The 60,948-nt window shown below is 39.6% G+C and overlaps 2 pseudogenes; one reads left to right on the top strand and one right to left on the bottom strand.

Moving 5' to 3' along the window:
* The first annotated feature begins 1,799 nt into the window (after nucleotides 1-1,799).
* LOC109047584 lies at nucleotides 1,800-6,155 on the top strand (annotated as a pseudogene).
* Nucleotides 6,156-40,721: 34,566 nt separating this feature from the next.
* On the bottom strand, nucleotides 40,722-42,298 carry LOC109099424 (annotated as a pseudogene).
* Between the last annotated feature and the right edge of the window lie 18,650 nt (nucleotides 42,299-60,948).

Genomic DNA, 60,948 nt, shown 5'->3' on the forward strand with positions numbered 1-60,948 from the left:
TACTGCAATTTCAGTTGCTTTTCAGTTTTTGTTATCATAGAAGTAAAGGTCATTTATTTATTTTTGTTCTGCTTTACTATCATAATTAGGGGCCCAGAACCAGTTCAGAAGCCTGCATCTCTGATGGTATGGGTTTGCATGAGTGCGCATGGACAGCTTACACATCTGGAAAGGCACCATCAATGCTGAAAGGTATATCCAAGTTCTAGAACAACATATGCTCCCATCCAGACGTTGTCTCTTTCAGGGAAGACCTTGCATTTTCCAACATGACAATGCCAGACCACATACTGCATCAATTACAAAATCATGTCTGCGCAGAAGAAGGATCCAGGTACTGAAATGGCCAGCCTGCAGTCCAGATCTTTTACCCACAGAAAACATTTGGCGCATCATCAAGAGGAAGATGCGACAAAGAAGACCTAAGACAGTTGAGCAACTAGAAGCCTGTATTAGACAAGAATGGGACAACATTCCTATTCCTAAACTTGAGCAACTTGTCTCCCCAGTCCCCAGACGTTTGCAGACTGTTATAAAAAGAAGAAGGGATGCCACACAGTGGTAAACATGGCCTTGTTCCAACTTTTTTGAGATGTGTTGATGCCATGAAATCTAAAATCAACTTATTTTTCCCTTAAAATGATACATTTTCTCAGTTTAAACATTTGATATGTTATCTATGTTGTATTCTGAATAAAATATTGAAATTTGAAACTTCCAGATCATTGCATTCTGTTTTTATTCACAATTTGTACAGTGTCCCAACTTTTTTGGAATCGGGTTTGTACATCCGTGAACTCGCTGACGTCAGATGAACTTGCCCGAACATGTCCCAGTCTACATCATCAAGAGGCACCTGTAATATGGCTTCAGAGTGGGTGGACCATCGGATCACTAGTCTCTGCACCTGGGTTCTTGAATGAGCCTTTGTTTATATTCCGGTGTGAGGAAATAGGCATGGTCTGATTTGCCAAACGCTGGTAGTGAGTGGGCTTTTTAGGCATTCTTAAACTGAGAGTCACAATGATCCAGTGTATTCTGTCCTCTGGTTGGACAGGATACATGTTGATAGAAGTTTGGCATGACCTGCCTAAGGTTGGCTTTGTTAAAGTCCCCAGCGATGTTAATAGCAGCGTCAGGATGTTTATTTGATGTAGCCGCTGAGTACATCGTGAAGCTTAGACAAAGCCAAGCCAGTGTCCCTCAGCTTTTCTGTCCATCCGTTAAACAGAGAAGTTATCAGACGGTGTTACAGCACAGTCCGGGACTGAGGTTGTGAGCCATGTTTCAGACAAACAAAGGATGTTACAGTCCCTTATGTCCCGTTGGAAACTTATCCTGGCTCTAAGATCGCCCATCTTATTCTCCAGAGACTGGACATTGGCGAGCAGAATGCTCAGTAGAGGAGGACTGTGAGCTCATTTCCTCAGTCTGTTGCGAATCCCAGCGTGTTTTCCACGGTGTTTCCTGATCCGTCGCCTCGAGTGGTTATTCAAGTGGCCATTGTTCATCTCTGCGTTCTGGAGAATCTCAGATGGCCATGATGGGTTGGAGAATAAAGTGTTCTGAAACAGGTGAGTGAAGCGTTGTCCAATGTTCAAAAGTGTTCCTTTGTCATAAATGATCATTGCAGACGTTATGTGTGTTAAAAGAAAAAGCAAATGTAAGTAAAAAATAAATAAAAGCACAATCAAAGCGCAGCAACCTGGATGGCGTCCGAGCTCAGACGGCGCCATCTTGTTTGCATGAGGTACATTTGTATGTCTTTAATCTGTCGTGATATTTCTAAAGATCTGACCGCAGGTTTCAGGAAGTCTTGAGTCTTTAACACAGTCTGTGTCTTTAACTGTCTGTCATCATTCAGTCAGTATGGAGCTCAGTCAACTTCCTCTTGTGCTCTGTGAGTGTTATTTTCTCTAAATATATTTCAGTGAAATAGCTATTATATTATGTAAATGATCAAGTGTTTTAGTGTTCTAGATTTATGTTTTTTCTTGCTGCTCTCAGAGTTTCAGATCCAGCTCTAGTCCGTGATATATGAGTGAAGGATGAGTTTGAGAGAGGAAGTGTGCAGTTAGTGCTGTTTGTGAAAGAGAAATGCACTCTCTTGTGTTGTAGATCAGTGTTTGTTCACTCATTCAGTTTTGTGATGTGTAATGCTGTTGAATCAGTTCTGTTGGTTTGTTTTGCAGTTACTGTCACTGTTGTTGTAATATTCACTAGTACACAGTTAGTAAGAGTTTGTCTTTATTCTTCTGCTCGTGATCAGACTGTTGTCTTGAAGTTCATGAAACAGTTCTCTGCTGTGACCAAATCTATAAAATACCAGTCAGATGTTTTCATGTTTATCTAGACACATATACAGTCCCCACACAATAACTTAATATTTCATCTTTATAATTATCAGCTCATTGTTCAGATTGTAATGAGTTTTTCTCGTTGTGTTTAAGTGCTGATTTCAAACATCTACTCTGGACAAACTGAAGGTGAGTCAATTTGATTAATATATTTTCATCACATACTGTATTTTCATAGGAGTGATTCTACATTAACTGTTATAAACCAACTGAGAGTTGAGAAATTACTTTTTTCAACCTTTTAATAAGTTGAATTGTTCATGTGACAATTCTGAGGTGTGACAAGAAACATCCGTTTATAAAAAAACAGCAGATATATTTCTTACAATATTTGTGAAATCAAAATCAAAACAGTGAGAGACAAGATCTTCTGTTGGAAAATTTTCACATCTCATGTTTCCAAATTCTCAATGATTGTATATAAACAGATCTTTTATAAATGACTTTAACAGCTATAGAGAGCAACACTTCAGTCTCATCTGATTCAGCATGTGTGTTTTACAGTCAAGTAACTGCGTTCATACAGTAAAAACAGAGCATTATTTTTATTGTGAATTGTTATCATTGTACAGAAACACCAAAAGCCACAGTGACCATCAAACCTGCTCAACATGTGTTCAGAGGAGACACAGTCACTCTCAGATGTGACATAAATGCTGAAGGAGTCACTAGCTGGCAGTACGGCTGGTATAAAGACGGTTCAGATGATGCTTTCAGTGATAAACAGGAACACACATTCAGTTCTGTTACTGAGTCTGACGCAGGTAAATACTCACACAAACAAGCATAGAAAGTAAAAACACAAGCACACAAGAACAGTGATGAAGTTACACTGACAGTATCAGGTGAATTTGATCATCTCTTTATACACACACACAAGTTTAACATGTTATTAATGTTGCCGTCTGGTTGACGCTACAGAGATGGGAGCACCAGAATGGCAAGACACAGGAACAGTTTCTTCCCTCAGGCAATCCATCTCATGAACACTTGACAATAACTGTGGAAAACACAACACTATTTATACACTCATACACTTATTTATCTAACACACACATACTTAGTCTACACTTCAATTTGCACATACCTGTAATATACCTGTACATACAACTGTCAATTTATATATTGTTATTCCTTATTTACTTTTTATTTTTTTATTTTTTATTATTATATGTGTTTTTGCACTGCGGAAGCTTCTGTCATGAAAACAAATTCCTCGTATGTGTAAACATACCTGGCAATAAAGCTCATTCTGATTCTGATTCTGATTTCTCAGCTTCAGATCCCAGAGGAGTTTTAAGTGTTTCTCCACAGACGTGGTTGACTGAAGGAGATCCAGTGAAACTGATCTGTGAGGTTAAAGGCTCCTCTACAGGCTGGACATTCAGATGGTTCACTGAAACTGTCTCATCCGGTAAGATATAATGTGCTTCATGTAGTAACATCTGAATAAACTGTTTTATATAAAAAAAACTGGTCTATATATATATATATATATATATATATATATATATATATATATATATATATATATATATATATATATAGTATAGAGATTAAAGATATTTAATCAATGTGAATACTCTGATTATACCAACAAAGGTAATTTATAAGGTTCATGTAAAAATGTCTGCTCATTTCTTGAGGTAACTGCACTTTTTCACTTTATACAGACTATGATCTGCTCTCAGACAGCAGCAGAGGAGCTGGAGGAAACTACACTGTCACTTCTGCTGCTCTAAAACACACAGGAGTTTATGTGTGCACAGCAGAGAGAGGAGAACCAGTCGATTACACAAAGTACAGCAACACACAGTTAATATGTGTCACTGGTGAGTTCAAACTGAACCACAGAATGACTGAGACACTCTGGATATTTTCCTTGATGTTTTTAGAGCTTGATGTGTCTTGAAATATTGTCCTGTCGTAATATATACGGCTACTTTTGAATGGTGTGAATGGAGAAAGATGCTTCTGCTGTCAGGTGTAGTTACTGCATCTACTAGCAGGGTCTAAATAAACCAAACTAACCAGAAAAACCTTGATTCCTGGTTAACAGCAAACATGTAAAACGTTTAATTCTAATGGTGGAAAATTGTCACTGAAAAACTAAAATATAACTACTGTGGCACAAAAGTGTTGCTTACATAAGTGGACTTGAGGGGAAATAATCAAATAGGTGTAATAAAAAATATAATCTGACCTATTTATTAAATAGTGTTTTATGAAATAATTTTCATGAAATGTATTTTAAATATTTGTCACTGACCAGACATTGATTCGAGGAGACACTTTTCCAACAACACAGGACTCTTAATATGCACATCAACACATTTTATAGAATGAACCATATAAACACTTTTGCAATCATTTTACAGTTTGATTAATATCCGTCTACTAATAATATCTTAGTAAATTAATATACAGCAAACTCAGTTAACTATGAACACTACTAGGTTCACACTGTACAGACAAAGAAGAACTGATCCTCGAGTTGAGTCTGGTTTCTCTCAGGGTTTTTTTCTCCAATAGTAACAGCTTATGGAGGTTTTTGTTGGTTGTCACAGTTGTCTTTGGTTTGGTGCTGATGGCATAATGACAAATATATTATATATTTTTATGAAGTTTCAAATAGAAATACTCTGTGATGACATGTATTTTCAGATATTAGAACTTGAATATTTTTTTTTTTTTTTTTCTGAATGGCTACTTTAAAACAATTTAAGTTGTGTAAAGTGTTATATCAATAAAACTGTCTTGACTTGATTTGTGAATTGTAGCTGTGATTGTCTTCTCAGGTGTTTCTCCTCCAGTCTCTCTCTGATCGTCAGTCCCAGCAGAACTCAACACTTCACATCTGTCTCTCTCTCTCTGAGCTGTGAGGACCAGAGTAACTCTACTGGATGGACAGTGAGAAGATACACAGGCAACTATGGGCTAGAAAATTGTTCATCATCAGTGTCGGGATCACAAACAGGATCTTCATGTACAATCAGACACACCAGCACAGAGGACACTGGAGTGTACTGGTGTCAGTCTGAATCTGGAGAGAAACATCATCCTGTAAATATCACTGTACGCTGTGAGTCTGTGTTTATTTATTCATTTCACAAAGCCCTAATTTCTTGTTTCATATTTGAATAGTCAGATTGTGATCTCATTTCAATCTTATTCCTAAATGACAAAAAAATCCACTAATAAACCTTTGACTATTAAACCATTGCTCAACTTTTGACTTGTCAACAAAAGAAAAAATCCAGATTCGTGCAGTCATGTACCTCATGTCATGTTGATTTGTTTATATTTTTCATAACCCCCATGAGAAAAATGTATTATTATCATTATTATTATTGTATTGATTAACTCTGTCCTATTTGGGTTATGTCTCACATTTTATTGTTGTTGTTGTTGTTGTTGTCTCCACATTGTTGTTACATTCTTACTATAATTTGACTATTTGTCAGTTGATGTTTGCTGTGTTTCTGTAGCTGGTGTGATTCTGGAGAGTCCTGTTCATCCTGTGACTGAAGGAGAACCTCTGACTCTACGCTGTTTATATAAAAATACAACCTCACCAAAACTCAGAGCTGATTTCTATAAAGATGGGTCACTCATCCAGAGTCAAACTACAGAGATGATCATCTCTACTGTCTCAAAGTCACACGAGGGTTTCTACTCCTGCAAACACCCAGAGAGAGAAGAGTCACCCAAGAGCTGGATCTCAGTCACAGGCGAGAGTCAATCAAACTGTGAGCTGGTTTATTTCTTCTTATGTTCTCGTTCAGATATGGTGCTTGATAAAGTGCTTGTGTCTCTTCTTCAGTGTCTCATTCAGGATCTCAGATCTCTGTTCTCCACACACTCAGTTCTGTACTGGCAGTGTGTCCATATCTGCTTGTGACAGTCGTGCTGATTTTCAAATGCTGCAGGATGAGAGGTAAATATCTGTCTGATTTATTACCTTATATTCATTATATTCAGTTAAACACCAAATTGGTCATCATTAGAAAGCCTACTGATATGCTATTTAAGCTTCTATCTATCTATCTATCTATCTATCTATCTATCTATGGTAGCAACATGCTAATCATATTTTCAAAATTCAAGCTTTTACAGCTGCTTTAAACTTTCAAGCTAGGCTTCCTCAAGCCTAAAGTTTGTCTTGATGAACATTTTTTTATAAAACGGATTGTTCCGGTCCTTGATTCTGATTGGTTGAGCTGCGTTCGAAGCTGTTGTAAATTACTCAACAAACATACACCTTTGTTTACTTTTGTGTGTTGCTCGGCAACCACTTTGTTGGAACCACTGATCTATTATATAGAACTGGATTGCTTGGTGTGCGTAAACGTTCTATTGAATTAATAGGAAATTGTATGATTTTAATGAGAAAACATCACCTAACATGGCATGTAAACGGTTATTTTTTTAAATGTCGGGAATTTCCCCTTCTTATTAAAAAGCTGTTCATTACAGTAGTGAACATCATGAACATGATAAACATCGGACACGACCTTAACATATAAAACAAACGACAAAGTGCTCATTCTGAAATCTGAATTTATTACGAGAAATAACTGACTATATACAGTACGGATTTAAAGACATAAAGCTTTATTTCCAAGATAGTAAGTTAAACTTTTCATTTCATTATAGAGCAACATTAACAACATAATTGTATTATTCATTGTAATATATTCAAATCCATTTCTGAAACTAATACGTTCATGTTTAATAATTTCTGAATAATTATGTTCATAAAGAAATAGGCTATATTATGTGTTGGATCGTTACCTGTGTCATCAGTGCACAGCAGACACACCCACCTAAATGGTTTAAATATATCGCTTATACAGCCCCAAAAGACCGTAAACACTGCAGATAACATCTGAAGTAAACATTAATTTACATACACATAACATAAAAACTAGTCCCGTTTGACTGATTTGCTTCAAATCGGGGTGATTTTAGGACAGCGGTTTGAATGTGACTCAATGGTGCTCTCTGCTGATAGGGATTAGTAAGATGGCGGATCGAACACTTCCAGTGGCTTCACTGCCTGCTGGCAGTTTAGAACACGATGAACGATCCAGTCATATATAGATCAGTGGTTGGAACCACAACTGTTTCTGAGGAGCTACATTTTTTGGTGGAAGAATACTATTTTTATTTATGCCATGGTCTGTCTGAATACTCAATTCTGATTGCTCTGACTTTAGCATCACCACCACCACGCTTCCCACAACTTTTTCAAACTTATTTTTAACGTGTTCTGTGAAAAGGATTTACTCTGTAAATGAATTTTAATCCATGCTACATGAACCGGTTCATATAAACTGGAATAAAGAGAAAACTAGAGCCAAACTAAAACTGAAATGAGACATTAATAATAAATAGTATAGTGAATAAATCAAATAATCATAATTAAAGGACATATGAAAGCACACATTTCTGTACATTTCAAAATAAGGTGCAGTAAAAGTCAATAAATCCTTGATTAATATGGAATATTTTAATTAAAAACGTGTCTCCATGTACTATTCATTACAATTATAGTGCATTCAATCTATTAAATAACAGCAGAGTGTGCAAGTTTTTGGATATAAGTAAGAATAAACTTATTTTAGTGAATAAAGTACTACATTTCAGCTTTGAAGTGAAAGTGAAAGTGGTGACATTTGCCAAGTATGGTGCTCTGCATTTAACCCATCCAAGTGCACACACACAGCATTGAAAAGTGAACAAACCATGAACACACACCCGGAGCAGTGGGCAGCTATATCCAGCGCCCGGGGAGCAACTGGGGGTTCAGTGCCTTGCTCAAGGGCACTTCAGCCATGGGTATTGAGGGTGGAAGAAAGCGCTGTTCATTCACTCCCCACCCACCTACAACTTCTGCCAGCACTGACCATTCTCTAACCATTTTGCCACAGCTGCCCCAGGTGGGTACACAAAATGTTATTTTATCCTTGCTTCTAGGAAATCCTTATATGCTTTCTAACAGCTTCATGTGGCCGTAAACATTTAAATTTAATGTGGCATTAATCACTATGCATCGTTAAAGTTTCACTTTCACCGTGACTAAGCCGGTAAATGTGGAGTTTACATGGAATAATCGTAATAGTTTACCTTACGACCCCAGAGTCTCCGCATCATTAGGAAAGCGATAAAACAAGCATCTTCCATCTGAAGACTTGTGTTGCATTTCAGGGCAAAACAAAAAAAACATTGTCGACCAACAATATAAAATGCAGGAAACTATTAATTGGTTCTACAATTAATGGTATTACAAATTATACTACGACTGGAAAATACTGTAAATTTATAAACTGTTCGGCGTAATGACATTTAATATCTCCGAAGACGCCATGTAGTACCATTTAGGAACTTGTTAGCAGCCGTATTTTTTAAGAAGCGTATCAGTTTAAAAAAATCACGAGTGGGGTGTAACTGGTGTGTTTTATGTTGTAGAATAAAACGTGAAAGTATATTGAGCCTGTGTGAACCAGTTCAGTGCGCTCTCTGAAGCTTCGTGTGTTGGCAAGATGGCGCTTCAGCGGTGATCGTTCCTGAGTCGAGTGGGTTGCACACTTCAGGCTGCACTACCCCCTGTTGTGTTGCAAGCGGCCAATTCCCCTGTGCGCCTCAGCACTTAAAGAGCATTTCCAAAAGAGCAAATTTCTCTAAAAAAGCTTCACGTGTGCATCTTTATAAAGACGACGGATCGTCCTTATAAGAATGCCATTTACCTGGCAACGGGCGATGGTCATGATCACTGCCTCATGTGCATGCCATGTACAATGGGCATGCAGTCTCAAGGGTTTGCCTTGAACCATCTCGAATGTCGCTTACGAGACAAGCACATGCTGGTCTCAACAGAAAACAAGGTGGTCTGTGCTCCTGTCGCATGTCGCAACTCACCCGCCACCTCCTCCTTTGGAGTCGGAAGGTTCTGAGGTCATTTTATGCTTTTCACATTCTGGGCCTGTTCAACCGTACAGCCAACGAGCTGTCTTGAGCAATGCTCCCGGGAGAATGGCCACTCCACTCCCGTATGGTCCAGCTCATTTAGAGTCATTTCGGAGACGCTCAGGTAGACCTGTTTGCTTCTCCAGAGACCTCTCACTGCCAGTTGTTCTAACTTTCGGGCACGGATGCACTGGCAAACAGCTGGCCACGGGGCCTATGCAAATATGCATTTCCCCCAGTGAGCCTTCTCGCATAGACACTGTGCAAAGTCCGGGAGGACTAGGAGCAAGTCTTGCTAGAGGTGCTATATTGGCCCACTCGGATCTGGTTCCCCGAACTAGTGCTCCTCGCGACAGCCCCTCCTTGGCCGATTCTTCTCTAGATCTACTGACTCAGAGACGGGGCACCATTTGGCACCCACGTCCAGACCTTTGGAAACTCCATATCTGGTCCCTGGACAGGATGCGGAGTTTCTAGGTGACCTACCCCAGGAGGTAGTGAACACCATCACTTCGGCAAGAGCACCGTCTATGAGACACGCTTACGCGCTGAAGTGGAACCTGTTCGTCGAGTAGTGTTTTTCTCGCTAAGAAGACCCCCAAAGATGCCCGATTGCCGTCGTGCTTTCCTTTCTGCAGCAAGGGCTGGAGGGAAGGCTGTCTCCCTCCACTCTCAAAGTCCAGGTTGCTGTTATTGCTGCACACCATGACCCCGGGAATGGGAAGTCTCTAGGTACTTCGTCATCAGGTTCCTTAGAGGGGCCAGGAGGTTAAATCCTTCCCGGCCCCCCTCGATACCCTCTTGGGACCTGAATCTGGTGCTAAAGTCACTACAGCAGGGCCCATTTGAGCCTTTGCAATCAGGTGAGCTAAGGTTTCTTTCATTGAAAACTCCTGCTTGCACTGGCCTCCATCAAGAGGGTAGGGGACCTGCACACATTTTCGGTCGACGATTCGTGCCTAGAGTTTTGGCCGGTTGACTCCCAGGTACTCCTCAGGCCCCGGCCCGGCTAAGTGCCCAAGGTTCTCACTACACCTTTCAAAGGCCAAGTGGTGAACCTACAAGCGCTGCCCCTGGAGGAGGCAGACCCAGCCCTGGCTTTGCTCTGTCCTGTCCGAGCATTAAGAGGCTACGTAGACCGGACACAAAGCTTCAGGACCTCAGACTAGAGCTTAGATTCTCTGCCTGAGCCAGGTCGGGCCGATATTTCCCGCCACCGTCCTCGGGCCGGGTCGGGTCGGGCCCTTGATAAAGCACGTCACGTGTCATGCGCAGCGTCTCATCCACTCGCACTCTCGCACGCGTGACGCATCACACCTGCTGTGCGTGCTGTACTATTCAGTAGCTTAAGTGCAAAACGGAGCTTGAAGAAGCAAAGAAAAAAATTAAAACAGAAGAATTAACTTTGAGCAAGTTTGGAGGAAAATCGGAGGTATGGAAACATTTTAAACTAGTTGTGGGGAGTGACAACATATGTGTTGGCTTTGTCTCGTGCATTAAATGCGGCACGCTGCTTGCCTATGACAAAAAAAAAAAAAAAAAAAAAACGGTCTTAGGCCATCATTTTCTGTGTTCATCAGTGTTCACGGTTTATTTATTTATTTATTTTTATTTTACGTTTCTTCATTCGGAATTTCAGATCCATTTACGATCCATTCAATTATTTCTGAATAAACAAACAACGCAGTTTACATGCTTCTTCCTTGTCGTATTATTCATTAGGATAATAATTAATAAATGCACGCACAATTATGAACTTGATAAATGTTACAGATATGTTTTACTATGCACAAACAAATGCCTTTCAACTTACATGTGCAAAATTCAGAATTAAATGAATGTGCTGCAATTTGTACAAAAAGAGAGTCTGTAGTAGCCTATGTGTTTTAGCCATTAAATAAGCACATTTAGTTTTAAGTTTGTTAAGTTTTGTTTTGAAGAAAGATTTTCTTTAAAGTGAATTTCGTTTAGTATAAATTGTATCTTAATTTTAATACATTTTTCATCAACCAATCGCCTGGATTTAATACATAAAAAGCAATATAGAAGACAATGTAATAATGACATGGAGGCGCCGGTGTGCCGCGGTCACACTTACACCATTTGAAACTCACAGAATTTACAAATGCACATCTTGCTTGTTGCTCACACACATATTATGTTGAAATAACAATATGCTGAAGTAACATTATTAATAATAATTCATCTTTAAGAATATTTGATTGAATGCTGAATGTTATGCTTGTTCAATTTAATAAAATTAAAACTTTAATTATGATAATTAAAATAATTGAATATTTAATACTGAGTGGCCAATTTTTGCTCATTTATTAATAGTATTTATATAATATATATATAACTGCGCAGCTCCCCCCTGTAGCCTAAATGATCTAGCACAGCAGCGTTAAAAAACATCTGGTGCCACCCCTGGTTATAACGGCCCACATATTAAAAATGGTCGGGTTTATATCGGGCTCGGGCTCATAATTACAGTGAACGTGTCGGGCCGGGCCGGGCTTGGACACAACGTGCTCGGGTAGGGTCGGGCTTGATTTGTTGGGCCGACTCTAAGCTCTACCTCAGACCAGCTCTTTGTTTTTTACGGAGGCTGGCAGAAGGGGGATCCTGTCTCTAAGCAGAGGATCGCCCACTGGATTGTGGATGCCATAACCCTGGCTTATCAGGCACAGGGTGTGCCCTGCCCATTCAGGTTGTGAGCTCACTCAACTAGAAGTCTTGCATCATCCTGGGCGCTGGCATGTGGTGCCTTGCTGACAGATATTTGTAGAGCTGTGGGCTGGGCGACCCCTAACACATTCACTAGATTCTATAGCCTTAGTGTAGAGCTGGTTTCCTCCTGTGTTCTCAACTCAAACGGGTAGTGGCACCGAGAGGCCCCAGTTAGTGTCGGCTTGCTAAAACTGCTCCAGAGTGTCCGTACTGTAGACCCTGCTGAGTTCCTCCATCACCTTAGGAAGCTGGACGCAGCGGAACGTCCGGCGCCAGGCCTTCATGATGAATGCGTGAGAACCATGGGAGGCTGGGTTCCATATTGAGACCTAAGCGGTACTCGTATGTGTATAGTCCACAGTATAGCCTTAGAGCCCGTGTTTCCCCGGCAGACTTCTGCCTTCCCAAGAAGGTTTTAATCACCTCAAATTTCTCCATATACACCTAAACGGATGCTATATGTTTATTTGCTTCCGAAAACTCCTTCGAGAAGGATGGGGCTTCTGTTCTAGTATTTAATGATTATGAACATAAAAGGATTACAAAACAAATTAATAATATAGCATCGATGAAACCACAAAGCTGACGCGGAGGTATGTATAATAATATAAAGTCATTTTAAGTTTTATTTCTATTAATACTATTTTCTAAAATAAGGTACATAATATAAAAGTTCATATGTGACGATGTTTTTGCAATAGCTCCAAGTCTCATGTGCAGTGTATACGTCACTGTCCGAATCCGCTCACTTATTTAACTCCTTTCTGATATAGTCCACTCAACTGCCATACACAGGGATGCATTAAGATCTCACTGGGCCCTGGGGCTATGACTTACTGCAGGGCCCCCCATAATTCTTGTTACCAATTCCAATATCTAAAAAATAAATAAATAAATACATACTAGCCCAAGTAAAACCAAGCTTACTGAACACAAGTAAACAATTACAAATTATAATAGCACAAAGATACATATGAAATCAACCTACTTGAAAAACTAAAAAAAAAAATGTATAAGAAATATTATATTGTATAAAGTAAATGTACAAATAGACGGAATAGATTGAACCCCTCGTTGCTCAGTCCCTGGGGCTTCAGCCCCACCTAGCCCTATTGTTATTCCGGCCCTGGCCAAACGCTATATAGGGTTTAGTGAATGAGTGAATGAGTGAGCGACTTCGGATAGAGCTTCTAACGGCTAATATTGCCCACAACACATTGCGTGGTGGACAAGGTTTTTGATTAGAACTACAAACACGCATAGAAAGTGTTAAAAAACTACAAACATGGCAGATATACACGACCAACTGACTCGCCGCTCCCCAGTTGAGAGTACAAAACCCGGGATCCTGCCCATTCTGGTTGCGAGCTCACTCAACTAGAAGTGTTGCATCATCCTGGGCGCTGGCATGTGGTGCCTTGCTGACAGATATTTGTAGAGCTGTGGGCTGGGCGACCCCTAACATATTCACTAGATTCTATAGCCTTCGTGTAGAGCTGGTATCCTCCTGTGTTCTCACCTCAAATGGGTAGTGGCACCGAGAGGCCCCAATTAGTGTCGGCTTGCTGTATATATATATATATATATATATATATATATATATATATATATATATATATATATATATATATATATATATATATGATAAATTGGATTTTTATGCTATCAAATTTCATAATTCTTGTTACCAATTTCAATATCACAAAAATAAATAAATAAATAAATAAATAAATAAATAAATACTAGCCTCCATTATAGTGATGTCAAGCTCCTTAGTGTCCTGTCCAAGGCAGTTGATGAGCTCGGATTGAAGTGGGTGCCTCCTGCCGAGCCAACCAGAAGCCATCTGGACAAGTGGTAACTCCAGCTGGATCGCGGCCGAAAGGACACGCCGCTCACCAGTCGAATGTACAAAACCCGGGATTTGTTCGGTGCGAGCATAAGCCGGCAGTGAGACCAAGACAGCCTTGGCCGAAGCGCGGTCAGGAACAGAGAACCCACCCTGACAGAGACAGCAGGCCAACGGCACAAGAATCAAAGCTGCGTTCCTGATGCTGTCTCTCGGAGGAGGAAATCTGCACCCAGCCCCAAAGACGAGTCACTGATAAAGTCTGCTCACTCCACTGTGTGTGTTCACCACGCCCCCCTGCCTGTTGCAGGTGGTGAGAGCAATTGTTATGTCTGTGTTTGACTGTTCCACTATGCAGTGCAATAAAGTCGAAAAACATACAAAACTCACCTCAATGTCAGAGCAATTCTCCTCCTCTCACTCCCCTCTCCCCCATCACTCACTCTCTCACCCCAACGGCGAGTTATCCCTCACGGTGAGCAGCCCGCTTCGCCCACTGTCACAGTTCACAGAAGTATGGCAGGCACTGCCAGGAGAAAGGAGAAAGACCGTTACAACAGATGCATGGAGCACGGGCTGGGAAGCCGTATGTAATGGCAGACCAGCCTTCGGGATGTGTTCAGAAACAGAGAAATTGTGGCACATAAACTGTCTGGAGCTCCATGCTGTACACCTAGCGCTCGAGTGCTTTCTCCCGAAAATTCTCCACCATCACGTTCTTATCAGGACGGACAGCATGACAGTGGTAGCGTCTATAAATCACCAAGGGGGCGTGAGCTCGTGGCCGCTGCTGCGGCTGGCGAGAGACCTTCTTCTGTGGGCATATCGACACCTCTCCATGCGGGCAGTACATGTCCCCAGATGCCTGAATCACGGCGTGGATTTACTGTCGAGGGGCGGGGTAATCCACGGAGAGTGGAGATTACACCCTTTTGAAGTCAATATGATTTGGAGTGTATTCGGCAGGGCAGAGGTGGATCTCTTGGCATCAGCGGAAAACACTCTCCGCCCACTGTTTTATTTGCTGACACACTGTCCACTGGGAGTGGATGCACTAGCTCACAGCTGGCCGAAAGTAAGCAAGTATGCTTTTCCTCCAGGGAAACTTCTGCCTCTCATGCTTTGAAAAATCATAGAGGAAAGTAAATCTTTTCTGTTAGTGGCACCGAAATGGCCCAATCAGCCGTGGTACCCAGAACTGGTGGAGATGCCGGTAGCCCCCTGTTGTCTATCCCACTGAAGAGAGATCTCCTCTCTCAAGCACAGTTAACGATATTGCATCCAAATCCGGAGTCAATGAGCCTTCTTCATGTCTGGCCGCTCGACGGAGCTTGCTTGTAACGGATGCACTTCCTCAGCGTGTGTTGAACACTATGTCTGAGGCTAGGTCTCCTTCCACTAGACGTGTTTATGCACATTAATGGAGAGTTTTCACAAATTGGTGCAGGTTGCGGGGCAAAGGCCCATTCAACAATCCAATACCAATAATTCTTGCCTTCCTTCAAAAAAAAGGGGGCCCATTCGAGCCCATACTATCAGCAAGCTTGCATGCGCTCTCTTTCAAGACAGCACTCCTGCTCGTGCTGTCCTCTGTTAAGTGAGCTGGGGACCTGCAAGCACTGTCAATTGACAACTAGTGTATTGAGTTCAGGACAGGTGATTGCAGACCCAACTTAAAGCCTAGGAAAGGTTATGTGCCTAAAGTGCTTTCTTCTCCATTTAAAGCGCAGGTCATAACACTATTTGCTTTTTGCCCAGAAACACTGGGCGGGCCGGAGCCGGTCAATACACTCTTGCTGTGCTCTGTAAGTGCAGTGCACATTTATACCAAGCGCTCTATACAGTTCAGGCTCTTGGAGCAGCCAGTTGTATGTATGCCTTGGAGGGCGAACAAAAGGACTGCCTCTGTCCAAGCAAAGGCTGTCACATTGGATCGTCGACGTAATTGCTTTGGCTTTTGGCTCTAAGGGCGTGAAATGTCCTAAAGGGGTTCGGGCCCACTTAACCCGCGGACTCATGTCCTCGTGGACCTGGGCAAATGGCATATCTATTCAGTACATTTGCATGGCGGCAGGCTGGTCATCACCCAGCACTTTCGCGAGGTTTTATAACCTAGAGATCCCCCATTTACTATACACCGTTAACTCCACCCCTGGTGTGACGCGGCATCGTCTAGTTGCGAGCCCCCCTTGACTTTACATGGTTTTGACTAGACCCAGTATACATTAGCAACCTATAACGTTAACTCCATTATCCTTGCCGCTCTCATTACAGTTCCCTATGTGAAACTAGACATACTTAGTCGAGCCAGGCTCCATCGCTGTGACACGGCGGGATTTTCTACGTTCCCATAGCAATGTAGAGTGACCGAATCGAAAGGGAATGCTCTCGGTTACTAACGTAACCTCGGTTTCCTGAGATGAGGGAACGAGACTTTGCTCTTATTGCCGTGTCACCAAGCTCAAGATCTTAGAATGCCAAGTGCTTCAGTCAAGATTCTGAATGGATGATGTACAAGCACTGCTTTAAATAGAGTGGGGGGGCCCCTCATATTTCGCGCGCTTGAACACCATTGGCCAGTTTCACTGGCGTGATTCAATAAGGCTTCAGTAGTATTTGGAGAAAAGGGTAATTCCCATTGCAATGTCTCGTTCCCTCATCTCAGGGAACTGAGGTTACATTAGTAACCGAGAGTGTTAACTGTGACAAGATAATTGACCATACGCACGGAGTGCTATTTAGAACTTTCGGATAAAGATAAGCCAGCTCATAATCTTCCTGTGAAGCTCATTTTACATGTGCTATATATACGTAGAGACTATTAAAGAAACCTCTCCTGCCTCATTCTTATCAGAAACTGAGAAACAAAATAATTGCAACCCTGTAAATAATGATATGATAGTTATTAACATACAGTTTCATGTTATGAAAGAACATATAATTTTATATGCAGAGTCTGGTAATCACAAGAAAGTACCCAGACACATAACTGTACATTTAAATGCTGACAAATGAACACTATCGTAACTGTTTAGGCAGTTAGGCTAATCTCTTAAACGACATGGTAATGGTATTCTCGATAATCAATATCTTACCTTCTGTCAGGATAGTCACTGGAGGCAGAGGTAAGTGAATTCAACACAATGTTTATTTTTCTCAAGAATAGTGCAAGGTGAGTAGCAGGTGATTTCAGGTGCGGATTCTGTGAAGATCACTCGGTGAGAGGTGATGTTCAGGTGAGTACGTCCATAGACGAAAGGTCAATGCCACACAATCCCGGATAACTGATGCTTGTCCTTTTCCTTCGGTATAGGAGAAGATCTGTCCAGCGAGCTTGCCCGGCACACATGAGACACCAGAGATTGAGGGGGAAGCAGGTAACTAGGATGGATCAGGAATCCTGGAGACAGTAGCACAATGACACAGAGGTTAGGTTTTCAAAAGTACGTATACGTTACGTCGTGGAGCTCTTCGGATGTGAGGCAGGCTGGAGATGGAACCATGAGGTCTGTTCCTGTTGGAGGCTTGACGGTGAACTAATGCTGAGGTGAGTGTTTTATAGTGCCTTGATGAGATCGCTGATAGTGAACAGGTGAGGGTGATTAATACTCAGGGGTCTCTCTGGATGCTGGGCATGAAACTCTGTAAGCAGATTTATATCAAAGATAACATAACAACGTACCCAACACCTTTCCTCTGGTCCATAATCCTCCCAGTCCACTAGGTACTCTATTCGCCAACCACGACGTCGGGAGTCCAATATCTCTCTTACAGTGTAGATGGGATCGGTGTCAATAGGTGGTAACGGGGGGTTGTCGTCAGGGACCGGGTCTGCAGAGGGAACAGAGATAGGTAAATGATGGGGTTTTAACAGAGAGACATGAAAGGTGGGGTGTATTCGGTACTGAGCAGGTAATTGGAGTTGGTAGGTAACTGGGTTGATCTGTCGTTCCACCGAGAATGGTCCGATGTAATTCAGGCTCAACTTCCGACATGGTTGTCTTAATCGGATGTCTCGGGTAGAGAGCCATACCAGTTGCCCTTGCTGGTAGGTAGGAGCTTGTTGACAGTGAATATCTGCAAAGTGTTGGTGGCGATTTACTGCCCGCTGAAGGTGGTGGTGTGCCTGGTTCCAAACCCTCTCGCTGTTCCTGAACCAGGTATTCACTGCTGGGACTTCAGACGGCTCACCGGACCAGGGGAACAAGGGAGGTTGATAGCCTAGGATGCATTGAAATGGGGTCAGGTTGGTGGATGTCTGTCGTAGGGAGTTTTGGGCATATTCTGCCCAAACTAGGTAACGGTTCCAGAGGTTGCCCGTTGGCCTGTGGGTGGTAGCCGGAAGTGAGGCTTACTGTGACGTTGAGAAGAGCGAGGAAGGACTTCCAAACCCTCGAGATAAACTGGGGCCCTCTGTCCGAAACAATGTCTTCTGGAATGCCAAAATTACGAAATACATGATTAAACAGAAGTTCTGCTGTTTCAAAGGCTGTGGGTAGGCCCTTCAGGGGAATCAGTCTACATGCTTTTGAGAATCTATCTATGGCCACAAGGATGCAGGTATTACCATCTGAAGCTGGGAGGTCGGTGACGAAATCCACTCCAATGTGGGACCATGGACGATGGGGAATCGGTAATGGGAGTAGTTTCCCGGTAGGTAAGTGTCGAGGTACCTTGGACATGGCGCAAAGGGCACAGCCTTGGATAAACTCTTTGATATCCTCTTGCATTCGTGGCCTCCATGCTTTCTCGGCCGGGGATAATTTCCTAGAGAAGAAGGCACAGGGCATGGGTTTTGACGCGCTCTCGGAGTATTGAGAGAGGATGGCTCCTACACCTGTGGTGGAGGCGTCTACTTCCACAATGAACTTCTTCTCAGGGTCTGGATGCTGAAGCAAAGGGGCTCTGGTGAAGGCAGTCTTTAATGTCTGGAATGCCTGTTCAGCCTCTGGGGTCCATTGAAGTGTTTTTGGCTTCCCTTTGAGGAGAGATGTAAGTGGTGTGGTTATCATGCTGTATTGGTCGATGAAGCGGCGATAAAAGTTTGCGAAGCCAAGGAACCTCTGAAGATCCTTTATTGATTTGGGAGTAGGCCAGGATGTAATAGCTTGGGTCTTCTGGTCGTCCATCTTAACCCCTTTAGCACTGATGTGGTAGCCCAGGAATTCTATAGAGGTCTGGTGGAAGACGCATTTCTCAGCCTTTACAAACAGGGAGAACTCTCTGAGTCGATGGAGCACTTGGGAAACGTGATGCTGGTGTTCACTTTCGTTGCGGGAGAAAATGAGTATGTCATCTATGTAGACGAGGGCAAAATGGTTCAGGAACTCTCTGAGGACCTCGTCCATGAAACTCTGGAACACTTAAGGGGCGTTTACTAGACCATACGGCATTACCAAGTACTCGTAGTGCCCTGCAGGGGTGATGAAAGCCGTCTTCCACTCGTCTCCCTTCCGTATTCTGATCAGATTGTATGCACTTCTTAGATCCAGTTTGGTGAAGATACGGGCGTCACGGAGCTGTTCTAGGGAGGATGGTATCAATGGAAGCAGGTAACTAAACTTCACCGTGATCTTGTTTAGGGCTCTGTAGTCAATACAAGGTCGTAGCCCTCCATCCTTCTTAGGGACGAAGAAGAAACTGGCGGCAGCCGGTGAGGTAGAAGGTCTAATGTAACCCTGTTTCAACGCCTCTTCGACATACTCTCGCATGGCATCTTGTTCAGGGATGGACAAGGAGTAAACTCTACCCTTGGGAATGGTTTCTCCAGGGACTAGATTTATGGCGCAGTCCCAGGGTCGATGTGGCGGTAACTTGGAGGCTGCAATTGGATCGAAGACGTCTGCAAAAGAGGCAAAACATGAAGGGACATTGACAGACAGGTTTTCTGTGGGACTCTCAATAGACGTAGAATTCACTGACATGGAGACAGGGGAATCATAAGCGGATTGTGTGGTGTACCAGTGTTTCGTGGCTAGGCAGTTGCAGCCCCAGTTCAGAGTTTTTCCCGTAACCCAATCTATGGTGGGTTGATGTTGAATAAGCCAAGGGCGGCCTAGAATTACATCTGCTTGGCTATTTGTGAGAACAAACGGGGTAAATGATTCATAGTGGATATTGTCTACACAGAGGGTGATTGGTGCGATTTTGAATGTCACATACCCCTTGTTGATCTTCTCGCCGGTCACTGCATGGATGGAGTACGGTTTCGTGGTTTGAGTTCTCCGGAGGTTGTGTGCCCTGACGAGTTTTCCTGAAATGAAGTTGCCGGCCGATCCAGAGTCCATAATGGCAGTGGCTGCCACATTGATATCCCCAGACCTCAGAGTTACACATATGGTGAGTGGGGTTGATACAGAGAGGTGAGGAAGTACTGAACTCACCAATAACCGTGGGGGACGCGATGGACAGGTTCGTACAAAGTGTTCTCCACTGCCGCAGTAGAGGCATAGTCTGAGGTCTCGCCGACGATTTCGCTCTTCCGGTGACAGTCGTTTGATTTCTACCTGCATTCGTTCAGGTTGCGGTTCCGGGATTTTCTCAGGTAGGTTCGGATGAGAAACAGGAATTGGGGCATGAGTTTCCTGATAACAGGACTGGGATCTCAAGGGAACTCGGAGGGCTTGTTGCATGAATTTCTCCAACCCCAGATTATCATCATAGATGGCTAGCTGCAGTCGTAGAGCGGGATTTAATCCTCTTCTGTACACCGTTAGAAGTGCTTTCTCGTTCCATCCGCTCGCCGCGGCCAGAGTCCGGAATTCAAGGGAGTATTCTGACACCGTTCGGTTACCTTGACGCAGGTGTAATAATTGATCGTTGACCGAAGAGTCTCCCACAGGGCGTCCAAACACTTCCTTAAAGTGACTGAGGAAATTCTGCAAGGACGAGGTGACCGCAGTCTCCTGAAACCACAATGCTTCGGCCCATCTCAACGCAGCCCCAGATAACTGCTGGATAATGAACGAGATTTTTGATCTTTCGGTAGGGTATTGGTGTGCGTGTTGCTCAAGTGTGAGTGAACATTGAACCCGTTGCAATCCTCCGCCCTGCCGGAGAAGGACACTGGTCGAGAGACTGAGCGATGTACACCAGTGTGGGAGCGGTGTTTGCGGAAGCCCGTCTTCAGGTTGCGTTGAATTTATTTCGGTGTTGGTCAAGCCTTCTGTCAGGATAGTCACTGGAGGTAGAGGTAAGTGAATTCAACACAATGTTTATTTTTTCTCAAGAATAGTGCAAGGTGAGTAGCAGGTGATTTCAGGTGCGGATTCTGTGAAGATCACTCGGTGAGAGGTGGGGTTCAGGTGAGTACGTCCATAGACGAAAGGTCAATGCCACACAATCCCGGATAACTAATGCTTGTCCTTTTCCTTCGGTATAGGAGAAGATCTGTCCAGCGAGCTTGCCCGGCACACACGAGACACCAGAGATTGAGGGGGAATCAGGTAACTAGGATGGATCAGGAATTCTGGAGACAGTAGCACAATGACACAAAGGTTAGGTTTTCAAAAGTACGTATACGTTACGTCGTGGAGCTCTTCGGATGTGAGGCAGGCTGGGGATGGAACCATGAGGTCTGTTCCTGTTGGAGGCTTGACGGTGAACTGATGCTGAGGTGAGTGTTTTATAGTGCCTTGATGAGATTGCTGATAGTGAACAGGTGAGGGTGATTAATACTCAGGGGAACGTGAACGTTGTGGATTGGCTGGGACCGGGCTTGCCTGGTCCCTGACACCTTCATAGTCATGAACACATTTTTTAAATCTAATAAAATTTAAAGCCTTTATTATTTCTCAACTCTGTGCAGTAAACTTTATTAAAGGTTCACTTTTCATTCGTGAAGATGACATGGAGAAATGTGACAAAAATGTGTCTCGGCGAAAAATAATGATATTTTTAAGAAACTACCATTATAACCAGGCGATGGCAGTAGAGGATCACTAATTTGCTGCAGCTGCCATTTCAACCCCCTAGTTTTTTTCACGTCTTTTGATTTATTATAAAATAAACATTATAACAAATTTTGTACTTTATTGCACAAGACAATAGCCTATAATGCTGGATATTGTTGAAATGAGATTGTTGGAGGCCCGGGAAAAAGCAGAAGAAAGATATACAAATAGTTATGAAATCAATGTTTTTATGAGAGAAACATTTTATTCTTTTATACAGATCTATACAGATGGACCTAAAGACCCAATCAAACAAAAAGTGGGCATAGGAGTGTACATTCCAAGATTTAAGGTGAAAATAAGTTTAAGGTTAAGTGACAAAAAGCCTGTACAGAATTAATTGCTATAATAGTAGGATTGCAGTGGGTAGAACAGATTAAGCCCAATGGGACAACTGTAATTTGCTCGGATTCTTCATCAGCTCTTACAAAGTATATTGGCAACAAAAACTGATAGAGAAGACCTTCTAGTAGAAATTTATACGCTACTGTATAGACTGAAAATAGAGGGTATAATTGTATACTTTTGTTGTGGTACCGGCACATTTTGGGATAGTATGAAATGAAACAGCGGACAAGTTAGCAAAAGAAGCATTAAAGAAAAACTTGGTGGATGTTAAGGTACCTTTGGGAAGAAATGAGATAAAATCAGTAATTAATAGGGAAGTATTAAGAATATGGCATAAGATGGGGAAATGGCAGCACAGGTAGGTATAATAATATTGTAAAATCAGTAGGGGGGAAAAGAGCAGTTTTATGGAAGACAGAAAGGAAGAAGTAATGATTTCTAGATTAAGGATGGGTCACACAGGACTAAATTCAGCACTTGCTTTAATGTGACGGTAATACTCCTAAGGAGTGAATGGCCATTGAACAGAAAGAAGAAGAAGAAAACATACCTTACTCGTCAGCAGTTTGGGCATCTACTAACCGTCGCACAATAATAAAAATAGATCTCGGGGTATTATCTTTCACAGGTAAGACTCAACAGTTGTTTCTGATTGTTTTTAATCATTTTTAGCTTTATGTTAACAGCTTAATTAGCCACCAGTGTCAGACAATTTAATAGTTAGCGATATCACTAGTTAGCTGTGAAAGTTGAGACTTTAAAAGAAATCAAAGTTTAAATTAATTATTTTTAAGTTTTAACTTATATTTTAGTTTATATCATAAACTAAATTGTGTTATGAGCACAATATGTACAGTGAGCACATTGACAAGTCTCAGACTGCTAGGATTAGGGATGGAGCTAAAGCATTACAAGGATTATGTTTATCATCACTTGATTATAAGGAATTATAACTAATTATATATATATATATATATATATATATATATATATATATATATATATATATATATATATATATCTATATATATATATATATATATGTGTATGTATATATACACACACACACACAGGTGCTGGTCATAGAATATCATCAAAAAGTTGATTTATTTCACTAATTCCATTCAAAAAGTGAAACTTGTATATTATATTCATTCATTACACACAGACTGATATATTTCAAATGTTAATTTCTTTTAATTTTGATTATTTTAACTGACAACTAAGAAAAAGCCCTAATTCAGTATCTCAGAAAATTTGAATATTATTTAAGACCAAATAATATTCTAATTTTCTGTCTGTTGTCTGTTGTTCAAGAGTGGCTTGACACAAGGAATGCGACAGCTGAAACCCATGTCTTGCATACGTCTCTGCATAGTGGTTCTTGAAGCACTGACTCCACCTGCAGTCCACTCTTTGTGAATCTCCCCCACATTTTTGAATGGGTTTTGTTTCACAATCCTCTCCAGGGTGCGGTTATCCCTATTGCTTGTACACTTTTTTCTACCACATCTTTTCCTTCCCTTCGCCTCTCTATTAATTTGCTTGGACACAGAGCATTGTGAATAGCCAACCTCTTTTGCAATAACCTTTTGTGTCTTGCCTTCCTTGTTCAAAGTGTCAATGGTTGTCTTTTGGACAAGTCAGCAGTCTTCCCCATGATTGTGTAGCCTACAGAACTAGACTGAGAGACCATTTAAAGGCCTTTGCAGGTGTTTTGAGTTAATTAGCTGATTAGAGTGTGGCACCAGGTGTCTTTAATATTGAACCTTTTTTACAATATTCAAATTTTCTGAGATACTGAATTTGGTATTTTCACTAGTTGTCAGTTATAATCATCAAAATTAAAAGAAATAAACATTTGAAATATATCAGTCTGTGTGTAATGAATGAATATAATATACAAGTTTCATTTTTGAATGGAATTAGTGAAATAAATCAACTTTTTGATGATATTCTAATTGTATGACCAGCACTTGTCTATATATACAGTGGGTACGGAAAGTATTCAGACCCCCTTAAATTTTTCACTCTTTGTTGTATATTGCAGTTATTTGCTAAAATCATTTAAGCTATTTTTTTTCCTCATTAATGCACACACAGCACCCCATATTGACACATATTGACAGAAAAACACAGAATTGTTGACATTTTTGCAGATTTATTAAAAAAAGAAAAACTGAAATATCACATGGTCCTAAGTATTCAGACCCTTTGCTCAGTATTTAGTAGAAGCACCCTTTTGATCTAATACAGCCATGAGTCTTTTTGGGAAAGATGCAACAAGTTTTTCACACCTTTCACGCCATTCAAGAACAGTCACAGAGTTGTTGTGAAGCCACTCCTTCGTTATTTTAGCTGTGTGCTTAGGGTCATTGTCTTGTTGGAAGGTGAACCTTCGTCCCAATCTGAGGTCCTGAGCACTCTGGAGAAGGTTTTCGTCCAGGATATCCCTGTACTTGGCCGCATTCATCTTTCCCTTGATTGCAACCAGTCGTCCTGTCCCTGCAGTTGAAAAACACTCCCACAGCATGGTGCTGCCACCACCATGCTTCACTGTTGGGACTGTTTTGGACAGGTGATGAGCAGTGCCTGGTTTTCTCCACACATACCGCTCAGAATTAAGGCCAAAAAGTTCTATATTGGTCTCATCAGACCAGAGAATCTTATTTCTCACCATCTTGGAGTCCTTCAGGTGTTTTTTCATGTGTCTTGCACTAAGGAGAGGCATCCGTCCGGCCATTCTGTCATAAAGCCCCGACTGGTGGAGGGCTGCAGTGATGGTTGACTTTCTACAACTTTCTCCCATCTCCCGACTGAATCTCTGGAGCTCAGCCACAGTGATCTTTGGGCTCTTCTTTACCTCTCTCCCCAAGGCTCTTCTCCCCCGATAGCTCAGTTTGGCCGGACGGCCAGCTCTAGGAAGAGTTCTGGTCATCCCAAACGTCTTCCATTTAAGGATTATGGAGGCCACTGTGCTCTTAGGAACCTTAAGTGCAGCAGAAATTGTTTTTGTAACCTTGGCCAGATCTGTGCCTTGCCACAATTCTGTCTCTGAGCTCTTCAGGCAGTTCCTTTGACCTCATGATTCTCATTTGCTCTGACATGCACTGTGAGCTGTAAGGTCTTATATAGACATGTGTGTGGCTTTCCTAATCAAGTCCAATCAGTATAATCAAACACAGCTGGACTCAAATGAAGGTGTAGAACCATCTCAAGGATGATCAGAAGAAATGGACAGCACCTGAGTTAAATATATGAGTGTCACAGCAAAGGGTCTGAATACTTAGGACCATGTGATATTTCAGTTTTTTCTTTTTTAATAAATCTGCAAAAATGTTCACAATTCTGTGTTTTTCTGTCAATATGGGGTGCTGTGTGTACATTAATGAGGAAAAAAAAATGAACTTAAATGATTTTAGCAAATGGCTGCAATATAACAAAGAGTGAAAAAATTAAGGGGGTCTGAATACTTTCTGTACCCACTGTATATATATATATATATATATATATATATATATATATATATATATATATATATACATATTTCCTTATTAGCCAATTGCAAACAGGACAAGGAAAGCCTTAAGGAAAGCTGAAGAAAGCCTGTTCTCTGCATTTGCAAGAGACTATTCTATACTTCCACAGCCTAATGTTGTGTTTGTACTAGTTAAAACCCAGAATAGCCCTGGATGAATGGCCAGAATAACCCTAGTCATATTCAAACCACTCGCTCTCTCTCTCCCCCGGAATAGACTTCCAGGATCAATTTTAACCTTTGTAAGGGTAATTTTTTATAATAATATCATGTAATATAATTACCTTATTAAATGTTTCTGTCGTTTTTGTCAAATATTTAAATATAACCAGTTTCTGCTCGCCAGGTGGTTCTTCGCCTCCACGTTGTGCATTCAAAAAGTTTAATGCACAGCTAGCCATTGATTATCTCGTATTTGTATCATTACACTTTATTTGTTCTGTTTTATTCTGTGAAACCTTACCTTATGGAATGGAATGGAACCTTAAGGAATAACCGTTTTATAAAAGCAATAAACCCTGTGAAGCCGTGGTTTACAGTGATTTTATAACAGCTAAGGGGCTATTTTAGGCACAACGTGAAGCGAAGCTTGTGGTTTATTGCTTTAATCTAGTTATTATTAATACTGTGTAGCTTGTCATGCTTTGGGTTTGTAAGGTGCTCACTAAAGCTGCTTTGAAACAGCATGAATTGTGAAAATTGCTGTAATGTAAATCAGTTCAACTGAATCTGTCTCGCTTCTCCTGTTTATCTTTTACCCTACAATACACTTCTTTCCTCACTGACAAAAGACATGATTTTTTGTTTCGTTTTTTCTAGTCAAATTTGTTTAAATATAGTTAAAAGATGATGGTAGGTAGTTCGTAAAAACAATAAACATGAAGTGAGAAAAAAAAAACATATCTGTTCAATTAAATGCTTGATTGTTTTGTATTTAACAGTTGCATCTGTTGAAGAGCAAGAAACTGCAATCTGATCTTAATCTGTCGTGATGGTGAGAAAACTTCAGCTTCCCTTTGGCATCTCACAGTTGTTAAAGTCAACATGAACCAGCATCACAACGCTTTTGACTTCTGACTGAAACAGAATATTCAATGAGAAAATGTGTAGAGAAGAACTTGATTTTATCCATAAGAAATTAATTGGATTGTAAAAAAAAGCCTTCTATATACATTGCTTTGTTTACCCTTGAAATAACTAAGAAATTAAATATGGTTCCTTTTGATTTTATATTGACTTTAAAATTAGACATGGATGTCAATCTGTATAACGCCTCATTTGATCTGGTTGGGATGATTATTGATGATTTTAACTGGATGGTGAAGTTGTGCTGTATTGTTGGAGAGTCTGGAAAGACGAGAAGCTCTGTCTTCACTAGATTGAGTTGTAGATGATGGTTTTCATGCTGAAATGTCCATCAGGCAGTCAGAGATTTGTGTAGTTACTGTGTGATCAGCTGGTTGATGTCAAAAGTAGAGCTGTGTGTCATTAACATAACAATACATAGCCTATCACACACCACTATCATAAAGCAGTTCAGTCCTAATATAAGTCTCAGTATAGCAATGCTATTTAGCCTCATATTATAACCACATGAATCCACACTGTAATTTATAAACATGTATATTCATCATTCTCAATCCAAATTTCGACCCTCTAATATTGAAAACCCAAAGAAAACTTAACTCGTGGCTGCAGAGAGATTGATCAATAATAATAAGAATTTTACTCTCTAAAGCTGAAGGATTTTCTCGACTGACTTATGCTAAATAGAATTGATAGCATGTTAAACAATTTTGTTTGGAAAAATAAAACTCATATTCTGTAATAATGAACCCAACAAAACAAGGCGGACTGGATTTAGTAGATTTTACTATCTTAAATAATACTTTTAAAATTAATTGGCTCAAGAATTTCCTTAAAAATCCCTCCTCACTTGGAATTTTATCCCAAATTATATTTTATCTAAAGTTGGTGGCCTGAATTTCCTATTATTTTGTAATTATAATGTTTTAAAAAAATCCCTATCAAACATTCTAATTTCTATAAGCAGATGCTCTTGGCCTGGTCCTTAATATACAAACAACTTTTCTCTGCACAGATATTATTTATGGAACAAAAAGGATATTCTTTACAAGAATAAATCACTTTTCTTTGACAAATGGTTCATAAACAGTATTCTTTTAGTTGGACAGCTTTTTAATTCACAAGGCAGACTTTACAATTACTCGGATTTCTTACAGAAATATAATATTCCTGTATCTGCTGTTGAATATGCTGTTGTTTTCAATGCCATTCCCTCTGGTGTGTCTTTTCTGTTACAAGGTGCTTCATTTCCATGACCATGTACTTACACTCTGAATTTAACTTACACAAAGATCGGAAGTGTTTGCTTTTCTACAGATCAACAACAAAAATAAATAAATAATAAATAAATAGATAAATAAATAAATAAATAACTATAAAATTACAGCTCTTTTTCAGAGAGAGATAACAACAATTCCTTACATAATACCTTATTAGAATAGCATTGTGGAGAATATACCTTGGGGGAAAGTATGGACCTTGCCTCATAGATATCTGCTTATGAATATAGTATAAGAAATAACATTTAAGTTGATTCACAAATGTTAGTCTAGAGTCAAAAATGATCAAAGACTTAATAACCTACTCTAGGTATGTGTCAGCCGGGTTCAGCATAAATATCACAGGTGCAAAGAAATTATTTCTAGGTGTTTTTTCCCCCCTTTTGGATGACCAAGCCTTTTTGTGGTGTTGTTGTGGTTATTATTATTATTATTAAAATAATTTTTTTTCCCTGTTTGTTGGTTTATGGTTGCATTTCTGGTGTATGCTGTAAATACCTTTTGATATTATTTTATTTTATCCTTCCTTTCATTCTTATGTCATGTGGATTACATTCCATTTTCTTTTCCTCAGTTTGAATCTTGTTTTGTGGCTATTTGGTTCATGGACCCTTGATCAACCAGAGACATGGAAGTCTTACAGTATGTGTATCAACCAAATATATAGGTCATCAATCAGTGGTATCTGTAATTGTATGCTGTATTCTATTCATATGGAGAAAATCTAAATAAAGTGAGGAAAAAAAAAGATCAAAGATTTCTGTTTTCCTGTCCCAAACCTATCTTGAGTAACAAAAGGGTCATCTGGCATTCCTGAAGGCACAGAAGTGATGAAATCGATCAAGGCCTGTAGGCCAACATGTGTATACGTCGGGGGTCTGCTAATTGTCAAACCTTTTACCCAGTGATTGAAGCTGTAATCTGCTGATTGGTCAGTTTGAATGTCTCACATTTGGTTTTGTCACATGAAGGATGATTAACTATGTTTTACCATCCTTCATCTATTTTGTAACCAATTCACCTGTAAACATAACAAAATACTGTTATTAAACCATTTAAATGATAAATTATGTACTAACTAGTCTTGATTCAATATTAACTTTGAAATGCTACCTATTGCAATACAATATAGTCACTTAATAGCAATGCTCTCCCACATATTTAGCTATTCTAACTGTGCTTATTTCCATCGTTGGTATAAGTGGCAGTGGGTGGTAATAGACTAGAAATGTACCGTTTTATAACATCGTGCTGACAACATCTCTTTAGTCATTCGGCAATCCTACAGCGTGAACCACTGTAGGGAAACCACGCTTACATTACCCAACTAAAGCCTTTCTTAAGAAATATATGTCAGACATTGAAGTGAGTTGCTGTTTTTGTCATTCTTCTGAAGAAGACTTCATTTGTTTTGGCAATGCTCCTACACAGAAAAATTTTGGTCAGACTTTTTAGTGTTTATTCAATCTTATTTTGTAAGTGACTTCTCTTTTTGTTTTAATGGTGCTTTCTTTCGAGTGTATGACTATTCAAGAGAGAATACCGGAAAATATTACATAATTGATGTATGTTTCCTGTTAGCTAGATTTCACATTCGTAAACAAAAGTTTACTGGCTCTAAACTTCTCTTTTCTTTATTCAAAGTGGACTTAGATAAGTATGTGGAAACTATCCAAAGTTCTGTTTTTTTTCCTTTTCTTTTCTTATTATTTTAATTGTACTGTCTTAATGTTTTTATTGTTTATTGTAATGTCAGTATTGTTTAATAATAAAAAAATAATAAAAAATAAAAAAACTAATCAGTTCTTTTTCTGGCTCAGACTGCATTGGTAAAGCTTATGGGGCTGTCACATGATGAGCGAACGACTCAAAAAACCTGAAGACTCGAAACAGGTGAACTACTTGACTAATTCCAGTACAGAACCTATAGGATGTTGTGCATGCGTGACTGAACAAATCACTTCCCGAAAATACACCCACCACCAAATCAACAACAAAGATTCGTTCATAATGAATCGTTCAAGATCGACCCATCACTAAATCACACTCCGGAGTCCATGCACTTCAGTTTGAGACACAGCTACAGACAAAGACTCAAAAATACCCAAAACCTCCTGAAACATGCATAAAGATCTTTAGCAACATCATGACAAATTAAACATACAAACATAACTAAAATTAAAAATAAGATCTTTTGATAATGTTGATAATCTTGTAACATGTTTTCAGAAAATGTCACAATGTAGTTTTCTACAGAAATGTTGTCATGACACAGTATTAAATTGAACAGTATTTGCTATTATGAAAAGTTATATTCTTGTGTGTTCAATGAACAAGAGAAATGGAACAATATTTTGATGGCTCTTTATTGTAATGGTGGTATTAGCTGTAGTTATAATTATGTATTTACATGAAAATAAAGTATACAACTGCTGCTCTTCTCTTAATGGTTAGTATGTTGAAGCTGAAAGAGAACAAACCAAACCACAACTATGATCTTACATCTATATATTTCTATTCTATCAGGCCTCTGACACTGTTGGTGCCGAGTCTGACACTGACATATTTGTACCTGTGAATTGATACAAATTTAATGATTAACTTGATAATTCCAGTTTATCTTAATGAATCCACCTTCTTAATTTGAAAAGGAAGAAATGCAGTCTTCACTGATCACTGTATGTTTCACACTGTTGACTGATTAGTGACACAGTCTGTAAAAACTGTAGAAAATCTGAAGAAAACAACCATTATTTGAAAAAAGATCCTATCTCTCTCTCTCTCTCTCTCTCTCTCTCTCTCTACAGTCAAGGCCAAAAATATATATAAAAATATTTTTTTTTTTTTTTTTTTTAGAAAAAAAATAGCCAACATCAGACATGCATTAATGTTTAACTGAGAGAATGTTGTGAAAGAGGAAGTACAGGAGACAGCTTGCATAACTTTACGCATCATTCATTCTGTATCATTCACAAACCATCAATGCCACCAAAACCAGCAGTTCTCTTCACTGTTATGCAGCATTTTCACAATCCGGTCAGAACCACAGGATGTGTTCAAATAAATCACATGTGAATTTTTGGGCTGTGGATACAAAAAAATAAAAAAACAAACAAACAAACATTAATAATTGACATGTAAAACCTGATTGACTTCAGTAAGAGATCATGGTTCATTTTTACTGTGACACTGCAAGATGTTTAAGAAAGCATCAGCTCCAGAATATTTTAAAAGGCACTGTTTCTCTATTTAAAAAAAACAAAAAAAACATGAACAGTTCAAAATAAGGAAAAACCTACAAAGCATCTGCTACAAAGCAGTGATACAAGTCATAAGACTTACATTAAAGCTAAAAGAATTTGAGAAGCGTCATTCATAAATAAAGTAGTGTCGTCAGCCAGCTGGCTAATAATAATTTGTCTGTCGTCAATTGTGATACCTTGCAAATTATTAGTGGAAATATGCAGATCTAAAAACTGAGAGGCAAGTAAGAATAAATATGGAGATATAGGACAGCCTTGTCTTACTCCACGTGACAAATCCAATCTTGGTGAGGTTCCGTATTTTAACTTAATAACATTATTATTATTTCTGTATAATGTCCTGATGGCTTTACAGAAATAATCCCCAAACCCAAATTTGCAGAGAGCTTGAAATATGAACTTGTGCTCAAGTGAATCAAAGGCTTTGTAGAAGTCTAAGAAATGCAGGAAACTGTCATAAGGAACGAGATCCTCGTAATGTAGAAGATCTTATGTTATTTGTAATGTGACATTTCTCCATACAACCTGATTGCGATTCATCAATAATAGAGTTAAGGACATCTTTAATTCTTCTTGCTAAAACTAAAGCTAAAATTTTGTAATCATTGTTTAAAGTGTTAGTTCACCCAAAAATTAGACTGCTTTTTACTCACTGTCGAGGCCTCCTAGGTGTATATGACTTTCTTCTTCCAGACGAATCCAGTCGGAGTTATATTAAAAATTGTCTTTGATCTTTCAAGCTCTATCATTGCAGTCAGCAGGTGTTGCAGTGCTTCAGTCCAAAAGAAGATAAATAAAAAGTGCCCATCCATAAAAAAAAGTGTCTCACACAGCTCTGGGGGGTGAACAAAGGCCTCCTTTAGTGAATCAATGCATTTTTGTAAGAAAAATATCCATATTCAAAATGTAATAATCACTTTAATCTAGCTCGCGCCAACAGTTGTACACAGAAGCATGTATGAGGTCAGCATTGTGCATGTGCATGTCTTATGTGCATGTCTTATGAAAACCAAGGTTTGTTAACAGGATCAAAGGAAGCAAAATTTCCTTACTTTAGCAAAGGAAAACCAGCCTCCTCTCGGCTTATATTGCAATCCTCTGACATTCTTCTTTACAAATCCTCGTTTAGTACTTCTAATTAGTGAATATTGTTTTGTTTTGATCTCTCCACTGCATTTACGCGTGCGTCACTTCTGAGCGGTGCATGCATAAAGTTAACCTCATACATAATTCCCCCGGAACTGCTTCCATGTACAACAGTGAATGCAAGCTAGATTCAAGTGATTATTACGTTTTGAATATGGATATTTTTCTTACAAAAACGCATTGATTCGCTACAGGAGGCCTTTGTTCACCCCCCAGAGCCGTGTGAGACACTTTTTTGTGAGTAAAACACAGCCTAATTTTAATTTTTTGGGTGAACTAACCCTTTAACAGGGTGATTGGCCTCCAGTTTTCTAGAAACTCTTTATCTTTGTTGGGTTTGGGTATCAGGGTGATAACTCCTTGTATCATGGTTGGTGGAAGTGCTTTTTAATAAGAAAGGAGATACATTTTTGTCAAACATCTTATAAAGCTCAGCGGTTAGACCATCACTGCCCGGACTTTTATTATTTTTTAAACTCTTAATTGCCTGTAGAATTTCTGATTGAGATATGTGACCCTGGACCACAAAACCAGTCTTAAGTCGCTGGGGTACATCTGTAGCAACAAAAAAAAAAACATATTATTCAAAAAAATAAATTTTTTTTTTTCTTTAAATGCCAAAAATCATTAGGATATTAAGTAAAAGAAAAGATCATGTTCCATTAAGATATTTTGTACATTTCCTACCATAAATATATCAAAACGTCATTTTTGATTAGTAATATGCATTGCTAAGGACTTGATTTGGATAACTTTAAAGGCAATTTTCTCAATATTTCGATTTTTTTGCACCCTCAGATTCCAGATATTCAAATAGTTGTATCTCGACCAAATATTGTCGTATCCTAACAAACCATACATCAATGGAAAGCTTATTTAATCAGCTTTCAGATGATGTATAAATGTCAGTTTTGAAAACTGAGACTTTAAGGAAAATGCCACAGTTTTTCCATATTTCACTATGTTCTTCCCTCAACCTAGACGAGTTGATACGTACCTCTACCGTCTCGTGTGCACTTTATTGCTGTAACGCGCAGTGCCACTATGTTAGCATTTAGCTTAGCACCATTCATTCCTTAGGATCCAAACAGGGATGAATTTAGAAGCCATCAAACTCTTCCATGTTTTCCCTATTTAAAGACGGTTACATGAATAGTTACACGAGTAAGTATGGTGACACAAAATAAAATGTGGCGATTTTCTAAGCGGATAAAGGTCAAAAAGGTCTGAGGTCGAAGTGCTGTGAAGTGCTCTTCCACCATACATTATAGTTATAATTTTTTATCTGCTTAGAAAATCCCCTATGTAGTTTTTTGTGACAAATTAATTGAAATATAAATGGCATTATGGTCAGTCAATGGACTGCTGCTAATATTAATAGAGATATTTATTATTTATTAATGTTATAGAGATCAACCAACAATCGATTCTGGATTGGTAGAAGCTGCTTTCCTTGGAGGGTGCCGAACTAGCATACATCCAGGTTAATTTCTATCCATATGTCAACTAAATCAAATTTATCCATAAATGCTATAAGATTTGAGTTTGTAGAAGCTGCTTTCCTTGGAGGGTGCCGAACTAGCATATTATTCATTACTATGTTAAAGTCACCACCTAAAATCAGAATGGCAGTAGGATATTTCTCTAATATATTAGCAGGAAGTGACCTGAAGGATCAATAGTGGTTTCCAGAATACAACCATTAAAATTATACTTCATAATCCCTACTCCAGCAGAATATTCTGACCCTTGTGACAGCCATATTTCATTGCCCCACTGTGACCTCCAGAAATCAGAAATCTACTTTGTGCCTCTTACACTGAACAAAATTATAAACACTAAAAGAAACACTTTTGTTTTTGCCCCCATTTTTCATGAGCTGAACTCAAAGATCTAAGACTTTTTCTACGGTATGTACACATAAGGCCTATTTCTCTCAAATATTGTTCACTAATCTGTCTAAATCTGTGTTAGTGAGCACTTCTCCTTTGCCGAGATAAATCCATCCACCTCACAGGTGTGGCATATCAAGATGCTAATTAGACAGCATGATTATTGCACAGGTGTGCCTTAGGCTGGCCAAAATAAAAGGCCACTCTAAAATGTGCAGTTTTATCACAGCACAATGCCACAGATGTTGCAAGTTTTGAGGAAGCGTGCAATTTGTATGCTGACTGCAAGAATGTCCACCAGAGCTGTTGCCCATGAATTGAATGTTTATTTCTCTACCGTAAGCCATCTCCAAAGGTGTTTCAGAGAATTTGGCAGTATATCCAACCCAGGGGCGGATTTAATGAATTGGGGGCCCCAGGCAAATATAGGAATGGGGCCCTATACATTTGCACACATTTACCTAGATCAACCCTCGAGGTCCTTTTTTGTCGTGATGCTTGCTGCTGCACAAATGGTGCCAGATTGTTGTGTCCAATGTTTCTACATTTTTTATGTACATGTTCTAATGGGATTCTTTAATTTACATTTATTCATTTAGCAGATACTTTTATTATTTCATGTTGTAGACCACGAAATAGCAATTGATTTACCGTTTTTTTAGTTTTAACATAAAACAAAATAAATTATAAAATGATAAACCTCACAACTGAAACTTTATATTTCTGGGATGAGTCAGAAGTATAAATTATTATATTATTTAAAACAGATTTATGTGAGTGAATATTCGCATTGGTCTGAACAAAAACTGCAGACTGGATTATTGAAAATGCACATTCATTCTCTGCCAGTAGGAGGTGCTTTTGGAGTCAGAAATATAGTGGTTTCCCTGGTGACAGCTCTAAACAAAACAGCTCAGCTCATAAATGGTACTTTATCAGGTAAAATGAAAATGTGAGTTACCAGCGTAAGCCTACATTTTATTTTAGTCATTTTAACTTAGGGCTGTCAATCAATTAAAATATATAATCGCAATTAATGGCATGATTGTCATGAGTTAACTTGTGAATAATCACAACTTAATTGCACATTTTTATCTGTTCTAAATGTGCCTTAAATGAATATTTTCCCCATGGTTTCACAGACAAGGCTTAAGCTAGTCCCAGACTAAAATGCATGTTTGAGCTGTCTCAACTGAAAATATCTTGCTCTGACATATCTTAAAACTCATTGTTCTGTGTCAATATGCACACCTGTAACACTTTCTTTTAAGGCATTTTTGTAATGCAAAAATTAATTTATGCAATAAATGTTTATTATTAGTGAAACCAGTTAACAGAGCATGAAGAGTAGACATGTTTCATAGGTCATAGATGTTTTTCAAAGAACTTGTTTCATGTCTATTAGACACATGAAAAAAAAAAAAAAAAACAGAAATACTAGCTTCCCATTACTTCTCTTTCTTTGCACTGAGCACTTTACACAAACCTGTTTGCATTTTCGCATGACAGGGCAGCTCACTTCTGTACATGCAAAATGTACATTTATTATTTATTATTACATTTGTTTGCCTCTCTGTGCCACATACTGTATTTTTGATGCAGCTAAATTCTCAAAACTGTTTTCATTGATACATTTGACTGTTTGTTGTCAGACAACGGGATGAATATGAAATAGTGACTGAAACGCGACCCATTAAGACTAACCAGCTCTCCCTTCCGAGAAGTTAATCTGCACAAAAATATATAATCGTGCCGTCGTCTGATAAAAATCAAATAGGCTACAGAATAGCTTGAAGACAATAGCTGTGCTGTGATTTCAGCTATACTTATATGTAAAATTGGAGAAGCAACATATCAGTGTTTTAACTGAAAGCGCAGCTCCTTTCAGCCGCGCGCTGAACGCAGAGAGAGAAGTGTGCGCGCGCTGGGAAAGAGGGACCTCGCGCTCGTGCGGCAGTCAGCTTTAGATGCATAAAATTTTATTTTGCTACAAGCTGGATACACAAGAAGCACGTTCAACTCGGACGCGCAGACGATTGTCGTGCATAAACACCATAAACAGCAAACGTTCGCGTGTCCGCGCTTAATGCGCATCTCCTATATGAAAAGCATTAGGGGGCCCTTGGCTTTTGGGGGCCCAAGGCAGTCGCCTACCTTTGCCTAATGGGTAAGTCCGCCCCTGATCCAACCGGCCTCACAACCGCAGACCACGTGTAACCACACCAGCCCAGGACCTCCACATCCAGCATCTTCACCTCCAAGACCAGCCACCAGCTGCTGCAACAATCAGTTTGCATAACCAAAGAATATCTGCACAAACTGTCAGAAACTGTCTCAGGGAAGCTTATCTGCATGCTCGTCGTCCTCATCGGGGTCTCGACCGGACTGCAGTTTGTTGTCTTAACCAACTCACATTCGATGGCGTCTGGCACTTTGGAGAGGTGTTCTCTTCACGGATGAATCCTGCTTTTCACTGTACAGGGCAGATGGCAGACAGTGTGTATGGCATCGTGTGGGTGAGCGGTTTGCTGATGTCAACGTTGTGGATCGTGTGGCCCGTGGTGGCAGTGGGTTTATGGTATGGGCAGGCATATGTTATGGACAATGAACACAGGTGCTTTTTACTGATGGCATTTTGAATGCACAGAGATACTGTGACGAGATCCTGAGGCCCATTGTTGTGCCATTCATCCACGACCATCACCTCAGGTTGCAGCATGATAATGCATGGCCCCATGTTGCAAGGATCTGTACACAATTCCTGGAAGCTGAAAACATCCCAGTTCTTGCATGGCCAGCCGGACATGTCACCCATGGAGCATGTTTGGGATGTTCTGTATTGGCGTATACGACAGCGTGTTCCAGTTCCTGCCAATATCCAGCAACTTCACACAGACATTGAAGAGGAGTGGACCAACATTTCACAGGTCACAATCAACAACCTGATCAACTCTATCCGAAGGAGATGTGTTGCACTGCGTGAGGCAAATGGTGGTCACACCAGATACTGACTGGTTTTCAGTCAGTATCTAAAAGGCCACTCTAAAATGTGCAGTATTATCACACAGCACAATGGCACAGATATCGCTAGTTTTAATGAAGCATGCAGTTGGCATGCTGACTGCAGGAATGTCCACCAGAGCCTTTTGTTCAGTGTAGAAAACAAAATTAAAGGCTACCTTCCTTCCTTGCTTTTCAAACCCTTGACATTTAAAGAAAACAAAGACATAAAAATGAAACAAGAATATTATACCTGAAGAACTAGGTATAGAACAAGATATCAATTAGAACAGAAGAAACTTCACTAGAATTAGACAAAAAAAGCGATAATTCACCTGACTCCGCAACATGATAATGAGTATAAGGGCATGAGTAAAAGTCTGTTTTGTCCAGCACGTGAAATAAGACTTTAAAAAGTAATGGTACCTTTAAATCTTCTAGCTCAAGACTCCAATTAGCTGAATACTACACAGTCGGTCTATCCTTTCTTTAAAAAAAAAAAAAAAAACAGTTTGTGCTTACCCGTGGGTATCAAGAAAGTCATCTGCTGCACTGAATCTTCGATGAGGACACCACAGCAACATTCAGCCTAACTGATCTTTGGCAGAAATCCACATATGCAAACGGCCCTCTGAAGCCTACTGTCTTCCCTTCCTTTCTCGCTCATTCCACAAGAGGCCAAAATTTGTTCCTGGTGTCTTTGTTGCTTTGTGTCAGGTCTTTTAAAAATCCTGATTTTCCATTCTTTGAAGATGACGGCGGTTCTGGCATCCTTCCTGATTTAATTTCAGACATTCTGTGAAAGAAACTGTACGATGATGCAGCGATCTAGCATGTTATAGACATCATAGACTGAAGACCCAGGTAAACGATGAATCAATCTTTTCTCTTTCTTATAGCATTATAGTTTTGAATCGTTTGCAGTTTGTTATGACCTTGAGATATGCTATGCATCTGTGAACAGTTTTTTGTATGTATTTTGATCTCTCTGCTCGTGTCTGTAGACATGTTTGTGTTCCAGATGGATGTGGCCTCTGTAAACAATCTGGTGATTGTTCCTACTATGCACCTTACCCAGATATAAGGACCGCCCCAAACACTTGTCTGCTGCTTTTGAGCTTCGTTGACTTTGTACCGTCGTGTTTCACTAGTGTTCTGATTGACTGTTTTCTGCTATTGTTTGTATCACCGTCGTCGCTCTCATTTAGTTGTAAAAAAGAGCGTTGTACTGGAGAGAGATATATTCTGAGTGGATTGAATCTGTTGGGTGTTTGTTATTGTAAGATCAAATTCTAAAACTCCTGGGGCCTGTACCATGATGGTAGATGAACAAATTCAGAGTTACAGGATTAGTTTCGAGTTGACAAAACCAAACCAACACAATCAGGCTTAATTGGTACCATGAGGCAGCTTATCAACTTTCTCTGTCAACTCAGGCTTTGATCCTTATGCCGCATTCCAGGCAACCCGTAACCTGTGTTTTTCCAACCTTCTACCCGTGAAAGTGCACTACAACGGCAGTCAAACCCGTGACTTCCCACTCGTGAACTCGTACTAGATCGATGTACTCCCAGTTCCGAGCTCTGACGTCACATAGCCCGCGAAACAACAATAGCAGCCCCTACGGATGATATTGCCTACGGATGCAGCGTTTATGCAAGTACATGGGCGCGTGCACATAAAACAGTGACGTCGGCACTGAACAACCAATCCCATTCAATATGGATAGAGTGAGAGCCGTATATTTTTCCACGGAGCAAGAAATAATTATTCAAAAATGTGAAGAAAATAAACGTTTTTCAAGCACGCAGTAATACTGTTTCTGCTGCCAAAGCAAGAGAAGAGAGTTGGAAAAAGATTGCTGATTGCGTTAATACCTAAGTTAAACAAATACATTAAATATTAATAAAAAAAAATTGTGTATGATGTAGGCTATGTGTGTGCATGTGTATAGGATGGCAACACTTTACAATAAGGTTGTAATTGTTTAGAGAACTTAATGCATTAGCTAACATGAATTTACACTGAACAATAGTTTTTCAGCATTTTGTTAATGTTAATTCTGGTAGTTGTTCAAGTAACTAATGTAACTTCACTGTGCATTAGACGTTAAGTTACTGAAAAAAATATATTTTATTTATTTATTTATTTTATTTTTTTAAGGTAGGCCTAAGTGATTGCAATCAGTGTATTTTAGCTACATTTAAATACACATTTATTTGATCAACTTTCAACATTTATTTTAATTAAATGTAGCTAAAATACATTGTTTTTGACCACTTACCATAAAATTTAGTAGCATTTTTTTCAGTGCAGTTTAACTTTAAAGATGTATTAAATTCTGCAATTAAAATGTACATATACTATATGTATAAATGTATTTTTATATAAAAATGTGAATGTATATTCCATCATAAACAATATTCTTTCGGTTTGTTAGATGCAACCCCAACTACAAATGTTCTTGGCAGCAGATAAAGACAAAATATAAAAATATAATTCAATGTGATGAGTATTTACCATAACATTTTATTATTTTCACGAACCCTTTCACAAAAACTTTTTTGCAGCAAACAGAAAAAAGTGTGAGATTCAGAAAACACAGAATACACTGTGGCGGAGGAGTTGGCTCTGAGTAGCAATAAGGGGCGGCTGATTATGGATGGGATTACAGGTGCTGTAGAATCTGACCCTGGTGCTGGCTCCTCTAAGCAAGTGACACTGGGTATGTGTGCAATGCATTACTACATTTTAGAAGTTTTACATGTGGCAGACTGTGTGCTCTGCAGTAGAGGGTAATGCAGTGTCCCTGTTGAAGCCAGTACACTTTCACACAGTCTCCCACACAGAGGTGAGCATGCAGCAGACAGAACACTATGAATATACTTTACAACAGTTATGCTTTAATTTGTCTATTTTATTTATTAGGGTGAAGTAAATGTTGAAGAGACCCTCTCTGCCTGTTCTGAAACCGTCGCTGAGGTGAATGCATTTTATTTTTATTCTTTTTGTTTTATGGCACACATTTGAATGTCACACAAATGTGCCTGGCACTTATGTCTTTTATTGTAGGATTTTTCACAAAATGCCCCAGAAACTGAGGTCTCTACCTCAATGGGCTTCAGAAGGAATGTGAACAAGGTATGTGATTTAAACTCTTGACATAAATTACAGCCAGTCCTGTGCCTGTATTAAGTCATGCCATTTGTGATTTGATTTACCTAAAAAATTTTCATTGTTTGTGGTGGAATATTTTATTTTATTTATTTTTTTTCAGGTGGAAACTGAGGAACTCGTTTTACAAAGGGAGCCTAGAACTGGACTGCACATTTAAGGAGCTGGACTATGAGCTGAGGAGCCTCCAAATTAAAAAAAATAATAATAATTGGAGATCAAACAGCTGGAAAAACAGATCTCCATATGTGAACTTACTAAACCAAGAAACACATTAGTATGAACACTGAATACTTATTAATGCAACTTTCTCTTTCTCTCTCCCTAGCCAAATAACCAATAAAACCATTTGAGACCTATCTGCAGTTTCAATGTGTTTTTAAGTAAAATATTGTACAGTATGGTGATTGTATCTCTGACTGCTGTGCCAGCTGGGTGGTCAAGTGTGATAGGGTCAATTTCATCAGGGAGAAGCTTTGAAAAAACTCCTTTTTTGATAGTGGCTATATTGTGCAGAATGGCACATGCAGCCACTATCTGTGATGCCCGCACTGGTGACACCCTTAACCACCGAAAGCAGTTGAAACGTGCCTTTAGGATGCCAAAGGTCAACTCGATCTTGACCCTTGTTTTACTGAGGGCCACATTGAAGCGGTTTTGTGTCCTTGTCTGAGGGTCAGGATAGGGGGTTAGCAAAAATCTTTGGCATGCAGAACCTCTGTCTCCTACCAACAGACCATCAAAAAGCCCTGTCCCAGAACAAAAAGGGGAAAATTGTATAAGTTTTGCTTTGTCAATTAAAATGAACACTTAAAAGTGTTTTGTATGGTTCCAAATTTAACTTGCCTTCCTCAAAGCGCTGACACAATGCAGACTCACAGAAAATTTGTGAATCATGCACTGAGCCAGGCCATTTGGCGTCCAAGCTTGTGATCATGCATTCATGATCACAAGTCATCTGCAGATGAAATGTACAATAGATCATTGTTATGTTTTAATGATCCATCTCACTGAAAATTAAAATAATCTTGCATGTGTAGTACACCTACCTGAACATTGAGGCTGTGAAAGGATTTTCTATTCACATAATCTGCCTCATGTTCTCCAAGAGCTGTTGAGATTGCATCGTGTGCAGTCTATTGTTCCTATGACTCTAGGAAATCCTATCATAACATAAAAAAAAAAAAAAATGTTTGTAAAATAATATTAACATGTACTGTATATTCTATCTTCTAAGTGAATTTCATAAAACCCCTCTTTTATGGACATGGTCGATAAATGTCCGGGAACACTATTAAGCTATTTACGTAGCCCTGAAGTGCAAGGACCACCTTGCAAATGGTTCGACAAACGGTGTTTTTCCCAAGGTTCTCTGCATCACCGACCGCATATACTGTAAGTACGTACCACTTGCAAAAAAAACGCAACGCAAAACATATGCGGTACAGTAAGGGCATGACTTTGACGTGTCACATTTGTTATGTGTGGCTCAAGAAGTTCACAAATATAAGAGATTACGTCCGTGGAGAAACGGTATCTTTCATACAAGTAAGTATCAGGAAAAGCTAGGGGATCTTGTCTGTCCCTAAAAACTTGTTCTCTACGAAGTGCTCATCTAACTATTTGTGCGGAGATGTCCACAGCATTTGGTAGAAAAGGTGAAGCCATTTCAACAGACACTGGGATATGTGACCAATATGTTTCTTTGTTCACATCTGATTGGTCCAATTTCAGTTTGAGATCTCTAACTCAGAACATAACCTGCCCTGGAGTAGGTTAGCTGTGGAGTGTAAGTTACTATGGCAATGAACGCCGCTAAAAGCCAAGCCACTTTCATGGTACCTAAAACCCAGGATTGGTGCAAACTGAACTGAAACTTACCTGGCTAGCCAGATAATCCGGCTTCATGGTACATGCCCCTGTTTATCTGAACATTGCCTGTTTTGACTACGATTTGGATTCTGACTCTGCTTTGTGTATGCCCTGCATCTTTGTAAATATTCTTGTAAATACACTTATGCAAAAATGAGGCATGAAGCCATCTCTACTCCAATACATTTTCTCTTTGTTTATGGTTGAGAGAGGTAGGTAAGTTGGTCTGTATTTAGTTTTCTTTATTTTCGATTTGAGGTTATCTAGTTATTAAAAAAAGATAATTTTGTTTATTGTTTTGGTCTAGTCTGCACCTGAAGATATTCCTGTGTAAAGAAAATAAAATTGTTTATTTGGCATCTCTCTATTGTGAACTCAAATCTCTTTTTCTGTTATGGATAACCCCTAGAGGTCGTAACAGAAATTGGTGTCTCGTCTCAAAAACATTAGTTGTATCGTCGTTTGAAGGAGACATTAAGAAACTCATGAATTTGGCTTTGTGTTTGTTCGTTTACCTGGTAGTTTTCATTTTAAGGTGGAGGGAATTAGGGATGGCTTCAAAATTTGAATTAGATAAGTTTGCAATCGAACCTTCAGTACATCAGTTGGATATTTGCCACAAAGATGATTTGTTAGTGGTCGCGGATTTATATTCAATTAAATTTAATTCAAGTTTATTTGCTTCAGCCTGCACGCCTGCTGCTACTTAGCCACGATGAGAAGAAACACCACCTAGTCTCGTCAAAGTTTACTTCTATTTTTTACTTTAGTTTCTTTTCTTTTCCGTTGAGAGTTTCGTGTTCTGAGTTAAGTTTTGTAACGCTATGTCTCCGAATCTGACCTCGAGTGCCCATTCAACTTCAACCAGCCCACAACTCCGCATCGTCAGACGACGCCCAACCACGGGCTTCCCAAGACGTCACGTCAACGACTACTGAACTTCCAGCCAATCAGCAACCTCGGGAAACCCCCTTTTCAACGACAACAAAGGGAACCCCCTTTACACAGGCAACGCAAGTAACCTCCAGACTCTGGTCTGTACTGGTGTATCTATTGTAATTTTAACCTCATTGAAGAACTCAATGCGAGGGTTAATTAAGTGACTGATGGTTGTTCATGTCTATGCAATTTCAAGTATTACTGTAAACTCGGGATTCCACATTTTCATTCTCTTAAACTCATCCTTTCCTAACTTTCTGTCTTCCTGCAACTTGTGTGAATGTGTGAGTACGTGTGCTTATGTGTTAGATTAGTTTATATATCTTAGATTTATCTAATAAAGCCTTATTCATATTGAAAAGAGAAGTATCTTGTGTTTTTTGCTTACAAGTTAATGTCTTAAACTGACGATCTTGTTACTGTGCTAATTAATAATGTTTTCACTATACTTTGGATATTAATACCAGTGCAGATTTGATGTTAAACGGCTCGTTCAGTGAATCGCTGGCCGTTTCAGTGATCAGCCGTGAAACAGTGATTCTGTTCAAATTCCCTTTAAAATCTTAAATGATTCCCGTTGAGCAAAATTGACCTGTTTCCCTAACACCCTGCTGGGGATGCTAAGATAATAGCAGACTCGGGAAATCAAAATAAATCTAGTGATAACAAAGCACTCTGATTGTTTTTGTTGTAGAATACGATAGATGATATATTCACACATTATAGAAACGAAAAATTATGGTATATAAAATAGATTTTAAGATTAAAAAATAGACTATAAAGAATTAATGTGACGGAGCTCAAACTCAAGACACACTGCAGCAACAAACGGGGTTTGTTGGCTCATTTCCAGGTTACTCATGGTGCTAGGAAACAGGACATTAAAGAAATGATTTACAAGCATTTGGTTGAACGTGAGGTTTTGTCTGAAGAAGGAAAGAGTGAGGAGGGTGTTGCAGCTCAAGTGTCGGCTTTCGTAGGGCAGGGGGTGGAACCCAAACCCATGGAGTTGACTAGCATAGATCCTGTTAACCTTCCTTCTCTTAGTAATCCTTTGCTGGTGATCAGATTAAAAGAGCTGGAGTTGGAGTTGAGCAAACAGCTATATCAGAGCCAACTGTTGCATGTGCGCACAGTTGACCTTGAAACCCAGTGAGTTATCAGGCTCTAGGAACTGGACCTGGAGCTAAAAACTAAGCTCTGTCAAAAACCTTTTTGTGTGCTGACAATTCTGCTGAGACGGAGGAAAAAGTTGATTCAGTTGAAGTAAAAATGTGTGCACTTACTAATGTTGATTTTCCATTTGGAAAAACCATGTTAATTGAGGCACAACGTGCCGATCAAACTCTGTGTCCGTGTTTTGCAGCTGCTATCGAGCCGAACATTTTGCCAGAGCATCCAGTCGCCTACTACTTTGACAGTGGCATCCTTATGCATAAGTGGTCTCCATGTCATGTCACCAGTGATGGGGGTACCGTTTTTCAAGTTGTCATTCCAGAACCCTTTCGAGAGCAAGTTTTGAGTGTAGCACATGACCATTAATTTTCTGGTCATGTAGGTGTTTGAAAAACTTATGATAGTTTGTTGAAACATTTCTTTTGGCCTTTGATAAAATCTGACATTTTCAAATTCTGTAAGTCTTGTCATGCATGTCAGTTATCTGGCAAGTCCAATCAAGTTATTCCCCTGGCCCCATTGTAGCCGATACCAGCTATTGGTTAACCATTTGAGTGCATTTTGATTGATTGTGTTGGGCCATTGCCCAAAACTAAATCCGGAAATTCCTAATTGTCAACACTGATGTGTGCATCGACCAGGTATCCTGAAGCGATACCTCTGTGTTTTAAACCTCATGCAATAGTCAAAGCGATCATCAAATTCAGCACTACTTTTGGAGTGCCTTAATATATTCAATCCGACCAAGAAACTAATTTAATGTTTAAAGTGTTCGCCAAAGAAATAAAAAAATTAAACATCAAACATCAGGTATCTAGTGTGTATCACCCTCAGTCCCAAGGTGCCATCGAGTGGTTTCATCAAACTCTCAAATCCATCCTCCGAACCTTCTGTGTTGAACAACAAAAAGAATGGGATGAGGAAATCCCACTGTTGTTATTTGCCATTCATACTATGACTTAAGCTTTCCTCAGTTTCAGTCCTTCGGAGTTGATCTTTGGGCACACTGTGCGTGGTCCATTTAAGATTTTGCAGGAGCAAATGCTTTCATCCGACCATTCCTCCCCTACCAAGAACTTTTTGGATCATATTTATGCGTTTCGTGAATGACTGCATCAGTTTTGGAAACTGGCAAAACGGTCGCTTGGTTCTGCGCAAGACCAAATGAAGGCTCGGTATGATCAAAAGGCTCTCCAGCTCTCCTTCCAAACTGGTGATAAAGTTCTCGTTTTACTTCCTGTGACTGGTTCAGCACTTCAAGCAAAATTTACTGGTCCCTATGAGATTAAAGAAAAACTGAGTGACACTGATTATGTTGTTTACACCCCCGTTCATAGGCAAAAATCATGTGTCTGTCATATTAATATGCTGAAACCATAAGATTAATACTCCTACCCTTACATTAACACCCCTATCCTTACTTGCACATGATTGTGTAGACTGTGTGAGTAATCCTACAGTAGACATCATGATAAACCCTACATTTGTGACAAAACTCAAACCCCAAAAAATCAATTTATACCTCTTACCCATAAAAAATCTGAAACCACCTCCCAACGATTAATGAATCTGGTACTACAATATCAGGTTATGCCTTTTGGCCTTAGAATTGTGGGAACTACCTTTCAACGATTAATGAATCTGGTGTTATCTAATGTGTCTAAGTCTTAAAACCATATATAAAATCCTCAAACATATCCCTAAACTTAATAATACCATGTGTGTAGACATGTTTGTGTTCCAAATGGGTGTGGCTTCTGTTAAACAGCTGGAGATGGAGATTGGTCCTGCTATGCACCTTACCTAGATATAAAGACCGCCCCAAACACTCGTCTGCTCCTTTTGAGCCTCGTTGACTTTGTACCGTTGTGTTTCACTAGTGTTCTGATTGACTGTTTTCTGCTGTTGTTCGTATCGCTGTTGTCATCTACTTGTAAAAGAGTGTCATACTGGATAGAGAGATATTCTGAGTGGATTGAATCTGTTGAGTGTTTGTTATTGTTATAGATCAAATTCTAAATTGCCTGTTTCGACTACGATTTGGATTCTGACTCTGAAATTTGTAAAACCTTCACAAATTTAAAGACCAAATTAAAAATGCACTTGCCAAATTGTAAAGAAAATAAAATTGTTTATTCCCAAACTGAATTGCGTGGACTCCAAAGTGCGCTTTTGAAGTGCGATTGCATCACAGGGTCACAACATATGCTGTCCCAATTCAGGATGCACCCTCCAAAGACCGCATTCCAAGGCCGATTGTATCACCGCGGTGCGATAAACTCTGATGTAATTCGAAAGCAACGTCAAACGCGCCTTCCGTTTCCCAGGAAAATTAAGGCTACATCCGAAAACTAAAAAATGCTGCATCCGAAAAAATGCTGCATCCGAAAACTAAAAAATGCTGCATCCGAAAAAATGCTGCATCCGAAAACTAAAAAATGCTGCATCCGAAAACTAAAAAATGCTGCATCCGAAAAAATGCTGCATCCGAAAACTAAAAAATGCTGCATCCGAAAACTAAAAAATGCTGCATCCGAAAAAATGCTGCATCCGAAAACTAAAAAATGGGTCCCGCATTCCAAGGTAGGAAGGCATCAAGGCACGTCTGAATTCAGTGTTAGCTTCAGTTCCTGTCTGCTGAGATGCCTTCATCTGGCCGATTTTTGAAGGCAGCATAGATGTATCCTTCGCTGCCTTAGATATCCCACAATCCTGTGTGTTCAATTCTGTGACAGTTAAGCCAAAAAATAAAGATCTCAAATTAAAGTTTCGTTCTCAGTTCATTTTTAAATTAAATGTACGGTTTTGATCAACGTTTTCCACTTTTGATGTCATTTCTAGCGAGAAATTAATACTGCAGTAATGAAATATACACTTTGTTATCACCAAAGCTCTCTATATTTTGCTGTAGATCATTAAACCATTACTCTGCCTCAGAAGCCTGTCCAAAAACAGTTTCATGAGGTGCCTTCGTGCAAAAACGCTGCCTGCAAAGTCATTTCCTGATACGGCAGCGAGGCAGCAAGTCACCTGCCTAAGTTTTCAGATGCAGCCTAAGTGTACATCTGATGGACACTTTGCACCCTACCATATCCCAGAATCACTTGCGCGCAGATGACGACTTTGTTTATACTCAAAGAACACTGTGGGTGAGAGTTCTGTGGGGGAATTAATATTGAAATGTAAGTATTGTGTTTTCATTTACTCAAGTGCCTAGCGAAAGTGTTAAAAGCCAGGTTTTTTTTACACAAAGCCCTCAAACAATAAGACAACCACTATATAAGGCAATAGTCTTTCCCTTTGTTTTTGTAGTGCTGTCATTCAAAATATGTCTACAAATGTTTTAAACTTTAGCACTTCAGTATTTTGTTTGCATGTCCTGCTGTGTCATATTTTTTTAATGTTAAGATTGCAAACCTGTCTTTATATTTTTTATAAGTGTTTCCATTTTTCTCTTGTTTTAGTATTATTCTGGACAACATGAGTCTGCTGGGGAAATACTTAAAAAAAAAAAAAAAAAATTATGCAAATTAATACATTGTTGCTGAAATTCATTGTGCTGGTGTTGTTACCAGGCATGGTTTATTTGCTCTGCCTTAGGATTGCAAGTGTCCTGGGACAGGTGAGGGAGTGAGTGGAAGCTGGTGGAGCTGCTCAGGGAGGACATCAAACTCCAGAGAGACAGAGGAGAGAAGAGCACAGGACAGAGAATGGAGAGATCGTTTTCTCCTCTTAAGAGAAAACTTAAAAAATACATTATTTATTAGTCATTCTCTATTAGGCAAAAGAAAGCAGTGGAAAAAATGGATGCATTAAAATATCTTTTTTTAAATGTAACATTGTCAGTGAAACAATTTATGTAGTTTATTTTTGTGATGTAAGTTTAAAATGAAATGAATAAGTTGTATACATTATTAATTTTTGTAGTGTCATTTATTTGTAAATGAGCCTGAGTACTTTCTGTACATTTTGTATTTTTGTGTTGTATATTCACGCTTTAATAAAAGAGAAGTAATTATGTACATTGCTATTCTTTTTTAATGCAGCTTATCGTTTTTTTCACAAAACGCTTCTATACATTTTTTATTATTATTTTTTTGTCCTGTAAATTTTTTTTACACATTAAAACAAATTGTTCTATACATTACTGAAAGTGCTTTTTACAACTATTTACAACATAGCTTAGGTTTAACATCAGAAAAAAACAAAAAAACAAAAAAAAACAACATCAGTTTTGAGCCCAGCCCTGCCTCCATGTGTTCTGGGGTCTTCGGGAGGTGAATCTCTTACAGTGGAACGAGGCACACGTCAAACACTCTGGAGACCACTCGGTGGAACACTCTGGAGACCACTCTGTATGATGTACTACTGGCAGACAGAAAGTAAACTCCAGGGTCTAGATTGTGGCACCCCATCACTTTTGCCATTTAGTTCTCAGCAGCACTGTCAGAACCTCGCTGCTCGGCCAAAAACCATTAAAAACCTGTCCAGCGCTGGCACATTCAGCTTTATCCTGCAGTACAAGGGTCTGCTCTGATTTAGGGAAAGAAGGAAAAGAGAAATTGTTTAGGGCTATGACAAAGTAATTAGTAGAAGAAATATTGAGGTACTTTAGTAAACTACTAATAACACTTTGGGGGAAAACTACTAGTCATATTTAAAACCTTAGCTAAAGGGATATTTCACCCAAAGAAGAAAATTCCAAACCTGGAACAACTCGGGGGTGAGTAAATGATTACAGCATTTTCATTTTTGGCTGAACTATCCTTCAAGTAAAAGTATTATCTTGCATTATCTAATATACTTAAGGTATTGAGAGTAAAAGTAAAGGTATACAGTATTGTTCTGAAAAAGAATTCATCAGAATGGTTTTGCATTGATATTACTCCTGCACTAATGTGTATGTTGCATTTTACTTCTGAATATGTTCAAGGTTATTAAATTTAAAGTTGCCTACTAAATATACTGTTGGATAGTTTAATCTACAACAATGCAACATGTTGTAAAAGACCATATTTTTGTAATGATGCTGTCCTCTGAGGAAGAAAAGAAAACTTAGTACTTCATATTTGTATGAGTATACTTAACAAATGTACTTACTTGCAGTCCATCTTTGATTATTTTGAAAATGAAAGTATCAACATTTTGTCCGAATATTAGCAAATTTTGCTAACTATATCAAAGGCTGCATCTGAAGCCTCAGACCGTTCAAACAGAGCAATGTTTTTTTTTTTTTTATTCACAGTTTTATTTTTATGCTTAACTGACCACCTGGGTATGTGTCATTGTCATGATTCTGTTTGGGTACGAGTGCATCTCTGCGGGAGGTATGTACCTAGCTGTTGGGCTAATGTTGCTGCTAGTACGCATGCACTAATAAAGTGGGGATGTATGTTAAAACCAGACTAGGGTCCGGATTTGTGCGACGTTGCTCTTTGGTGCAGGCTGTCCTCCTAACAGTGCAGCTCATGTGTTTGATCAGATGGAACACCTGTGCATTTGCAGTTTGCCTATTATGAACGAGGCTGTGAGTAGCTGAGTATTCTAACCACCTGCAAATTGAGGTGGGTGTTTTTAAATTCATTAATTGTCTTTTTTTTTTTTTAATCTTATTGTGAGGGGTTCATCACTTTATTTTTTTTTTTTTTTAGTCTGTTAATCTGCTTGTGAGGGGTTCATCTCTGCGGACTGTGGGGCAAATGCTCCATAGACAACGTCGTTAGACTGCACTGCTTGTTCTGCTGCCAGTAATACTTCGATGTGATCATTTCGTTATTGTTTTGATGTGTGTTTTTGGTTTTCTTTTGTTTATTTTGTATTTGAAGAGTGCTTTACATCAATTATGTATCTATTAATTGCATTTTTTTGTTCTATTCTATTTTTGTTTATAGCACTTGGTTGCTCATTGATGTAAACTCCTTGGGTCACACTAGCCTGTTTAACATCTGTGGCCAGAAATTAGCCAAGTTAAAGTGTTAACTTTTCTTTCAGGAGCTGAAGGCTTGAACTTGTTCTACTATAATTTGTTGATGCACGTGTTTGCGGCTAACTGTGAAATATTGTTTTCTCATTATCTCAATCACCACCTAAAGTACCCAAGTGTAGGGAAGCTAGCTGTTTTTGCCCTTTTGGGTGGTGTTTTCTTCAAGTGTTTTGCCGTTGGCACCTGTGTTTCCTTTACTTAGTAAGGGTGAGAGTGTTTGTGTGGAGTGGAATTTGGTGAGTGGTGTGGTGTTAGGATACTCACTGCCCAGCTAGCTGCCCTACTGGTAAGCCTCAGCCTGAAAGTGTTTTTTTTGTTTTCTCTATTTTTGAGTCACTAGTTTTTATACATTTAAAAAACACTATCTCAAAAATAATCACTATTTATTAAAAACCAAAGACAATTATTACATCAAAAATAATTATAACATACTCAAAACCACGTCTCTTGTCCTCTGTGGTAGCGAACCTGTGTGCCCTTGTGAAATTTCCCCATTCAATGAAACGGGGTGGCGTCGTCTGCTCCTTATTTTGCTTTACCTTTCCTCTTAAGTGCAACCTCTGCCTGAATCCCCACCATGCCACAATCTGGCGTAGTAGGCAGGGTCTCCACTTTAAGACAGAGACGTGGTTGTTGGTTTCTCTCTCCCAATTTTTTTTGTTTCTCTCCCCTCCTTTTTTTTACTTTTTTTTTTTTTACTTGTATTGTAGGATTGACTTTTCCTTGCTGAGGAGTGGCAGCAGAACAGCAGTGCATGTCTTGTGTATTAATTCTGACCCTCCTGGTGGCTTGTGCACTCGGGTCCCAGGTGTTCTGGGGATGAATGTCCTTAGCTGATGCTACCAGGAGCTTTTTGGACAACAAGGCCCGGCTCTTTTTGACTTTCCTCTGACCGTAGAGGTTCCAAAGTCAGTTCTACAGGCGCTTCAACGTTGTCGTCTAGTTGATAATCAGTCTCCTGAGGTGAGTTCAATAAGGGTTAGAGTGCGAGGGCGGAGACCATGTTGCATCCCAGGTGGGATGAAGTTTGTGGCAGCTACTTGTTCCGTGCAATATGCCAATGGTACTGTTTTCTTTGAGCCTCCAGAGTCTGGGTTACCAGCTGGTCTGTTGGCTTCTCCTGCATTAGTGCAGGTTACACGAGGTACTGTTTATCTACCTGTGGTAAATGTGGGAACCACCGGGTTGCTCTATGCTAACACTATCCTTGGTACATTAGATAAGGTTTGTGTGGTTAGCTTGTCATCAGGAATTAGTGAGGTCAGGTTTGTAGCGGCCACGGTGGGTTCCATAGCCCCTGAAGTGATCCCTCTGCTTCAAGAACAAATTGCAGCACTTGATCTGTCTTTTATCAGTAGTAGAACAGGGTCGGGTAAGGGACCTGCTTTACAGGTTCCAGTCTGTGTTTTCTACTCATGAGGGTGACTTGGGGTGTACAGGCTTGATTTCTCACAACATTCCCCTGCTAGACACCGTTCCTGTCCGGCAACGGTACATGCGTATACCTCCGTCAGAATATGAGGTGGTGAAGTCCCACATCAATCAGCTATTGGAGGCTGAAATTATAAGGGAGAGTTGTAGCCCGTACGCTTCACCAATTGTTCTTGTTAAAAAGAGAGACTGTATTCTATGTATGTGTGTTGACTACCGTCAGCTAAATTCAAAGACCCGAAAGGACGCGTTCCCTCTGCCGTGCATCGAGGAATCATTGGACTCCTGGACAGGGGCCTGCTGGTTCTCCACTATGGACTTGGCTAGTGGATACAATCAGGTTCCTGTCACTGAGAGAGATAGGCCCAAGACTGCATTCTGCACCCCTTTTGGATTGTTTGAATGGAATCGCATGCCCTTCGGGCTTTGCAATGCCCCAAGCACCTTCCAGCGTTTAATGGAACAGATGTTTGGGGACCAGCAGTGTAGGTCTTTACTCCTGTACCTTGATGACATCATAGTCTTCTCTTCCTCGGTCCCTCAGCAGTTAGAGCGGTTGGAGGTGGTTCTAAGTCATTTAGAGCAGGGGTTTTCAAACTGTGGGTCATGACCCACTTGTGGGTCGCAGAATGGAGCAAGGTGGGTCCCACAGTCACTTGGCTGCAGCTAAATTTGAGTTTAAATGACACACACTCACAGGTGTGTCTAGGGCTGCACGATATAGCCTACCAACATTAATTACGAACTGCGATATCCTTAGTGTGATTTTCGAATTGCAATTAAGTCCGCGATTTAAAACATGCGTTGCATGTTTTGAAGCACTGGCGCGCACGAGTTGTAATTACAGTGAGGGTCTCGGAGCAACGTCATTATTAAAAGGTTCAATCGGTCCACATTATTGAGAAAAAACTCGCTCACTTCAATGCGCTGTATTCTGCATGAGATTGCATACACCAGAAAATTCAAATGTTATGAAAATGCTTTCAGGTAGGCTATGTTCATTCATTTCTATCGTCTGTTTGAACTGCACCGTTATCATTCGGGAAACGGTCTGTAAAAAGCATTTCACATGTACGGGGTGAGCAGGGCATAAACGCAGGGTTAATTGTAACACTACAAGATTTAAACATTTCCACATAACAATTTACAAAATTTCGCAATATTTCCTTGACATCATCTCTATATAGAGAAAAATGTAGCAAAGTTCAAAAATCTTTTGAAGTTATTGCTTTTAGTGAAGAGGTTTTTTTTTTTTTTTTTAAAGTGTTTATTTAAAATGAGATGCATCTGTTTATTTTTACCCATTTCTTTTTTATTTATTTTTTTATTTCACTTTTCTCATATAAACATTACACTTCAATCAGATGTACCTCAGATACTATATCGAATATCTTCATATCGGAAACCTACACATTCAACATACAAATATATGGCCAGACCTATACCATACAGTCGTGTTTGCCATACATCTATTCATCAGAAATGTAAACTTTTTTTTTTTTTTTTTTTTTTTCAATAAAAAAAAGAAAAGAACTATGTACATATAGGGAGTCGTTCTGGGCATTCTAAATATTAACTAGAAAATAAAATCAGGTCTTTGAGATGTTACATATTTGGTACATTTTTCCCAGCATAAAGCAAATTGCTCCAGTTTATGATTTAAAAATGCTGTTATCTTCAATTTGTAAATGTCCATTGTAATCTCTATCCATGAGTTTTATTTTTACCTATTTCACAATTATTTTAATCTCCAAACTGTTTTAGATATTTCTGCTTTTCTTATGCTTTCCTAAAAAAGTGGATTGTGCGCCGATCTCCCTTACCCACACACGGAAGGACCATGCATGCATTTTCTGCGCTGAACCCCACAACGAGTTTAACAACACACAGCACAGATTACAGTTCACTGGAGTGAGCCCGTTTCACGTTTTAATGGACGTTTCATATTTTAACATCTGTAAACAAAGAAATTAAAACTTAAATATTTGTACAATAAAATAAAATGGTTATTTTTCTTAAATGCTTAATTTCTGTCATATCAAACTTTTAATAAGATTAGGCTTAAAGTAATGTCAGTTTATTTTATTTTTTTTTCTCAAATATTTTGGTGGGTCGTGAAATAGATTATACTTGTCTAGGTGGGTCGTGGAATGGAAAAGTTTGGGAACCCCTGGTTTAGAGCACGAGGGTTTGAAGGCTCTAATTGAGTAAATGTGCATTTTTTTCCAACATGAGGTAAAGTATCTGGGCCATGTTATTTCAGCACAAGGAGTATCAACTGATCCCGGTACAATTGAGGCAGTATGTAATTGGCTACGCCCCTCTAGTGCATCAGAGCTGCATTCATTTTTAGGCTTTGCAAGTTACTATCGTCGCCTTGTTGAGGGGTTTGCGAAATTGGCAGCCCCTCTTCATAAAATGGTAGCCGAATGGGCTACTATTAAGCCTAGGACACGAGCAGGGCATGGTTTGTCTGGCGCCTGGACCGAGCAGTGGCAACAGAGTTTCGATGAGCTGAAGAGTAGGTTTACCACCGCCCCAGTACTCCCCTATGCCAACTTTTCCTCGTCTTTTATCCTGGAGGTAGATGCTATGGTCTAGGAGCTGTCCTTTCTCAGGAACAAGGAGGTAAAGTATGGCCAATTTCATATGCAAGCCGCAGTCTCAGGCCCACTGAGCACAATATGTCCAACTGTAGCTCCATGGAGTTGGAGTTTTTGGCGCTCAAGTGGGCCTTGACTGAGAAATTTAGGGATTTTTGTTAGGGCAGCAGTGTATTGTCTACACTGACAATAACCCTCTCGGCCGTCTGACCACTGCAAAGCTCGGCACTACTGAGCAGCGCTGGGCTGCACAGCTTACAGCATTTAATTTTGAGATCCGGTATCGGCCAGGGAGGATTAACCGGAATGCCGATGCACTTTCCAGACAGGACCCTGCTAGCCATAGGACGATGAGAGGTTGGTAAGCAGGGACTGAGGTTCCAGAGGTTATGACGGAAGTATCAGGGGTAGATCTAGGCACACAAGCTACCCAGGCTGTGGTTTCTGTTTTGCCTAGTTTGGTGGGCGACATGAGGGCGTTGCAGGAGGCAGATCCGGTGATTGAAGAGGTTTTGGTGTTCTGGAGAATGGGAACACTCCCTACCTTTGAGGAGCGCTGGCAGCTGTCCAAGACTGCCCTGGTCCTACTGCGTCAGTGGGATCGGTTGCTGGAGAAAGAGGGGGTTTTGCATCGTCGGGTGTTTCGTTCCAATGGTGGTGAAGAGATTCTCCAGGTAGTTCTTCCTGCACCAGGGACATGGGCAACAAGGGGTCAAACGGACCACTGAGCTGGTGCGACAGCATTTCTATTGGCCAGGCTTGACATCCAATGTAGCCCAGTGGTGTAGGGAGTGTGAAAGGTGTCAGGTCGCCAAGGATACGCAGCCGGTTGCCCGCAGCTTTATGGGTCATTTGTTGGCCTCCAGGCCAAATGAGATCTTGGCCATTGATTTTACAGTGCTGGAACCATCTCGCTCGGGGCTGGAAAGTGTCTTGGTGATGACTGTCTTTACCAAGTACACCCTTGCAGTTCCCACGCAAGATCAGCGAGCAGAGACTGTGGTGGTGGAGTGGTTCTATAAGTTTGGTGTCCCTGGTCGCATTCATTCTGACCAGGGCCGCAGTTTTGAGTCTGCCCTAATACAACAGCTCTGTAATCTCTATCAGGTTGAGAAGTCCTGCACTACACCATATCACCCGGCTGGCAATGGGCAGTGCGAACGTTTTAACAGGACTTTGCATAATCTCCTGTGCACCTTACCCCTCTCCCGAAAGGCAGATTGGGTCTCTGCTCTCCCTCAAGTGCTTTTCTGTTATAATACTACCCCTCATCAAGCGACTGGTGAGTCACCTTACTTCCTGATGTTTGGCCAGGAGCCAAGGCTCCCTATTGATTTTCTTTTGGGTAGAAGCCAAGAGATGGTGTCTGGTAGTGTGCATGAGTGGATTCTAGAACACCAAACCAGGTTGTTGGTGGCTTTTGAGGGGGCCCGAGAGCATTTAAAGGTAGTGTTAGATCGTCGTAAAAAGCAGCACGACCTGCATGTTCAAGATGCACCATTGGGGGAGGGTCAGTTGGTTTACCTTTGGGATTATGGAGTGAGAGAACCCAGGACCTGTGCCATTGCACTTGTTCTACTATAATTTGTTGTGGCATGTGTTTGCAGCTAACTGTGAAATATTGTTTTCTTTTTGTTTCTTTCAGGAGCTGAAGGCCCCCATAGTAGGGAAGCTAGCTGTTTTTGCCCTTTTGGGTGATGGTGTTTCTTTCACAGAGTGTTTTGCCGTTGGCACCTGTGTTTCCTTCACTTAGTAAGGGTGAGAGTGTTTGTGTGGAGTGGAATTTGGTGAGTGGTGTGGTGTTAGGATACTCACTGCCCAGCTAGCTGCCCTACTAGTAAGCCTCAGCCACACCAATTTTTTTTTTTTTTTTTTTTGTCGGTCTGATGCACACCGAAGTGGTGTAGAACCTTTGCTCCCCTTGAGTCACTAGTTTTTATACATTTAAGTATTATTGTAAAATTAAAACGGTTTTGTATTCAGATCCACGTCTCTTGTCCTGTTTTAGTGAACCTGTGTGCCTTTGTGAAATTTCCCCGTTCAGTGAAACGGGGTGGCGTAGTCTGCTCCTTATTTTGCTTTACCTTTCCTCTTAAGTGTAACCTCTGCCCGAATCCCCACCATGCCACACTAAGCATGCTAGCAACATGCTAATCATGTTAGAAAAATTATTAGCAACGTACTAAATAAATGCTAATCATGCTAACATTTTAATCATGTTAGCAACATGCTAATCTTGCTATCAACATCTATCTATATCTTCAAACTTCAAGCTTTTACAACTGCTTTAAACTTTCAGGCTAGGTTTCTCAAGCCTAAAGTTTGTCTTGACAAACTTTTTTTTTTTTTTATCTAGTTATTTATACTGTGCAGCTTGTCATGGTTTGGGTTGAATTGTGAAATTCATTACAGCATGAATTGTGAAAATTGCTGTAATACAAATCAGTTAAACTGAATTTCTCGCTTCTCCTGATTCTTTTACTCCACAAATAACCTTTTTTCCCTTACTGATAAAAGACTTTATTTTATGTTTGGTCTTTTCTAGTCAAATTTGTTTAAATAGGGTGACCAAACATGCCATTTTTCCCAGGACACATCCTGGCCAGAATTTCTATATTGCCTAAAATATCCAGGTTTTGGCTTTGGTTTCCTGTTTTCATACTTTATGAAGGTATTGATCATTTGACCAATAACATGCAGACATTGTGCGTTATCCTAATCAACCTATCGTGGTGCGTGAGAGGGTGGGATCTACAGAGAACAGTCAAAGCGATGCAAATACGTGTACATATTAGTGTTCGACTTGAAGCAGCACTGAGCATACCAATCAGCGTATGACATCACAGTACCGTATGAGCGATTCAAAAACACAAGAAGCCACATGCTTTCTAGAGCTCTCATGGTACTTTGTCATACAACAATTGGTCTGAGCAGCGCAAACAAAGCCAAAACATGGATATTTTAGGCAATATAGAAATCCTGGCCAGGATGTGTCCTGGGAAAATGGCATGTTTGGTCACCCTATCTTAATCTGTCGTGAAATGGTGAGAAAACTTCAGCTTCATCCTGGAATCTCTCAGTTCAGACTGAACATGCTGACTTACTGTAAATCATGTTTTGGAAGTGACTCCTTTTGCCATCCCACAGTTGTTAAAGTCAGCATGAATCAGCATCACAACTCTTTTGACTTGACTCAGAATATTTAACGGCAAAATGTGTATACAAACCCAATTCCAAAAAAGTTGGGACACTGTACAAATTGTGAATAAAAACAGAATGCAGTGATGTAGAAGTTTCAAATATCAATATTTTATTCAGAATACAACAGATGACATATCAAATGTTTAAACTGAGAAAATGTATAATTTTAAGGGAAAAATAAGTTGATTTTAAATTTCATGGCATCAACACATCTCCAAAAAGTTGGGACAAGGCCATGTTTACCCCTGTGTGGCATCCCTTCTTTTTATAACAGTCTGCAAACGTCTGGGGACTGAGCAGACAAGTTGCTCAAGTTTAGGAATAGGAAAGTTGTCCCATTCTTGTCTAATACAGGCTTCTAGTTGCTAAACTGTCTTAGGTCTTCTTTGTCGCATCTTCCTCTTTATGATGCGCCAAATGTTTTCTATGGGTGAAAGATCTGGACTGCAGGCTGGCCATTTCAGTACCCGGATCCTTCTTCTGCGCAGACATGATGTTGTAATTGATGCAGTATGTGGTCTGGCATTGTCATGTTGGAAAATGCAAGGTCTTCCCTAAAAGAGACGACGTCTGGATGGGAGCATATGTTGTTCTAGAGCTTGGATATACCTTTCAGCATTGATGGTGCCTTTCCATATGTGTAAGCTGCCCATGCCACACACATTCATGCAACCCCATACCATCAGAGATGCAGGCTTCTGAACTGAGCGCTAATAACAACTTGGGTTGTCCTTGTCCTCTTAAGTCCGGATGACATGGCGTCCCAGTTTTCCAAAAAGAACTTCAAATTTCAATTCGTCTGAACACAGAACAGTTTTTCACTTTGCCCCAGTCCATTTTAAATGAGCCTTGGCCCAGAGAAAACGCCTGCGCTTCTGGATCATGTTTAGATATGGCTTCTTTTTTGACCTATAGAGTTTTAGCCGGCAACGGCGAATGGCACGGTGGATTGTGTTCACCGACAATGTTTTTTGGAAGTATTCCTGAGCCCATGTTGTGGTTTCCATTACAGTAGCATTCCTGTATGTGATGCAGTGCCGTCTTAAGGGCCCGAAGATCACGGGCATCCAGTATGGTTTTCCGGCCTTGACCCTTATGCACAGAGATTGTTCCAGATTCTCTGAATCTTTGAATGATATTATGCACTGTAGATGATGATAACTTCAAACTCTTTGCAATTTTTCTCTGAGAAATTCCTTTCTGATATTGCTCCACTATTTTTCACCGCAGCATTGGGGGAATTGGTGATCCTCTGCCCATCTTGACTTCTGAGAGACACTGCCACTCTGAGAGGCTCTTTTTATACCCAATCATGTTGCCAATTGACCTAATAAGTTGCAAAAATGGTCCTCCAGCTGTTCCTTATATGTACATTTAACTTTTCCGGCCTCTTATTGCTACCTGTCCCAACTTTTTTTGGAATGTGTAGCTCTCATGAAATCCAAAATGAGTCAATATTTGGCATGACATTTCAAAATTTGATTTGTTATCTATATTCTGTTGTGAATAAAATATAAGTTTATGAGATTTGTAAATTATTCCATTCCTTTTTGACTCACAATTTGTACAGTGTCCCAACTTTTTTGGAATCGGGTTTGTAGAAGAACTTGATTTTATCCATCAGGAATTAATTACTATATGTGTATATATATATATATATATATATATATATATATATATATATATACAGTAGGTGGCCATCCAAAACGTTGGTTCTACCGCCACTCATACCGCCGCCGCGGCGTCGGCAAAGTGCATTTGCAGCTTTTGACCGCTGAGTGGTGCTTTAATCACAAGTTTTCAAACAAGCGCATCAAAGCACATTTTCGCAAACAGACGTCAGCTTTGCCTCACCGAAGTGTTATATTTGACTGCAGTCGGGGAAAATTAAAGAAAAACCCTGTAGGCTAGTTAAAATATTTTATATTCACAGATGAAAGTTTACTCCTTATGAAGATAATGTGCGTTTCTTAGAACAAATTAAAGCAGGATAAATCTCAAGCCTGTGCCTGAGCCTGTGCTTATATTTTCTCTACACCATATTTTAGATTAGACACATTTAAATAGTGTGGAGTATTATTTATATAATATGAATTATGTGTTATATTATTAAAAAGAAAATGTTGTTTACTTTGCATCGGAGCATTAAGAGTGGTAGCATAGTGAGCTAGGCTTGCGTGTTTTATAAATTATTTTCTTTATTTTAGTAAAACATGAGGCACTGCATAATTTTGCTCCCATTATTTAGGCCTAATTAAAACAAGAAACGAATATATTAAACCTGCACAATTAAGCTAAATCACTGAAAATCTAAAGAATGGACTGATTAATAAAACATCCTCACCTTTAAACTCAAGTTCTCTCATTATAATCAACAAAATGCACACAATGTAAAAAAGAGCTTCATTAATTGACAACTTCAGTGATTTTAAATGTAGTCTTCTTTACCTGCTTTCATATAATTTAAGTAAAGTAAAAATAAAATAAATAAATAAATTGCAGCCGCATTTAAATGCAGGTTTGTGTAATATTCCGTAAAATATCAGTGCAAGATTTGCTCGGTGAGCACGATGCTGAGTGCACGTGCAGCATTTATTCTTATTTGTCTACATATTTTATCTTCATTACAAATCTTGTTTGGTTTTATTTTTGATAATTGCATGTAAAAATAAATATTTTATACTTTGTAATGCATATGCAAAATGTGAATTATTATTCATATTCAAGTGTTTGTGCAAAAATTATTAATGCGCATGCATGACAGGGAGGCGCCATCTCGATCCCGTGATTTTTTTCCCTAATAATGAAATAACTGAAAATTGTGGTGTCTTACATGAGAAATATATCTACAGAAAGCTTGAAATGTCTTTTAAAGGAATCAATTCAGAACGAAAGCATTATGTAATCTGTAAAGGTTGCATTTCTCTCTAAAGGCGCATCCATGTGGAGAGAGTCAGCACTGTGAATTTCATCTTGCAGCCGAATAATCAAATAATTAAAATGTCTCCTTTTTCACAATTATTGGGCTACTTCTGCCTGTGCTTTGTGGCAAACTTAATGCATGTGCTTGAGCGCGGAATATATTAAGGCTCATTATGGATTATAGACTATATGTAAATTTTATATAAACCTGCGATTAGTTGAATAATGCAACGAATA

Source organism: Cyprinus carpio, chromosome B22 (assembly GCF_018340385.1).
Source record: "Cyprinus carpio isolate SPL01 chromosome B22, ASM1834038v1, whole genome shotgun sequence".
NCBI classification, from domain to species: Eukaryota; Metazoa; Chordata; class Actinopteri; order Cypriniformes; family Cyprinidae; genus Cyprinus; species Cyprinus carpio.